Source organism: Nannospalax galili, unplaced genomic scaffold (genome assembly GCF_000622305.1).
Source record: "Nannospalax galili isolate Female #2095 unplaced genomic scaffold, S.galili_v1.0 scaffold102, whole genome shotgun sequence".
NCBI lineage: Eukaryota > Metazoa > Chordata > Mammalia > Rodentia > Spalacidae > Nannospalax > Nannospalax galili.
The window spans coordinates 394,644-447,094 of record NW_008351958.1 but is presented as its reverse complement, the minus strand read 5'-3'; the positions used below and the strand labels follow the sequence as shown (position 1 = coordinate 447,094).

At 44.6% G+C, this 52,451-nt stretch overlaps 1 protein-coding gene across 1 annotated transcript; it reads left to right on the top strand.

Annotated features, from left to right (window-relative positions):
* Positions 1–4,448: 4,448 nt before the first annotated feature.
* Prdm14 (PR/SET domain 14) lies at positions 4,449–18,475 on the top strand. The gene is made up of 7 exons (XM_008848916.1): positions 4,449–5,112; positions 5,668–5,721; positions 5,816–5,973; positions 7,854–8,121; positions 14,643–14,845; positions 16,415–16,516; positions 18,248–18,475. The coding sequence occupies exons 1-7, from the start codon at positions 4,449–4,451 to the stop codon at positions 18,473–18,475; spliced, it is 1,677 nt and encodes a 558-aa protein (XP_008847138.1).
* Positions 18,476–52,451: the final 33,976 nt, after the last annotated feature.

Here is a 52,451-nt window from a genome sequence, read left to right as displayed (position 1 = left end):
CCACCTGCCCAGGGGTGGCACCACCCACAGTGGGCTGGGCCCTCCCACATCACTCATCAAGAAGATGCCCCTCAGACATGGCCACAGGCCAGTCCAATAGAGGCAATTCCCCAATTGAGGCTCCCTCAACCCAGGTGTGTCAAGTTGACACTAAAGCTGTCCAGCACACCATCCGTCTCCCTCATGGAACTGTTTCCATAGATCACTGCAGTTTCATAATCAAGAGCGCCCCCCTGCCCTTCCAGTCTCACCTGGAGCAAGTACTTCTCTGTCACTGCTGTTACTTTATACTTTTCCCTCCACAGTTCACCATTCATCCAGTATTCACACAAGTGCAGACCTTCTTATTAAACCATTAAAGAGACCCAGGCTATTTGCTCACAGTTGCATTCCCTGTAGCTACACATTCGAAAAAACGTTTGTGGAGATGGTGGTGGCCACATGGCCAGTAGTCTCAATGGAGGCACTCACACCTATCACTGGCAGAGATAAAAAGCTGTGTGGTGTCAAGTATCTGTTACAAAGCTCAGTGTGGAAACAGTATGAGTCAGCACTTCTATGCCTGGATATTTCTTCAAGGCCAGGGAGCACCTGCTCCCAGAAGTTGCTTCAAGCATGTAAAAGTGACAGCAGTTTAAATACCTTTCAAGAGAGGCTGATGAAATGGAGCACACCCAGGAGATGAAACTGGACCACTCATCAGTAGGAATAACATTGATCCTAATGTACTCATAAGGAATGGAAGGTGTTAAGAAAAAGTGCAGAACAGCAGAAAATATGATTCCTTTTCTTTTAAATCGCAAACACTGTATACCACTGCACACCGCTAATCCTTGTGATTGGAAGACTGAGGCAGGAGGGTTTGGAATTGGAGGTCTGTCTGGATTACTTAGTAAGACTAGCTGAAAAGGAAGAGAAAATGGTAGGGGAGGAAGGGCAGGGAGGGCAGGGCAGGGCAGGGCAGGGGAGGGGAGGGAAGGGAAGGGGAGGGAAAGGATTAACCAAACTGTTAATCAGGATTACTTCCAAAGGGTGGGAATGGAGTCTGAGAGTTTTTGAGCAAGTTAAGTCTTAGGCAGTGATATAGCACAGCTCAAAGTACTTCCATGAAAGGTTTGACCTGAATTTGATCCCCAGAACCTGAGATGGGAGGAGCAAGCCAATTCCCCAAAGTTACCTTCTGACTTCTATATGTGCCATGGCTCCTGCTTGCAGCATTCACACACACAGCACACAATAATTTTTAAGGCAAGTAAGTTGATTTCAAGTATAACAAATTCTTGATTCTTTTTAACTGTATGAGTGTTATAAGTCCACCCATGCTGTGCAGTGCTGGAGGAGGACAGATGAGGACAATGGATCCTCCTGGAAATGGAGTTATGAATGTTGTTAGCTGCCATGCGGGTGTTGGGATTCGAACCCAGGTCTTCTGCAAGACCAGTCAGTGCTCTTAACCAGTAAGCCATCTCTCCAGCCCCAAATTCTTGATTCTTTACAGAACAAGTCTCTAAGCTAATTGCCTTTGCTAAAATTGCAACCCTTGAATGCACTAAAAACACCTAGAGACCCTCTTCTTTGTTCCCACATCAATCTTTAACCATACTGTAACCAAAATGGTGCTGTAGATGGAAGTTTGAGGCCCTGAAGTAGTCAGGCCTCTGGATGAACCCTTTCCTGCACTTTCGCTGCTTTTTAAACTATAGGATCCTTCCCCAGAGGTGCTGGACTCTCAAGACAAGATCAACACATACTATTTGTATATCTATTCCCCATCACCACCATCTCCGGGACAGAGGGAACCCAGCAGTCCCTAGTCATTCCCATCTCATTTGGGTAAATAAGAGCACCCACCATTTCACACATTGATCCATCCTGCAACTGTGAAGTCAGTAAGGGTGTGGGCAGCGCTGGTCCTTGTGGTGCACCTGAAACTACAGGCAGGGACCTAGCTTGGTGGTCAGCTGGTGCGCATCGCCTGCAGCCCCCAGGGACTCAGGGTCCAGCACCTTCATGCGTTTCTCACCTACCGCCTGACCTGGGACACAGGCTGCAGAATCGGGTACAGCCCCTGCAGAGATGGGACTTCCATTCTATGCAGCGTTAGGAACTTGGGCGGTGTCGCCTAGCCAGTAGATGCTTCCCACTTAGCCTACCTCTATGATTAGCAATCAGATCACTGCCAAGCCTCTCCTCTGAGCCATCACAGCCTGCCCCAGGGCAGGTGGATGTCCCAGTACAGCAAAGAGGAAGAGTGTCAAGGAACCTGGCCAAGGTCACCTGCTTGGCTGTGGTTTTCTCCTCCCTAGGTGCTTTGATCTGTGAATGTAAATGGAATTAAGTGCTCCTTTCTCCCCCTCAAAGGCCAGAGGTGGAATAAAAGTACATTCGGTTCAGCACCAGGTACAGTCTCTACGTTTGGTTTTCAGAGAATGGTTTAAGGTCTCAAGCCTTCAGGTGCAGGGTCAGCTGAGGTGTGGGACGTGGTGGCTGACTGACTTGTGATGGCTAAAATCAGAGAAGTAAAAGCAGCTGAGAGGGCAAAACAACCCCGAAACTCCGAAGGGCGTGGAAGCCCACAAAGCTCAGGCGTCAGTACAAATGACCCGAAGGGCGCTGCTTCTCACCTCTTGGGATAGCACCCAACTCCTGACCATGAGACAAAGGCCCACCTGGTTCTACCAGTTCAGGGTGGTGGCGGTGGGGGGAGGCTTTTGAGAACACCTGTCAGGCTCTCAGCTCCTGAATGCTGGTTTAAAGAATGTGTTTGTGTGCTTACAGATGAGCTTATTGGACCCTGGACAAGACTTGTCCTGCTCTCGCTCCCAAACTACAATTTAGGGTGTAGTATGTGTGCGTGTGTGTACACGAATAGGCTTGTTGAGGACCATGGGCACATCTGCCCTGCCCTGGACACTCCCACACCAGCTCAGGGTGGTGTGTGTTTACCAATGAGCTTCTGGGGACCCTGGGCACACTTGCTCTGCTCCCTGACTCCGCTAGCCTGGAACATCAATAGTGTCAGTCTGGACAGGCGGGTCAAAAGCACCCTAGGATTCCTCTGGGGGAGGCGGGGGTCTGTAGAACAGAGGAGTGAGGTGGGTGATATCTGGGGACCCAGAGACAGCCCAGCGACCGCCAATGGCTGTGGTGGGCGGGGAGAAAAGGACTGGGGACCAGCGAGGGCCTGGTCGCATCCTTACCCACGCCCTCCAAGTGCCCTGCGGCCAGCCCGAACCCTCCTCCTTGAAGCTGGCCCCGCCCTCAGGGTTTGCCTGAAGGCTACTGCTCTGGAGATCTGGAGTTGGGAGAGGTCTGGAGTTGGGTCCCGGAGGTAAGTGACTGTGTGCAGGGTTTCCCCAGCCAAAAGTGCGGCAGGGAAGGTTGCGCTGCACTCCCTATCGAAGTTCGTTTTGGGTGTTGGTTTTTCTGTTTCGGGGTTTCTTTCAGTCCGTGTGGATTTTGGTCCCCACAGCTCCCAAACTGCAGGCCCTTGGAGTTGGAACCGAGCGCCTTCGGAGCCTTAGGAGATGGACAGATGCCTGCCTGCTTGGTGCCTGACCTTTCCTCCTGACCCCGTGTTCTTTAATTTCTGAGTCATGACCCTGGTTGGCTTTCTTATTAGAAGCATTGATCTTGCCCTCAAGACCCGCGGGCCCTCCTGGAGCTCAGTTCCTCAGCCTTGGTGAGAGATCACCAAAGCGCCCTGTTTCGGGCGGGACCGCAGCGGGAGACATAGGACTGGCGGCCAGGGAGGTTTCTCTTATCTGGCTAGAGACCTGTCATCCCTGGGTCTCCAGAGGCGACGCAGGCTGAAATGATGGCAGAGTTGGGATGTGGCCAGACTGGGCCGCTGGGTCGGTGGGGAACTGAGCACTGGAGATGAAGCAAGGGTCTCCCCAAAGGGTTCGCACTGGTGCGGAGCTCCTGGTCGGAATCCCAACCCGGAGCGAGCCCCTTGGCTCTGCCTAGAGCCGCCGCCTGCCCCTAGCCCTTGCTGGATGGTTCTGGCTCTGGACCATCCTGAATGAGGAAAGGTTCAGAGCCTCAACTGACTCTGGAGGAACGTTTTTGTTGGCCTGAGAATTAGAAGCAAAGGGGAATTGAAACACGTTTTGCAGGAGCCGGGTTGGGGGGGCCAGTGTGGACAGCAGGTGTTGGAGGCCAGCAGTCTTTGATCAGGATAGTTTGGAGCGCCGAGGAAAAGGCGACCCGAACCCACATCCTGCAGTCGGGCGGGATTGTGGCAGATTTTCGTTTAAGATTTTTAAGATTTGTGTTTAGTATTTTTTGCTTTGTTTTCCTAGGATAAACTTGGTGGGATCGAACTGGGAAGTTTATTCGCTAACTTAGGGGCTGACAGGGGTGGGAGAAACCAGACAGGTAAACCACCTGGGACTCTTGCACTCAGCCGCTTCGATTTTCAGGAGATCTGCGGAACTCAGCCTGCGATGGCTATACCGCCGCCGAGTGAGACCGAGTCCCAGGACAAGGTACACTACCCGCTCCAGAGTACTCCCCGGCACCTGGCTGCTTACTACACCCCTTTCCCGGGCTACCGCCACTACAGGAACCTGGCCACCAGCGAGGAGGACTTCCGGCCTCTGGGGCAGTTAGAGGCTGCAGAGTCTGCATCCCAAGCGATGGCCCCTTTCAACCCCTTCGGGGTGGCACCTCCCTTGCCCAGCCCTGGTCTGGTTGTACAAAGTGAGCGGCTCTATAATCTACCCTGGTACAAGCTGTCGCCGTGGTACCCAATTCCTCACCTCCTTCCGGAGTTCTCAGGATTTCTGAGCAGCCCTGAGTACACGCGTGGCAGCCCCAGCAACCAAGATTTGGCCCTTATTGGCGACCGAAAGAGCCAGTGGTGGGGACCGGAAAATTTACTTCCGCAGACTCAGGCGGTTTCTTCCCTGCTACCTGATGGACTGAAGACCTCCCAGTTAATATCGGTCCCTCAAACCTTGGACCAAGAGAGGAAGCTACCTCTTCGCCCTTTCCACTTCACAGAGGAGGAACTGCGTTTTGTTCTATATGGGGCCACTCCCAGCCTGGAGCACCCAACCCGCCTGCACCATGCAATTTCAGGCATCTTGGTCCCCACAGACAGTTCTGGTAGAGGAAATTTATATTTGGAATTTGGGTTGGATGGAACAGGTGGGGACCACCTTGTTAGGAAGAGCATTTCAAAGTGGATCTCAGAATAGGGTGTAGGCAGAGCCTCCTGCCGCCTAGGCTCACTTCTCGGGCCCTCCAGGCTTAACTGCATAATTCCTAAGATTGGTTTTAGTGAATGCTGGGGATTTAGGAGAGAAATGGTCCACCCAATTCCCTGGAGGTGGGGTGGGATGGGGGTGGCTGGTGGTGCAGAGCCTCAAGCCATTCACACCTGGTCACTGCTTGGCCATCCTCCTTGACCTAGCATTGTCTTTGATTGTCAAGTTTGCAAAATGGAGTTAAAACTTTGCCTAAAGGGTGTCTTTTTCTGAGTCTCAAGTGAGCAATTGTGTACAAAAAGCCTGTGTGAAAGAGCAAGAAAAACTGTAAAGCATAGGTAAACATCAAACTCTGAGCGACCCTTAGGGGATAAGGAGGAAACCCTTCCTCAGAGAAGCGACTCATAGTTCATTTATTTTTACTGAAAAATAATTTAACACTGTCTTTTTCTAGGATCCAATCATTTTCTTCAAAATCTAGATAAAGACTCCCTTCAGCTTCCAGAAGGTGGGCTGCACTCCTCACTTGGATTTATTTCCCAGAACTCATGCTGAGTTACTCTGCTCACCCTCTCTTCCTCCCTTGCCTTGGATTTTCCTAGGTCTCTGCCTCTTGCAGACAGCATTCGGTGAAGTCCAGCACTTTGGTGTGTTCTGCAGCAGTTTCATTGCCAAAGGAATGAGGTTTGGACCCTTTCAAGGCAAAGTGGTCAACACCAGCGAAGTCAAGACCCATAGGGACAATTCTCGGATGTGGGAGGTAAATAAGATTCTGGTGGGTCTGCTGAAGAAGGGGAGGGTGGTTTGAGGTTGGGGGAGATCCTGAAAGGTCTTTGCCTTCTGCTGAGAGGGACAGATTTTGACTCCAGCAGGATGATCCCTCCTGGTGGAATCTGAAGTCATTTAAATCTGCAGATTGGCCACTGGATGTACATTTCAAGAATTACTATACTATAGCATATTTGCAGACAAAACCAAATGCTTTGAATACTGTAGCATGCTGAAAGTATGCTATTGAAGGGAAAAATAAATTTTAAACTTTGCTCTTTCTTATAAAATTGGCCAAGGATTTAAGGAAATGACATTCTTCTAGTTTGTGACAGTACAGACTGGTGAGATAGCAAGCTTTAATTTACAGAGGAAACCTGTTATCAGAATGTACCACATAATTTAAAATATTTTACATATCTTGACACCAAACTTCTAAGAATATAGGTTAGGAAGATAATCTGAAATTCAAGCAATATGGAAGACTATAATCTGAAAACATGACGTTATTTAATATAAAACATGAGAGTCACTGAAGTTGCTGTGCCACAGTGGAGCATTAAATGGCAACTCCATCCATATACCTGTATGTCAAGCAGAAGTTAAATTATCAGTGACCTTTAAATGCTGAGGTTAAATGTAACCTATCTGCTTGCCTTACCTTTGGTTATTGAATTAGCATGCTAGCCATAGAAACTCACATGTTAAGAAAGTGATAAAAACATGAACTTTCTAAAAGTATGTTGTGGGGCTGGAGAGATGGCTTAGTGGTTAAGAACACTGGCTGTTCTTACAGAAGACCTGGATTTTGTTCCCAGCACCCACACAGCAGCTAACTACTCTCTGTAACTCCAGTTCCAGGGTATCTGATGCCCTCTTCTGTCCTTTGTGGGCACTGCATGACATGGGTGCACTTAACATACATATAGGCAATACATGTATACACATAAAATAACTAAGGCTGGGCTTGGCACATACCTTTAATCCCAGCACTTGAAAGGCAGAGGCAGGCAGATCTCTGTGAGTTGAAGCCAGCCTGATCTACATAGCAAGTTCCAGGCCAGCTGGGGCTACAGGGAAACCCTGTCTCAAAAAGATCAAAATAAAAATAAAATATTTAAAAGTATGTTGCATAATCTATAAATATATCTTTAGGTTACTAAGTAGGTGCTGGGAATGTAGGTCAGTTGGCAGAGTTCTTGCCCAGCATGCCTGAATCACTTGTTCCACATAAACTGGGCATGATGGCACATACCTGTACTCCAGTAGTAGAGGCAAGAAGATCAGAAGTTCAAGGTCATCGTTAGCTATACAAGCAAGTTCAAAACCAGCCTGGGCTACATAGGACCCTATCTCAAAACGGGGAGGGGTTTATTAAGTTTAAGTGGGTTTATATTATATGCTAGTTGTGACTGTACAGAAATCTGATTTATAAAAAGACGTTCTGGAGACTGGAGAGATGGCTCAGTGGTTAAGAACTGACTGCTTTTGCAGAAGACTGGGGTTCAAATCCCAGCACCCATATCACGGCTAACAATGGTCCATAACTCCAGTTCGATGGATCCGATGCCTTCTTCTGTCCTCCATAGGCACTGCACAGCGTAAGTGCATGCGTAACACTCATACACATGAAATTGAATTAAAAGTATTCCTTAGGTTCAAGTAAGAAATTTGGGTTATAATTTTTTATTTTCATTTTACAGATCAGGCAAAAAGAAAAGTGCAAATCAAAAGCTCATTCCCAGTTGGGGGTGGTAGTGCATACTTGTAATCCTTGAGCTCAGGAAGTTCAGGCAGTTTGAGGCCAGCCTCAGCTACATAACAAGGTCCTGTCTCAAAACACACACAAAAAACAAATTTCGTTTCATTTAGATATTTGAAGATGGTCACCTGAGCCACTTTATAGATGGAAAAGCTTCTGGGAACTGGATGTCCTATGTCAACTGTGCACGCTTTCCCAAGGAGCAAAACCTGGTTGCTGTACAGTGTCAAGGCCAGATATTTTATGAGAGCTGCAAAGAGGTCTACCCAAACCAAGAGCTCCTCGTGTGGTATGGAAGCTGCTATGAGAAGTTTTTGGACATTCCCATGAGCCTCCAGGTCACCGAGCAAGGCAAGCAGCTGTCTGGATCCTCTGATGGTGAGTGCCTGCCTCTGCCCAGCCCGGTTGAAGTCTCCTAGTGGAAGAACTGGGCTCTTTCCATAACTGTTCCCAAGTGAAATCCAGCAGACCAAATTGAGGGTATCTCTAAGGATGGGGTGGGAGCATCACCAGCTGAAGAAATGTTTTCAGCTTTCCAAAACTTCTGTTTCTAAAGCTATTTTTTTTAACCCCTAAGTGAAAAGTAAAGTAAATGAATGCCACTATACCACAGGTTGGGCCAGTTTCTGATTTATCTTTGCTCAGGCCAACTTTCTCAAATGGTGGACTGCAGTATCTTAGTGGGATGGAAAATCAATTTAGTGATTGATTGAGACCAGCATTAAAGAAAAATTAGAATAGAAAATATTGATGAGAACCACTTAAGAAATAGTAAGCATTAAGTTTTTGCTTTAAATTGATGCATTATATGTAGGCTGGGCATCTTGTATAAACTTTTTTTTTTCACTGCTGAGACCTCTTGCATGCTAGATAAATACTCTGAGTTCTACTTTCAGACCCTAAAGGGTACTGTTTTTTAAATTTTGAGTCCCAGGCAAGTTTGAGAATGACTGAGCAAGGCTCTACTCTCACCAACCCCCTCCCTCCATTTTCTTTGAGACAGGGTCTCGCAATAGAATCCAGGCTGGCCTTGAACTGTCAACCTTCTGCCTCAGTCTCTGAAGTACTGCGATTACAAGGGAACTCTTGACTACTGAACTTTGATGTGTGTGTGTGTGTGTGTGTGTGTGTGTGTGTGAACATCTGGAGATCTTATAAAGAGATGCCAGTTTTTTGTCAAGGGTAGAGTCTGAGACTGCATCTCCCTCAGCTTCCAGGGTGTGCTGCTGGGTCTCTGGACTACAGCTGAATAGCAAGGAGATGGAGACCCAGCAACACAACTGTAGCGATAAGCTCTGGAAATCCTCAGATCATGCTAGAGCATGCTATGCAGGTGCTGTTGCCACCGAACTGATCCCCAGGCCTGCATTTTTGTTTTGTCTGAGGCAGGGTCTTATGCCACTCAGGCTAGCCTTGAATTATTCCTGATCTTTCTGCCTCCCAATTCCCAAGTGTTGGGATTATAGACGTGTAATACCATATCCAAATTTCCAATTTATTTTTAAATATCTGTCCAACTGATTTTTTTTTTTTTTGAGACAGGGTCTTCCTGTAACCCCAGCTGGCCTGGAACTTGCTATATAGACCAGGCTGGCCTTGAACTCAGAGATCCACTTGCCTCTACCTCCCGAGTGCTGGGATTAAAGGTGTTTGCAACCATGCCCAGTCTTATTTTTATTTTGTGTATATTCATGTATTACCTGCATGTATGTAAGTACATCCACATTGTGCAGTGCCCATGGAGGACAGAGAGGGCATCAGATCCCCTGGAACTGGAGTTACAGGCAGTTGTCAACTGCCATGTGGGTGCTGGGATTTGAATTCGGGTCTTCCACATAATCGGCCAGTACTCTTAATCACTGAGCCATCTCTCCCCCCAACTGATTTTATGCACACAAGAGTTTGGGAGCTACTGACCTGCTAAGCGGGACAAAAATGTAAAGAACTTGTAACTATAAGAAGACAACATTATTATGGTGTAACAAATGTCTTAAGGAGAAGGCAAAACATGCAAATTGCATTTGCCATACACTGGTGATGGTCAGAATGCCCATCTTCACTTCAGGAAAGGACTATAAACTCTGTAACCCCAACTGGTCTGGAACTCTTACAGAGATCCCCCTGCCTCTGTCTCCCGAGTGCTGGGATTAAAGGCATGTGCCGCCATGCCTGGCAGATTATAAACTCTTAAATATCTTCAGTTCCTGCATCGTGATGTGTACTGATTGAAGGGGGAAGACATTAAAACTGAATTGGGGAAAGCTGCTTAGGATGAGGTGTGAAAAAACGGATGTGAAGGGCAGAGGGAGGGAAAGACGGTGACTCAGGCTTTGGAAACAGTGAAGTCAATGGCAAGGAAACCTCTACCAGTGACGGGACAGGAAATAAGAACAGGATCTGCCAGTAGTCTGAGCTATGAGGGGAGGTCAGGAGGAGGTAGGAGAAGTCTCTTCCTACTTCTTCAGCATGTGTGGAGCATGGGAATGTAGAAAGAGATGGATGAGAGGCGAGTCAGTAGATTGTCTACACCTCCCACTTGCACCAAACCAAGAAAGTCTTTTTTGGTCATTTTCAGAAATGCCTCAACTGTTTTTGACATACAAGAAAAAAGTGAAATTAAGAGAAAGGCATGATTAATGAATGGTTCACATGATTTAATTATTCTTATCCTTTTGAGAAATTATTCAGCAATATGTAATAAAATGTCAGAACATCCATATTCTTTGATGTCTCTGTTAGAACTTTGCCATCAAGATAAAATCCAGGCAGGAGGATTATAACAAGTGTGAAGCCAGCCTGGGCTACACAGTCCCAGGCAGCCTGACCTGCAGAATCACACCCTGTCTCAAAACAAAATAAAATGGGACTGGAGAGATGACTTATTGTTAAGAACACTGGCTGCTCTTGCAGAGGACCCAGGTTTGGTTCCCAGCACCCATATGGCGGCTAACAACTGTCCACAACTCCAGTTCCAGGGTGTCAGACCTCTATGGGCACTGTACAACAAGAGTGCATACATGCAGGCAATACACTTATGTTATAAAAATAACAAAAAAAGAAAAAGTCCAGCTTGGCGGGGGGGGGGGGGGGGGGGGGGGGCACATCTATAATCCCAGAACTTGGGAGAGTGAGGCTGGAGGATTGTGAGTTCAAAGCCATTTGGGGGTATATACCAAGTTCAAAGCCAGCCTTGATTATAGTGAGAACCTGTCTCAAAGAATAAATAAATAGTCCCAAAGCATAAAGATTTACCCACATGGATTTTTGTTTTATTTGAGACAGGGTCTCCTTGTAGCCCCAGCTGGCCTGGAATTTTCTATGTAGATCAGGCTGACCTTGATCTCAGAGATTCACCTGCCTCCTCTGCCTCCCAAGTGCTGGGATTAAAGGCTTGCACCACCATATCCAGCTCATCCCCACATGGACTTTTATTATAGCACTGAGCATATGAGTGAAAAAAATGTAAATAACCAGAATACTCAATAATGGAATGTTGTTAAAGAAAATAAAGAGGGGGCTGCAAAGATGGCTCAGAGGGAAGAGTGTTTGCTGAGCAAGCACAAGAACTTGAGTTTGAATCCCCAACACCCACATAGAAAGACAAGCATGGCTTATATTTGTAATCCCAGCACTGAGGGAGGGACACAAGCATAATTCTGGAACTCTATGGTCAGCCAGCCTAGCCAACAGGGCAAGTTTGGTCAGTGAGAGACTCTGTCTCAAGGGAATAAGGTAGAGAGTGCTACAGGAAGACAGGAGGACATCCTTCTGTCTCCCACATGTGTGTAGAAGGGCACACCTATCCCCCACGTGGATGCATACACCACACGCACAAAGAAAATGATACATTAATGTGGAGTAGTGTACAGGTATTTGAGATCAAATCATAACAGCCACAGGTGATGGAGAAAACTCCTGTACTCAGTAACCTGTGCTTCAGATCTGAACTAAACATTTGATGCATATAGCATTGGCAGGTGACATGGGTTTTGAACAATGTGTGGAAGGGAACTTGTAAAAAACGATTTATTGGGAAGACTTATAGACGACTTCATGTGTTTTCTGTTACTATGAGTGTATTTTGTTTTGTTTTATTGCTGTGCTGAGGTTTAAGCCAGACCCAGGACCTGAAGCCTATCAGGCAAGTGCTCTATCACTGAATGTTTTGGGAAATGTTTTAAAAAGAAAGATCAAGCTGGGCGTGGTGATGCACGCCTTTAAACCCAGCGCTTGGGAGGCAGAGGCAGGCAGATCTCTTTGAGTTCTAGGCCAGCCTGGTCTACTGAGTAAGTTCCAGGTCATTGGGAGCTGTAGGGAGACCCTGTCTCAAAAAAAGACCAAAAAAAAAAAAAAAAAAAGATCAAATTGGGCATAGAGGTGTGTGTCTTATAGCTTTGACACTTGGGAGGTCGAGACAGGATAATTCTAGGTTCAAGTCTAGCATGGGCTACACAGGGAGATCCTGTCTCAGAAAGATTCAAGACTTCCTCTGCTTTGTCAAGAAAAGTTTTTCTCAAAGACATTTCGGTGAGGGTTGGAAGCCGTCCTCTATAAGGTCTTGGGTTGCAAAAACAGGTTCTGAACTGTTGTGAGTGGGCTATTTGAATATGCAAGAGTCCCTGTGTTTAGGGTGTTTTTGATGAGTTTACAGAATATGAAGACATTTACTATGGGAAGAATATTAACATGAACTCTATCAACTTGAGGATGGACTTGCACTGGGAAATGTCTGGGGACACTGACTTGACCAGTGGACCCTAACACCCAGGACAGAGTATATGGGTTCCGGGAGAGGGGGCTATAAAGATGATTCAGATTGAGGTATTCTGTATGAAATACAACAAAATTCAATAAAAAACAAGTTTTTAAAAATCTATCAACTTGAAGACTGAGATAGTCTTTTGAAGCACAAGCTGGCCTTTAATTCCCAATCTTCCTCCTTCACCCTCTGGAGCACCAAGCACTGAGATTAAGAAGGGCTTGGTGGCATACCTTTAATCCCAGCACTCTGAAGATATAGACAGGAAAATCTCTATGAAATAGGCCAGCCTGGTCTATGTCCTGAACATAGAGAGTTCTAGGCCAGCTGTGGCTATAGGGAAACCCTGTCTCAAAAAAAGAAAAAAAGTTAGGATTAGTGTGCACTGATCTTTGAAGACAACTCAATTATCACCAGGCTAAAGTATTTAATCAGAGCATACTGTTATCAGTATTAAGAAACCTGTGGGGGGAAAGTGATTGTGGTAGGAAAAGATGAAAGGGATAGAAGAAAATCTAGAAATCGGACTAAGATACATTTCCAAATTCAGTAGCCAGCTGAAGCTGAAGCCAGTTGGTAAAGATTTCTTCCATTTCTGCCCAAATAGTTGCTCTTAGAGTCACTGTTGAACCCTTATTCTGAATTTTGCTGTGCTTTAACACTTTCATTTGTAAAAATCCCTGACCATATCTTGGAGACCCTTTCTGCCCTAGGAGCCAGGAAGGCCAAATATTTTTAACAAATAAAAACCCTAGATGTGGGGATTGTGGACCTGTAATACCAGCACTGGAGTGGGAGGAGGCAGTGGCAGGAGGATCTCTTTGGTTCAGGCCAGCTTACGCCATATAACAAGACTCTCAAAACAAAACAAAATCCTAGCTCTGAATTAGAGTCCCCACAGCAGGGCTGTGTCTCGTCCTGGATTGGCTGCCTTCCGTGATGTCCTGGAGGTCACAAACTTCAATCTTCCTTCCTCTCCTTCCCATGGGGACAGACAGTAAGGTTCCCAGGGCTGGAATCAAGCTTTTAACTGGTCTCCCCGGAGTCCTCAAGTCCTTCTGGAGGTGGTTCTGTCCTCTCCTCAGCTCCCAACACATTCATATCTGTTTTAGGTTTCAGTTGTTTCTGTTCTGTGTCAAGGTTTTGCTATAGCCAAGGCTGACCTGGAACTCTTGACCTTTCTGCCTCTGCCTCCCAGTGCTGGGATTGTAGGTGTTAAAACTCCACTCCTTACATAGACACATGAATCTGACACCCTCGTCAGCTCTATACTCTTCCTTTCTCCTCCACTGATAAAAATAGATTTACTATTCTTTGGTTTGCCTGTCACTAAATAACTACATCTCTCCTGTAAGACTCAATACATGTTAGCATCATCACTTGTGTATTAAGGAAAATGCAAGATTTATTTTGTTAGTTGGTTGGCTGGCTGGCTCTCAGTATACAGTACAGCCTGGCCTCAAATTCTCAGCAATTCTCCTGCCCAGTATTCCAATGCTGAGATTTCCGGTCTGCTCACCGTTCCTGGCTCACCCTTATTTTTCATGTGAACATTCTAGCTCCAGAATATTGTTTCCAAATTTAAAAAAATTATTTTCTGTGTACGGGTGTTGTGCCTACATGTATAGAAATACACCCGTGTCATGCAGTGCCCTCAGAGAGCAGAAGAGGGCATCAGATTCTCGGGACGGTTGTTACCCACATGTGGGTGCTGGGATTCAAACCCGGTCTTCTGCAAGAACAGCCAGTGCTCTTAGCCACTGAGCCATCTCTCCACTCCCACCCCCCAGCTCCAGAATCTTCTGAAAATTCAGAAGTAAACTTCAGAGGAAACCACACTGTGAAGCCATCTGTAGGTGTTCTGGTGTTGGTTTTGAGCTTGTAGCTCAGGCTATTCTTTGTTTTATAAAGAAAGGGGATCAAGGATGGTTTCTTAAAACAAATTGCATGTAGACCAGGACAGCCTCAAACTCTTTATGCAGTCAAGGATGGCCTCGCACTCTTGATCCTTCTGTCCCTATCCTCTGGAGGGCTGGGATCACAGGTGTGTGTCACCACACCTGGCTTTGTTTTGTCTATAGTTTTCCTGTAAACTTAAGTTTTTCAAACCCTCAGGCTCTTACACCCCTGTGTTTGACAGAGTCTGCTGAAGGTTACAGATGTGAGCGGTGTGGAAAGGTGTTTACCTACAAATATTACCGAGATAAGCATCTCAAGTACACTCCCTGTGTGGACAGGGGAGATAGGAAATTTCCTTGCTCTCTCTGCCAACGCTCCTTTGAGAAGCGGGACCGGCTCCGGATTCACATTCTTCATGTCCATGAGAAGCACAGGCCCTACCTGGTGAGCAGTCTAGAGGTTTGATGGCCATCTTGACATTCTGCTCTCACCCCCCCATCCTCCAGCACACATGGGGAGGGCTTGTGGGTACTGGTTGGAAGACTCAATGCCTGCCACACTGGATGGAGCAGAAGTGGTAGCATGCATTGTATTAAAAGTGTTAGGGTTCATGCCCAGCACAGTGTATAGTAAGAAATCATGTTGGCCTAGGAAAGTGACAGAAGTAGGTTCTTCTGGGGTCTATGACCTCTCCAACAATGTATACTTGGCTGTGTTTACAGTACCATGCATGGATTCCTTCCTGCTGAGTGGGCCTTAAGTCCAATGAGACAGTTATTACCCACAAGATAAAAGTGCCACTATTGGGGCTGGAGAGATGCCTCAGAGTTGTTAAGAGCACTGACTGCTCTTTCAGAGGACCTGGGTTTGATTCCCAGCACCCACATGGGGGCTACGAACCATCCTTAACTCCAGTTCCAGGGGAATTCAAAGCCCTCTTCTGACATCCCGTGGCATTGCATGACATGGGTGTACTCACATATATGCAGGCAATACACTCATACACATAAGATAATATCAAAGTGCCACTATTGCACCAATATGGATAATTTGCTTATTCTTTTAAGACAGGGTCTTTCACTGAACCTGCACCTAGGCTGGTAGCCAGCAAACACCAGCAATCCTCCCGTCTCCTCCCACCACAGTCCTGGGGTTATAGATACACATGGCCTTGCCTGGCTTTTTACATAGGTGCTGGGATTGAACTCAGATCTTCATGCTTGCACCCACTGACCCATCCCAACCACAGGGTCTTTAGATTCCTTCCCTTTACAGAAGCTGGTGGAGTCGTCTCATGTTTTACCAAGACAACTGTACTACTCTTAACTCTAGTTTTCTAATCTCTACCAGGAATTCTCTCTTGAGCTCAACATCTATCATCTAAGCTGCTCACAGCTTACCCTGAAATTTTCCATGGTTTTCTATACCACTTATGTTCAGACATTGATTTTTCTTAGTTACCACTTAATTTCACCAGAAGAAAATTCAAGTGAAGTAGAACTTCAGATACTTGATTTTGGTCTCAGCTTTGGTGTTGGACGTTGAACCCCCAGTTTGAGCACATACTGAACTGGTGCAAAAACTCTGTCTTACTAGGCATGATACGTCTATTCTTAACACTTGGGAAGGCCTGAGGCAAGTTCAAGTCTTGAGCTGTAGTTTCAGGCCTAGACAGCCGAACCCAGCAGGGTTTGAGGAGCCACAGAAGTACACAGAATGAATAAGTTTCCGAGGACATTCATGTAAACCTGAGCTTACCTCCCAGAACCCATAGTTGAAGGAGAGAATCAGCTCTCTAAAGTTGTTTTGTTCTCTACATGTGTGCTATGGTATGTGCCTATACACACACACACACACACACACACACACACACACGTACACTCTAGATAGATAGATAGATAGATAGATAAAATTAAATTTAAAACATTTTCTCTCACCCACCCCTGGGAGGACATAATGCTGAGACCGCTGCTGGGGGAAAGATTAAATTTCAACTCTTTCTTTTTGCTGTAGTGTTCTATGTGTGGGAAATGCTTCTCTCAGTCTTCAAGCCTGAACAAGCATATGCGGGTCCACTCGGGAGACAGGCCGTACCAGTGTGTGTACTGTACAAAGGTAGGTGGGACATCCTTTGTCAGGGTCCATTTGGGTCCAGCATGGGGCTGCGTAGGCAAGAGCTGGAAGCACAAAATCTGATTTACAATGCATCTTGGGTAAATGTTGGTTGATTAGTCAATCTGTACAATAGTTCAAGTTTGCTGGAAGTGGTCAGATATGTCTTCCTATGGCCAAACTGGAATTTGGGGGCATATATCATGAAATAACCAGAAATTTACAAGGCTCTGATGATTGCAGACACAAACAGGGATTACAATGTATCCAAAAGAAATATTTAAGGGCTGGAGAGATGGCTCAGAGGTTTAGAGTACTTGATGTTCTTCTGCAGGACCTGAATTTAGTTCCCAACACCCACATCAGGAAACACAATCACCTGTTACTCCAGCTCCAGAAGACCTAAAGCCCTCTTCTGGTCGCTTGACATACATTCACACACACATGTACAAATAAATACAAATAACATCTTTAAAAATGCAGCTAGGCATAGTGGTACACACTTTTAGTCTCAGCACTTGGGAGGCAGAGGCAGGCAGATCTTTGTGAGTTTGAGGCCAGCCTGGTCTATATAGTGAGATCCTGGCCAGCTGGGGCTACAGAAGACCCTATCTCAAAGACAAAAAAATCTTTAAAAATGCAAGAAATATTAAAAATAAGTACATTACAAACTGGGAGCTTAAAAACTAATGTAAGAGCACAAACCTAATTTAAGGTTAAACCCTTGCCTTTGATGCCTGCCTAACTCTGCAACCTTGAACAAGTACATTAGCTTTTGTTTCTTCATGAGTAAATGGGGAGACACTGTCTTTTGAGTTACTGGGTTATAACAGTCAGTACATGTAAAGTTTATGTAACAGTGCCAGGTGTGTTGTACCCTCTGAATGTCAGCTACTGTTATTACTACTTGAATGTGTTATCATCACACTGGGAGAATGATGCTAATCAAGCACTCTAGAGAGACACTGCGAGGGTGGCATCTGATTTATGTTCCATAGAACCTCGTTACAAAAGTGAAGAGGGTTTGGGATGTGGAAATAAAGAAAATTATTTGACCAGGTTTTAAATATTTTAGTTTTTGTGTTTGTGTGTGTGTGTGTGTGTGTACACATGCATGTGAGCAACCAAAGATGTCAGATCCCTCTGGAGTTGGAGTTATAGGTAGTTGTGAGCTGCCCAACATGGATGGTAGGAATCAAACTCAGGTCCTGTGCAAGAGCAGTACATGCTCTTAACTGCTCAACTATTTCTCCAGCCCTTAACTATGTTCTAGAAATATACTAAAACACTTCCTATTTTGGCGATATACAAAGCACTGGTTTAATAGCTAATGCTACTTATATCATCCAGAACAACAAATCAGTTCAATCCTTTGTTTTTTTAACTTCTAAAATTTCATTTTACTTAGTGTGTTTAGGGCAGGGCAGTCATGCGCGATGATGCACATGTGGAGGTGAGAGGACTACCTCGAGAATAGGTTTTCTCTGTCCACCATCTGGGTCCTGGTTGTCGGGCTTGGTGCCAAGCACCAAGCACCTTCACCTGCTGAGCAATTTCACCCACCCAGTCCAGTCCTTTTGATAAAGGTTGCTGCTATTGATGGAGAATGTTCTATAGACTTAAACCCAGGCTTCAATAAAAAAAAACAAATGAGTGATGTAAGTGCCAATTACGATGAACTCCTTTGTTGAGTTGTCCAGTCCACAGAAGCTGTCTACTTTCTGTCCTCTGCAGAAGTTCACTGCCTCCAGCATACTCCGCACACACATCAGACAGCACTCTGGGGAGAAGCCCTTCAAGTGCAAGCACTGTGGTAAGCCTTTTGCATCCCATGCTGCCCATGACAGCCATGTCCGGCGTTCACACAAGGAAGATGAAAGTGGCTCCTGCAACATCTGTGGGAAAAGCTTCCTAGATCGAGAATCTTTCTATTCCCACATGAAGCTTCACAAAGATCGCTAGCACTCAAGAGCAGAGCCAAGTGAAGACCCAAAACTATGACTCTAATTTCTGCTGTGGCTGCATCTCATGAACAAATGATTGTGGTGTTGGTCTAACATCTTCTGCAGAAATGCTTTCCTAAGTGTTAACAAGAGTGGGATGCTGGTAGATTCACCTACAACAGTCAGCAAGGATGGCTTAGACTTTTCCCAAGTGTTAAGAATGGGATGCCAGTGAACTAACTATGGAAGTTCCTGTGGCTCGTGGCTCAGGGACTGGGAATAAAGTTCTAGATTTTGTGATAAAAGAAAAGAAGACCTTTCCTATTATACAATGTCCATAGTCACCCACTATTTATTCAGAACAACACAAACGTTTTCTCTTTTTTTTTTTTAAACCAGGCCTTATGTAGCCCAGACTGGCCTTGAACTTGCTCTGTAGCTGGAAATTACCTGTGCTCCTGAGCCTCCTTTCTTTGTCTCCCAAGTGCTGGGATTACAGGGGTTAGCCACCACACCCAGGCAAGTTCATCCAAGCTAGAGATTTAATAGTGTTATAACTAAGTCTTCCTGTGAGTTAATGTTCCATCTTTACTTGGATTCATTTCACTCATTCACCACATGAACAATGCTAGGTAATATGTCTATCAAACAAAATGACTTCCAGGGCCCAAAGGTTGGTAATTCATGCCACCATCTGACATTTACCAATTTGGAAAGATGTATCCATAAAGAAAGTTGAAAAAACTAAATGAACATTTATGCTGCTCTAATTTTAAACCTGATTTCTTTTTTTGGTAAATAAAGTGGATTTTTTCTTCAAGTCTTATTAGGTGACTCATGAAAAATACAGGGCTGAACAAAGGTGGGGGGTGGGGAGATAGACCTGCTAGAAAGAAAAATGTGGGAGCTGGAGAGATGCCTCAGCTCTTAAGAGCACTGGCTGTTCTTGCTGAGGACCTGGGTTTGGTTCCCAGCATCCACATGGTGACTAACCATCTGTTACTCCAATTCCAGGGGATCTAATGCCCCCTTCTGCTTGCCACAGGAATTGCACGCAGGCAATACACTCATACACATAAAATATTTTTAAAGAAAAAAAAATGTACCATGCTTTACCCAAGTATGGTGGCTCACACATGCAATCCTAGCACTCAGAAAGCTGAGGCAGGAGGATTACTTTGACTTAGGCCACCCTGGGCTACAGAGAAAGACCCCTGTCTCAAAAGCAAAAAAGTAAAAAATGTACAAGGCATCTCAAGTCTGACATGAGCGAGGAATCAACTTTCTTTAAATACTTTATTTTTTTTTATTTTCTGTATATGCGTGTATTGCCTGCATGTAGGTAAGTGCACCCATATTGTGCAATGCCCTCAGAATACAGAAGAGGCTTCGGATCCCCTGGAACTGGAGTCATGGACAGTTGTTAGCTGCCATGTGGGTGCTGGGATTTGAATCCTGGTCTTTTGCAAGAACAGCTGGTGTTCTTAACCGCTGAGCCATCTCTCCAGCCCCAGGAATCAACTTTCTAATGTCGTGGTCTCCTGTGGTGATCATGGCCCATGTGAACTGAGCATTACCCATCTAAAATAGTGTCACAACTGGGCCACTCTACAGGTGAGGACACTGAAGATGAGAGGTAAAGAAAATGGTGGGAGGTCACCTGCCTCTGAGAGGTAAAGCCAAGTCTGCCCCTGCAAAGCCCAACTCCTTAAGCAACCACTAGTTCATTTTTGAACCCTGCTAACAAAAGGACATTTCCCTATTAACTGCCTCATTCATTCTTATGCAGCCACAGACATACCAGATAGTCACATAGCAAGTCTGAGACCAGAATAAGCAAGATGGAAGAGCTCCCTGGGCAACTCTACCCACAAGGAATGTGTCCCACCACTAGCCTGGGCTCTGTTGACCACTTAGGCATTTGCGTCAGCTGTACCCATGATGCATGTCCATCAGAGTGCAGAAAATTCAATATGGAGCAGATGTCCTTGCAGGGGGCTTCCAGCTGCAGCAAAGCCTTCTGAGCAATAGATGTCTCTCAGGCGGATAGCAGTGACAGATTTTCCTCCGGGGAATCCTCTGCTGCCTTGACTAGGGTTGAGTAATTGACCCTAATGGGAATGTGCCCCCTTGTTTTAGGACTGTTTTAATTCATGTTAATTAAGTCAGGACAATGGTCTTTTGAGAAGGTCCAGGGCTCATCATGTAATTAGGCAGCTTTCCTTGACTGCAAGCTCAGAATATATTACTTGAAACGTTTTCTTACTGTGTATGGGCTTGAATGTTTTTTTAATCAGACAGTAAGGCATTGGTGGTCTTCATTTTTCACTCATTGAATAAATCAAATGAGGTATTTTGTTCTTTGAACTTGGAATAGCAGCAAAGGGAAAGGGGCTTATTTTTGTGTCCTTTTCTAATTGTTGCTCAGCGTGCGTGCCAACTCTACCGGATAACATGGATAGCGCAGCCCATACTAACTGGTGTTGACTACAGCCCCAGGTTGATGCATAGAATTTCATGGATCTGACATTAGGAATCATGCCCTTAGTGAGTTTGCAGCATTGGTTGCTTTGGGGGTTGGTATGTGACCCCCGCTAGGGTACTGTTGGCACACAGCCAAGACATTATTACCTCAACAGTTTCATTAGATATTCAATGCCAAGCTCCATTAGTCACCGAGGCTAAGCCTCATGCAGATGTCCCTGTGGGAAGAATCACAGGAAACAAAACAAGTCATCATGAAAGAAATGATGAGTCAAACTGGATATTTTTAAGGACCATTTTTTTCAATCTGATCTTGGAAGGTTACTTTTGGTGGGGGGGGGCAGTCTTTCTATAGCCCCAGCATGCCTGAAACTATGTAGACCAGGCTGGCCTCAAACTCACAGAGATCCACCTGTCTTCTGCTTCCCAAGTGCTGGGATTAGTGCACCACCATACCCAGGAAGAGTCAATTTCTTATTTTTATTTTATGTGTATTGCCTGCATATAAGTGCACCCATGTTGTGCAATGCCCTCAGAGGACATAAGTGGAAATCAGGTCCCCTGGAACTAGAGTTACTGCCATATGGGTGCTGGGAATCAAACACTGGTCTTCTGCAAGAGCCTGTAGTGCTCTGAACTGGAGAGCCATCTCTCCAGCCCCCAACAGTCAGTTTCTTGAGTTAATTACTGAAACTCTTAAGTTTATTTCTTCAAAATTTATTTCTTTAAAAATTTTCTTTATTCTTTTTGAGACAGCATCTCCCTGTAGTCCCAGCTGGCCTGGAACTCACTATGTAAACCAGGCTGGCCTCGATCTCATGGAAATTTGCCTGCTGCTTCTGCCTCCCAAGTGCTGGGATTAAAGGTGTACATTACCATGCCTGGCAAAAAGATATTATTTAACTTATGGATTGGAGATTTAGCTCAGTAGTAGAGCGCTTGCCTAGCAAACACAAGGCTCTGGGTTTGGTCCTCAGTTTGGGGAAAAAAAGTTTTATATGCTTTTAGTTATGTATATTTGCCTGTCTATATGTGTGCTACATGTGTGCAGTGCCTGGGAAGGTCAGAAGAGGGTGTCAGACTCCCCTGGAACTGGAGTTACAGATGGCTGTGAGCTGCATAATGGGGGTGCTGAGAACCAAATTGGTCTTCAAGAGCAGTATTCTAGTTTGTTTCTCTACTGCTGTGACAAAGTACTCTGACCAGTATCAACTTGGGGAGGAAAGGGTTTCTCTCTCAGGTCACAGTTCATCTGGGAGCCCAAGATAGGAACTCAGGGCAGGAATCTGGAGGCAGGAGCTGGAGCACAAGCCATGAAGGAATGCTTACTGCCCTGGCCCATGCTCAGCCTGCTTTCTTATTATATAATACAAGACTACCTGCTCTGGGGGGGTGGTACCACCCACAATGGGCTGGGCCCTCCCACATCACTCAGTAATCAAGAAAGTGCCTTACAGACATGGCCACAGGCCAGTCCAATAGAGGCAATTTCCCAATTGAGACTCCCTCTACCCAGGTGTGTCAACTAAAGCTATCCACCACAAGCAGCAAGATTTGTATTTTGTTCACCTATTTCTAAGGATGAGCAGAACCAGCTTAAAAAAAAAAAAAAACTAAGGTGGAAAACAAAACCATCTCCTATAGGAAGTAAAATATAAAAAGTAGAATGAAGCCGGGCATGGTGGTGCATGCCTTTAATCCCAGCACTTGGGAGGCAGAGGCAGGCAGATCTGAGTTCAAGCCTGGTCTCTATAGTGAATCCAGGCCAGCTGTGACTACAGGAAGACCCTGTCTCAAAAAGACCCCCCACCAAAAAAAGAATGAAATTAGATCTCAGATCTAATACAATTCCAATAGCCTAGTAGCAAAGATTTTAGAGTTGAACAAACGTGTCTGCTCACGGATTCCTCATTGTATAGCCCTGGCAAGAACCGTGATTTGAGGTTTAATACCCCCATTCATGGTATTATACAGTGATTATGTCAGAGTCAGAAAAGTTAGATGAGAGTATGTGTGTACTGGATTTTACTTGGTATGCATTTCCTCTCCTTAAGCCTTTGAAAGCAAAAGACAATTCTACATGTTTCATTGATGAATATATCTTATTAATGGTTCTCAAAAACGTAATTCCTTGACCATCAGCATCACCTGGGAACTTGTTAAAAGTGTATATGCTCAAATAAAAATAAGCATTTATTCTCTGCTAAGTCAAAATCTAGAGGTGGAACACAGCAACCTGGGCTAAGTTTGAGAAACTTCCAATTTTCCCCAGTTCCTGCAATAGAGCAGTGGGTGAAATTCGGCAGCAATGTGGCTTTGCAAAAACACAAGGCTATTAGAAGAACATATTAAGGGCCTAGAAAGGTGGCTCAGTGGTTAAGAACACTGGCTGTTCTTTCTGAAGACCTGGGTTTGAATCCCAGCGCCCACATGGTAGCTAACAATCATCCACAACACTTACACACATAAAAGATAAATCTTTTAAAAATTTAAGAAGAAAGCATTAGTGTGAGGGGTGCAAGCCCAGTGGCACCCTTGCTGGGGATTACAGATACTCAAGGAACATACATGGTCATTTTACTGCGGGAGACACAGGACTGCAGCAATGGAGTCTTATGGCTAGAACTGAGAACTATTCGTGTGATTCCATGCTCATACTTCTTTCCCATACCTGAGTTAATGTCTGTTGATGAATATCTGTTCATTCTGCAGATTTGAGATGAGTCTCATTATGTAGCCCTGACTGGCCTGAACTCAGATCCGCCTACCTCTGCTGGAATCAAAGGCATGCACAACCACATCTGGCTATGAAAAAAAAAAAAATTAAGTATATAAAATTTGAAATCCTGGAGAAATAGGGTTCACAGTACGTGGCATCCATAACATTGATGGAGCTCTCTCTGGGTTTGAGACCTTTAGCCCCGTTGCCCTGGAACCCACTGTGTAGACCAGGCTAGCCTTGATCTCACAGATTCACCACACCCAGCTCCCCCCTTTTGAGACAGTTTCTAGGTCAGGCTAACCTCAAACTCCCTAGGTAACCAAGGGTAACCTTGAACTTCTGATCCTCCTGCCTTCACCTACCAAGTGCTGAAATTATAGGTGTGCACCCTTCGGGGTTTATGGCATGCTGGGAAATGAACCCAGGGCCTCGTGCTTACTAGGCAAACAAGATACCAACTGAATACACCCCAGCCCTCCATTTGTTGATACAGATTTTCACTTTACTGCTTTGTTGGCTTAAAGGAGCTTAAAATAAATGACAGTACTTTGAGATGAGACACTTGATCTTATTTTCTAACAATTTAGGGAGATTGTGGTTCTAGTTTTAGACAATATGATCTCTGGATAAAAGGCCCTGTTGACTGTCATGCATTTTAATCTTCTCTGGATTCTTAAAGATATATTGTGTGCCTTAACATTATACATTCTTTCTCGAGGTTTGTAAATTTATTCTGGATTCTTTAGCATAGTACTTTGGGTTGAAAGCATATTCCATTTAGAAAACAGTATGACGGGTTGGCACTTCATTCTTGACTTTTTTTTTTTTTTTTTTTTGGTCTTTTTGAGACAGGGTCTCCCTGTAGCCCCAGCTTGCCTGGAACTCACTATGTAGACCAGGCTGGCCTCGAACTCACAGAGATCTGCCTGCTTCTGCCTCCTAAGTGCTGAGATTAAAGGTGTGCACCACCATGCCAGGCTCCATTCTTGAGTTTTACAACTTGTTTAAAAGTGCTAAGTATTTCTTCTGCTTTCATGTGCGCTGTGCTTGGCACATGTATATATAAATTATTCCTAAGTGCTAACAAAAATATTAAGACTCTTTGATCAAATGTGATTTTTTTCCCATTCTTAATATATTGCTGGATATGGTAATGGATGCCTAAAATCCTGGAATTCAGAGGCTAAGTTCAGGGCTACCCTGGGCCTTATCAAGTTCCAGGCTAGTCTGGCCTATCCACATGGCTTACATTTATTAGCCCAATACTCAGGAGGCAGAGGCAAAACAGCCTCAAATTTGAGGCCAGCGTAGTCTACATAGGGAATTCTAGGCTAGCCAGGTTACATACCAAAATCCTACAGGAGGAGGGGGAGGGGGAGGAGAAAAAAAATAGTTCGTAACAAAAAATCACTCTTCCCTTGAGCTTGTTTTCAAATACAGTGAGATTGTTGAGTTGGGAAGTTCTCAGCATGATACCTGAAATGCTGCAAACCTGACAGTGATGGTCAGTTGCAATTCTCTGAATTCTACTGCCCTGCATGGTCTGATGGTAAAGGTGTTAAAAATAGACTCTTCAATCTAATTTTAAAGCTATCTTCCACTAAAACTGGGTGCAGGGTGCTCCCAGGTTCTCATTCCAGGTTTTCTCTTGGAGGTTTGAAATCCCATCTACCCTGCTGCTGGACTTGTTCTGAGCAGGACTGACCCCAGGCAGCCTGTGTGTGCTCCTTGAAGCCTGACACCCCCCTCCTCACCCTCCACTGCAGCTCATAGTCTGTCACTGGCAATGGAAAATACAGCTGGACCTCAGAAGAGGACCCTTGAGCATAGTAATATGGCAACTGTCACTTTCCAATCACAAAGGTGTCTCCTGGCTCACCAATGACCTGGGCACTTAATGTATGATGGTTTTTTCAACACAGCAAGATTTGAGAAGGGAAGTAAAAATGAATAGGTGTTTTTAATCTGTCTTAAGTTTAAAAAAAAATGTTTTCTGAAAGATTCTCATGTGTCCTAGGATGGCCTGGAAAATTGTGATATTTTCTTTAAAAAAAATTATGTGTATGAGTGTATTGCCTGCTGTGTATAAGTGCACCCATGCCCTGCAGTGCCCAAGGAGGCCAGAAGGCTTTGGATCCCCTGGAACTGGAGTTACAGACTGTTGTTAGCCACCATGTAGGTACTGGGATTCGAACCTGGATCTTCTGTAATAGCAGCCAGTGCCCTTAATTGCTGAATCATGTCTCCAGCCCTGATTCTTTTTTCTTAAGGGGCTTACTATGTAGCTCTGGTTTTCCTGGAACTCATATAGACCAGGCTGGCCTTGAACTTACAGAGATCTGCCTCCTGCTGCAGCTGGAGTGCTGAAATTAAAGGCATACACCACCATGCCCAATTTTTTTTTTTTTGGTCAGTCTTGAACTTGCTATGTATGTAATTGAGGATGACTTTGAACTTAAAATTTTTTAAACACTAAATTAACTTTGTATGAGTGTTTTGCTTGCATGTGTCCCTGTTTTGTGCAATGCCTGCAGAAGCCAGAAGAGGGCGTCAGATGCCCTGGAACTAGAATTACTGACAGTTGTTAGCTGCTGTTAGCTGCTATGTGGGTGCTGGGAACTGGACCTAGGTCCTCTACAAGAGTGGTGCTCTTAATCACTGAGCCATCTTTCCAGCCCCAGTGCTGAACTTTTGATCCCTTTGCTTCATCTTCCAAAAGCTGGATTACAAGCATTCATCACCATGTCTGATTTATTTGGTGCTGGGGATTGAACCCAGGGAGTGGTGCATGATATGCAGGTATTTTACTGACTGAACTACTTCTCTAGAACTATTATCTATGTGTTACTTATGTTAACAAGTACAAAATGTCAGCACAACACACCTGTAACCCCAGCACTTGAGAGGTGGAGTTAGGAGGGTCAAGAGTTCAAAGTCTGGGCTAGTGAGATGGCTCAGTGAGTAAAGACACTAGCCACCAAGCCTGATGACCCGAGTTCAATTCCCAGAACTTAGAGAGTTGATGCTTGCCAGTTGTTGTGACCCCCGCCTGTGTAAAGTATCACAGGTGTTTGTCATTACAGATTTCAGGGTTGCCTATGTAGGTAGCAGCCTAGCATGTGTAAAAAGCCACAAAAATACTGATTTTATTTGGAAATAAGAGTGGGTTTGTGATTGCAGTTGTTGGCTTATTCAGCACCCAAGATAACCCTTGGCGCCTAACATTCTAATAGATGACAGATTTAAAATCCATGTTTAGAAGAAAACAAACAAGCTATTCATTTATCAAAATTTAATGTCTTTTAACTCCTCAAAGGAAAAAGCTTGGTGGTGAAGGAGCCCCTGTGAAACCAACCTGATGGTGTGAGCCTGCAATCCCAGCACAGAAACCAATCTTGTCAAACCCTGGGGGAGGCGAGGACCTCAGAATAATACAGTAATCAGGGGCTGGGTGTGGAGGCACAGACCTGTAATCCCAGCACTTGGAAAGTGGAGGCAGGAGAATCAGGAATTCAAGATTATCCTAGTTTCTCCATTGCTGTCACAAAACACTGACCAACTACAACTTGGGGAGGAAAGGGTTTATTTTATCCTACATCTCCCGGGTCACAGTCCATCAGGGAGCCCAAGGTAGAAACTCAGGGCAGGAACCTAGAGGCAGAAGCTGGAGCACAGGCCATGGAGGAACGCTGCTTACTGGCTTGCTCTCCTGGCCCCTGCTCAACCTGCTTTCTTATATAACACAGGCCACCTGCCCAGGGGTGGCACCACCCACAGTGGGCTGGGCCCTCCCACATCACTCATCAAGAAGATGTCCCACAGACATGGCTACAGGCCAGTCCAATGGAGACAATTCCCCAATTGAGGCTTGCTCAACCCAAGTGTGTCAGATTGACACTAAAGTTAACCAGTACACTTGACCCCTTGTCAGTTTGACACAGAAACACTATTAAATCACAACTTTTCTATTTCTTGTTCCCAAGATATGTTAATATCACAACATAAGACAATACCACATTAAAAGCCCCACAGTCCTTAAAAGAATCCAAATATTTAAAAGCTCAGTCCCTTTTAAGAGTCTCTTAATTGGGGGCACCTGTAAAATCCAAAACAAGTACTGTCTATTTCAAAGGGAAGGATTGGGCACACCTAAGCAAACCTAACTCCAGCAATGTAGCTAAGGCTGGACATCTGGGATTCACTCACGATCTGGGTTCCAAAGGGTTTGGGCAGCTCCACATCTGACTGCTGTCCACAGCACACGCAGCTCATCTCCTCAGACTCAGGCTGCCTCCATTCCATACCTGCTGCTGCCCTGATGGTCATCCATGGTCCTGGCATCTCCATAAAGCTGGGGTCTCCACTGAAACTGAGGCTGCACTTTCACCAAAAGGCTCTTCTGGGCTCTTGGGGTGCAAAGCCTCAGAGTCTCTCCATGACTTCAATCCTGGAGTCTTCACTGCAACTGAGGCTGTACTCTCACCAATGGCCTTTCCTGGCCTCTCACAGTGCCAAGTCTCAGCTGCTCTCTGTGACCCCTTCACACTTTTAACACCAGAACCATACAGGAAACACTTAAACACATTACCAAGTCCTGCTTTCAGCTTCACATGGAGGCTCGGGGTCCCTATGGACAATGGCTTCTGTGTACTGACCCTGAGGAAATACTTCCAGAAGATTTCACCACAGCAATGCTTGTCTCTTGTTACTTACAGCTGATTTTCCAGCCCTAGCTAACCAGCGTCATTGGTCCCAGTAAAGCAAAGGTTTTATTTCGGGCTCTGGTTTCTTCTTAACCACAGCTGATTCTTCAGCCCCAGCAGACCAGAACCCACAAACTCGCAATTCAAAATATCACACAAGCAGCCCTGATAGTCTCTGCTTCCTCTTGAAGTTTCATACGCCAGGCCTCCATCATCCACATAATTATTCCAAGCTCCACAGCAACAAACTCTGAGCACTCAATGGCTTTTCCAGTCCAAAGTTCCAAATGTTCCCACAATCCTTTCCAAAACACCAAGGTCAGGTCTATCACAGCAATACTCCACTCTGTAGTACCAGTTTCTGTTCTACTTTGTATCTTCATTGCTGTGACAAAATACTCTTACCAATACCAACCTGGGGAGGAAAGGATTTATTTGGCTTACATCTCCCGGTCACAGTTCATCAGGGAGCCCAAGGTAGAAACTCAGAGCAGGAACTTGGACGCAGGAGCTGGAGCACAGGCCACAGAGAAATACTGATTTCTGGCTTGCTCCCCTAGCCCCTACTCGACCTGCTTTCTTATACAACACAGGCCCACCTTCCCAGGGGTGGCACCATCCACAGTGGGCTGGGCCCTCCCACATCACTCAATAATCAAGAAGATGCCCCACAGACATGGCCACAGGCCAATCCAATGGAAGAAATTCCCCAATTGAGGCTCCCTCAACGCAGGTGTGTCAAGTTGACACTAAAGCTATCCAGCACAATCATCTTTGGCTACAAAGTGAGTTTGACACCAGCCTGGATATAAGAGAGCCTGACTCAGAAAACAAAAAACAAATAGCTGGGAAGATGGTGTAGCGATTGAGAGTGCTTGCTGCTTTTCCAGAGGGCCTGAGTTCAGTTCTCAGCACACATGTCAGGAGGATCATCCAGACCTGAAAGTCCAGCTCCAGGAGACTTTTAACACTTCTGTTCTCTGAGGGCACCTGCACTCACTTGCACATAGCCACAAGCTGTTAAGAACACTGGCTGTTCTTGCAGAAGACCCGGGCTCTAATCCCAGCACCCACACAGCAGCTGAAAACTGTCCATAACTCTAGCTCCAGGGGATCCAACAGCCTCTTCTGTCCTCCGGGGGCATTGCATGACACAGGTGCATTTACCTACATGCAGACAATACACATAAAAAATAAAATATTTTAAAATAAAATAAAATAAACCTTTTAAGAAGAAAGTAAGCTAATCAGGAAGGTTTTCTAGGTCTTGGTGGCTCATAGAATTGCTAAGAGATGAGTTAGTAAATTTAGGGTTGGAAAATGAGATCATGGAAACAAAATAAATGACTTTAAAATGTTTTAAATTATTTTTATTTTGTGTGTATGAGTATGTGGACTGCATGTGTGTAAGTTCACCCATGTCCTGCAAGCCCAAGAGGTTAGAAGAGGGCATTGGATCCCCTGGAACTGCAGTTACAGATGGTTGTTAGCCACCATGTGTGTGCTAGGAATTGAACCCAGGTCCTCTGCAAGAGCAGCCAGTACTCTTAACTCTCCATCTCTCCAGCCCCCAACATTTTTTTAAAGAAAGAAAATAACACCACACCACATCCAGAATGTGAGGCTGAGTGTAGTGGTATATACCCATAATCCTAAGGCTGAGATGGGATTATTGTAACTTCAAGATCAGTCTAGTCGATACAGCAAGTTTTAGAGTTTATAGAGAGGGCCTATCTCAAAAAAAGAAAAAAAGTCAGCAATGGTGGCCCATGCCTTTGATCCAGCATTCGGGAGGAAGAGGCAGGCTGATCTCTGAGTTCAAGGTCAGCCTGGTCTACATAGTGAGTTCCAGGCCAATTCCACTACAGGGAGTCCCTGCTTCAAAAAGACCAAACCTCACCCCAAGTCTCACCCAAAATAAAACCCAGAAGTGTGAACTGGGTGTGGTGGCCCCTCCACATACCAGAGGTGAAAGCAGTAGAATCAGAGTTGGTTTTTAAAACATTTTATTTTATGTGTATGAGTGTATTGCTTGCATGTATCTAAGTGCATCCATGTTGTGCAATGCCCACAGAAGTCAGAAAAGGGTATTGGATTCTCTTGGAACTAGCGAGTTATGGATGGTTATTAGCTATCACGTGGGTGCTGGGAATCAAACCTGGCTCCTCTGCAAGAGCATCCTGTGCTCTTAACCACTGAGCCATATCTCCAGCCCCTAGAAGAGCAGAGTTTAGGGTCATCTTCTGCTACATACCCTGAGGCCAGCCTAGAATACAAGAGATCCTATCTCAAGCCTGGGGAGGGGGAATGATTCTCCAAGAGTGGACTCAACCCAAGCAATCTGGGAGTCCTTCAGTGGATGAATGGACAAACAAAATGTGTACACCTGGGATGCTGCTCAGCTACAGCGTGTTTGCCTAGTACTCGTAAGACGTCAGGCTCAATCCCTAGCATAAGGGAAAAACACACTAGTCAGCCTCAAAAACACACAAGCAAACAACAAAACAAAACCCAAAAAACCAACAACAGGGGCTGGAAAGATGGCTCAGTGGTTAAGAATACTGGCTGCTCTTCTAGAGGACCAGGGTTCAGTTCCCAGCACCCACATGTTGGCTAACAATCATCCATAACTCTAGTTCCAAGGGATCTGACACCCTCTTCTGGCCTCCACAGGCACTGCATGACATGGCTGTATTTACATACATGTAGGCAAAACACTCATACACATAAAAGAAAAATAAGTTTTCAAATGTCTAAAAACCATCACCAACAGGAGCTAGAGAGATTGCTCAGTGGTTAAGAGCACTGGCTGCCCTTGCAGTGGACCCGGGTTCTGTTCCCAGCACCCATATGACAGCTAACAACCATCTGTAATACCAGTTCCAGGGAATCTGGCTCTCTCTTCTGACTCCACAGGCATTGCATGACATGGGTGTACTTACATACATGCAGGCAATACACTCATACACAATACACAGAAAATAAAAATAATAAATAAAAAATTGAAAACCAACAACAAAAACGAACAGTTCAGGAGACCATTTTATAAAAAAATACTTTTAGGTAGTGAATTTTGTTTTACCTTTTTTTTTTTTTCTTTTGGTTTCTTTGAGACAGGGTCTCCCTATAGCCCCAGCTGGCCTGGAACTTACTATGTAAACCAGGCTGCCCTTGAACTCACAGAGATCCAACTGCTTCTGCCTCCCAAGTGCTGGGATTAAAGGCATTTGCCTGACTGTTTTGCCTTTTTTAAAAAAGAGGATCTCACTATTTAGCTCAGGCTGGTATTGAACCCATTATTTTTCTACCTTAGTTATCCTAGAGCAAGGTTATGGGCACGTGCCACAATGCCCAGTTAACCACTGTTTGCTTTTGTTTTGTTTTAATTTTATTACATTAATTTGTGTGTGCTCAAATATATGTAGGTGAGTAGGCACATGTGTGCCACAGCATGAGTGTGGAGGTCAGAGAACAGCCTGTGAAAATCAGTACCCTCTACCTATTGGATCCCAGGAATCAAATTAAGGTCAGTAAGTGCCTTTACCTATTGAGTCATCTGGCTGGCTTTGGTTTTAGTTTTTTGAGACAGGGTGCCACGGCCTGCCTCAGGCTTGCTATGTAGTTGAGGATGGCCTTAACTCCTTATCCTTCTGGCTCTACCTCTTTAGTACTGGGGTTCAGGTATGTTTCACCACACCTGCCTTAAAAGTGTTTTTGCATACGTTTTTAAAAGTGAGACCTTTTCTAAAGGTGGACAAAGCAACTGAATCTTGGGGTCCATCTAGAAGTTTTCCCTGAGCTCAGAGTGGGGTTTTCGGGGCTGCCTGTTCTTAGTGTTGATGTAGGATTAGTCATTCATGAAACCAAGGACAGAACTGAGGTGCTTACAGTGTGGTGTTTCCTATGTCCTATCCCTGGACTGGCTGCAGTCTGAGGGCTTGGCACGCCCTCTGGAAAGGAGCCTCACTTTTCAGAGTTTACCTCATCCCCTCTTTCTAAGAGGTTACCTGTCAGTTTTCATTGCAGCTGCACCTCTCTACTTACAGAGCTGCTGGCCACCGCTGGCATATTACCTGTATTGATTCCCAAAGAGCTATGGAGGTGGAGGGATAGACTCTTCCAAGGCAGCCCCGGGCTCTTAGCTGAATGGGATCGTAAACATCCCCATTAAAGGTTTCATTCAATAACAGTCTTTGCTAAAGCAAATGGACTTCAGTCTCCCATCCACATTCTGGATACAGAACCCATTATCATTGTGGCTCAGGAGCAGTCTCCCCATACTGAGATGATTCCTTTAATGAAAAGCTATGTTCTTTTCAGACCATAAAACACCCAGGAAAAGTCTATTCATTTAGCCATTAGACATATTAACTTATTTATTTATGCATTCCCTGGGTATAGACGTTAACTCCCTTAATGATTGGTTGATAAATGGCTAAAAACTGATCAACTGAAACGGTCTCATGCAGGATGAGTTGAATTTATTTTCTCATTTCCAACAAAAATTTTGTGTCTTTATGCTGTATTTACAATTACCCATTTCATGTAAAGTATTTTATGTTCGGCCTAGAGTACACAAAGATCGGTTTTATTTTCCAACTGTTTTATTAGGAACTAAGCATCTTATCATTTTACCAAAGGAGAGCTGATAGTGATACCTTTTAGTTTCATTTCCCTGTCTCCTCTCTTCTCTTTTCCTTCCTCTTTCCCTCCCTCTCTCCCTCCTTTCCCCTCTCCTTTCTTCCTTCCTTCCTTCCCTCTTTCCCTTTTCCTCTCTTCCTCTCATTTATTTTTATTTTATGTGTATGGGTGTTCTGCCTGCATGTATGTAAGTGCACCATGTACGTGCAATGCCCACAGAGGCCAGAAGAGGGTATCAGATCCCTTGGAACTGTAGTTACCCATAGTTGTTAGCTACCAACTATGGATGCTGGGAATCAAACCCAGGTCCTCTGGAAGAGCAGCCAGTGCTCTTAATGGCTGAGTCATCTCTCCCATCCTTTCTCTCTTTCTCTTTTTGGGGATAGAGTTGCATACTATATCTCAAGGGGTCCTGGAACTTACTCTGTAGCCCAGGCTGGCCTTCTCCTGTGTCAGACTCCCAAGTACTGGGATTATAGGTGTGTAACACCATCGCTGGTTAAATTTCTTAAAGTAAATCACTGAACTGTAGGCTCTTACAAGAATCATCAGCTGGTTACTCCCTTCCTCCCTCTCAACCTTCTCTCATTAAATGATCACTCAGCATCTAATTTGGATCATGTCAGTGGGTGGGTGTGTGGCTTATACGACAATACACAATGACTGGTAAAATGAATCAGTTTTGCTAGGGAAAATATAGTGTTTATGTGGGATTAGTCATTCATGAAACTAGGGAGAGAACTGAGGTGCTACACTGTGGTGTTTCCTGAAGATTGGGATTCAAAACTTGACTTGCCATTTCTATGTATTTTATTCTAAAGTAGTTATATGTATTCATTTGTTTATCTACTTGCACTCCCGGAGATGAAACTCAGGGCCTTGTACATGCTAGGCAAGCACTCTAGCATAAGGTACATCCTCAGCTCCCTGAAGAGGTTTTAAAATGTTTAACCGGAGCTGGAGAGCCCTTGCTACTCTTTCAGAGTATCTTAGTTCAGTTCCTAGCTCTATGTCATTAGGCTCACAACCACTTGTAACTCTGGCTCCAGGGGATCCAACATCCTCTTCTGGCCTCTGAGGGCACTGCCCTCAGGTATGCAAACACACACAGAATTAAAAATAAGATTAAAATCTTAAAAAAATTTTCAGTCACATTTACTTGTTAATAACTAATGCAGAAATTTAGGAAACAGGAATAATGAAATGTACACAGTAATCCAGGCACGGTACTACATTCTGGCAAACCCAGTGCTGCAGAGCAAGAGGATCAAGAGTTTGAGGCCTGCCTGGGCTACACAGGAAGACCCTGTCTCAAAGAGAACCAAGGGTTGGGGATGGAGCCCAGTGTTTGAATGCTTACTTAGCATGTTCAGGCCTCAGGTTTGATAGGAAATAGGGAAGGAAGGAAAGAAGGGAGGGAGGGAGGGAGGAATTATCCCTAAGTACAATCTGTAACTTGGGAAGGAAATATTCTTTTAACTCTTTATTTTTAGGAGAGAGGGAGAGCAAGAGTGAGAGCAAGTGAGCGAGCGAGCGAGAGAGAGAGAGAGAGAGAGACTGTGTGTGTGTGTGTGTGTGTGTGTGTGTATGTGTGTACATCAGAGGTCAACCTCAAGCTGGTCCTCAGGAACTATCCACCTTGTTTTTTGAGACAAGGTCTCTCACTAGGACCTGGGGCTCACTGATTAGACAGTCAGATCAGCAAGCCCAGGGGTCTGCCCACTTCCACTTCCCCTGGCACTGGCTAGCTTTTGGTGTGGGTTCAAAGGAATCAAACTCAGGCTTGTGCAGGCAAGCACTTCACAAACTGAGTCATCTTTCCAGTCTACTCCTCCCTTGTTAGTTGAGAAAGACATGTAAAGACTGAAGGAAACTAAATGGTCCTAGATATCACCTGCCTGGACCTTCAGGATTAGTCTGCTCATCAGCTCTGAGCAGAGTTGCTACTTTCATGGTACAGATAAGTCACAAATAAGCAAGACTGTAAGCCTGACTCCACTGTCTACTGATGTTCTCAGCTGAGGTCAGCCTAGGAAGTATACATTGTCCCACAGATGTTCAGAGCCCCTCTTGCCTCCTGTGCAAGTTGGCAGAATTCCTTCTATCTCATCTGCAAATGTTGAGGTACCCTGTCCCTCACACCTGTATCTGTCCCTCACACCTGAGAAATGGCACTATTATCTCCTGCCATAGGAACCTGGTGGCCATACTGCATACAGTTCATCGTGGGAGCATAAATCTTCATCATGTCCACCTGGATTGATGCCCACCTCACTTGAGACTACCTTTATCTCAGACAGAAACATCTTTTCTTGTTTGGGTTCTAAAACTGTTTTTGAAATAGGGTCTCATGCATCCTAAGCTGGCCTCAAAATCTCTGTGTACCAGAGGATGACCTTGAATCTCTCATCTTCTTGTCTCTACTTCCCAAGTACTGGGGTTACAGGCAGTGTATGTAGTGCTGGGGATCCAACCCAGGATCTCCCTCTAGGAAAGCACTGTGCTGACTAAGCTACATCCCCAGCCACAAAGGTATCTTTTCTAAGCACAAATTCTTTATTCTAACTTTTCTCTAATTTCATGCTGAGATGGGCTCCCCCTTAGAACCCTGCTGTGGCCACTTTAGCCTTAACATGGGTCTTTAACAAGCCAATCTGTTTTCTGCCTGGGGACCTTCATTTATGGTACCTTCAGCCTGAAGCACTTCCCTCCCTTCTAGTGCTGCTAGAAGCCTGGCTTAGGATCTAGATTACACTAGTTAATCAATGGGGTGACCTTCACTTTCACCTGGAATCCCAACACCCAGGGGGCTTTCCTTTCTGTCTCCTTCCCTCTTTCTTTCCTCCTCTTGTCTTCCTCTGCCTTCTTTTAATCCTTCTTTTCCTTTCTTTCCTCCCTTCCTCCTTCCCACCTTTCCACACACACCCTTTGTTAGCTGGTATATTTGTAAGAAGTTTGTCTATAGTTCTTTAGTCAAGACAATTAGAACTGGCACTTTTCTAGGTAACTAATAGCAAGGGAGAGGGAAATGAAATGGAAACCCTCCTCACAAGCATCCGCAGAGGTTTTGTTTGAAGGATTTCAGGTGGGCCTCTGGGACTGAGGCGGTCATGTCGCCCAACCTGGCCTGTCCTCACTCCAGTAGGCTTCTGTTTCCTTATGAATCACACTGGGAGGTGAATTTGACTGTTTCCAGTGCTCTACAAGCACACCGTGTCAAGCAAATGCCCTGTCTGGGCCAGCTTTGGCTAGTATCAGCATTCCCCTTTGGCTCCCTAGAAGAGGGGAAAGTGGAAGGCTGCCGGCATTAATGGCAGTGTTTCTCTCCTTGTCATAGTCTCCAATCAGCAGTTGAGACGGAAAGAATTACAGCCTGAGGTGTCCCAGTTTTGGGGTGCATGAGCCAGCATCGATTCAGAAGAACACAGCTGCAACTCGCTGGGAGCAGATGTGTAGAGGGCTGGCAGCAGATGGTCAGAACACCCTCTCTGGACTGAGTCCCCAGGGAGCTAGCAGCCACCTTGGGTTCACCTCTCCCTAGTTTCCTCGTCTCCAGTGGGAGCCATCCGGTCTCTGCTCTAACCACGCAGCCCTCTCCCACGGCAGTCTTCAGAAGATTTCTGGATAGGGGGCACAAAAGGTCACCATGGAGGGGCCCCCCAGGGACAGAAGGGGTCATTTGGAGCCTTTCAGGCCTAATCTGAACTCTAAGTCGGAGGGCATTTGATTGGTCTTGTAGTGTCCTATTGATTCCCCAATTAAACACACTTCACAACCCGAACTGCTGCAGGAGTCCCCCAGGCGGAGAAGGGACAGATGCCCCTGCCTGGCCACCAGGTCAGCTGTACTCCTTGGGTGAGGCCTCTCAACTGACTCCCCACCCTCCTTAATGTACAAAAATAACCTTGTGAAATGTTCACATTGTTCATCCAGTTTATGTCTACTTGTGTTTTTTGTTTCTTCCCTATGTGTTTTTGTTATTTTGCTTTGTTGTGTGTGTGTGTGTGTGTGTGTGTGTGTGTGTGTGTGTGTTTGGAGTTAGCATTTCCTTGAAGCCCAAACTGAGATTGCAGGTGTGCACTAACATGACCAGTTTGATGCAGCACTGCGGATGGGTCAGTGCTTTCTGTATGACACCAACACGGTACCATTGCTGCAATCCCAGTTCCCTGTTTGTTTTTGCAAGTTTCGCTGTTTCCTCAGAGGCTGGTTTGGAATGAACTCTGTAGCCTGGCTTCACCCTTATTGCGGGCCTTTTGCCTCAATTTCCTGGGTGCTGGGATTAAAGATGTGAGCCTCCTTATCTGGCTGGAGTGTGAGTGCGCTGGTTTTTTGTTGTTGCTGTTATTGTTTTTTGGCTACGGGCACGCCTCCGTGTAGCCCCCAGCTGGCCTGGAACTCACTGTGTAGACCAACAGTTTATTTTAAAAACCAGAACTGTAAACTGCCTTTTCTGTGAAACAATCTCTCTCTCTCTCTCTCTCTCTCCTCCCCTCCCCTCTTTGATCCTCCCCTCTCCCTTTTCTTCCGTCTCCCCTCTCCCCTTGGCCTCACTTAGCCCCAGCTAGTCTAAAACTCCGGAGTTAAGATGATCCTCAGCCTGTGGGCCCAGATGTGCGGGTTGGACGCGCCAGCGCTGGGGCAGATTCAACAGAGGTTGATGGTCGCGCGTCGTGTCCCGGTCCCCCCCACCCGCAGCCCAGCGACAAATTTTATTTAGAGTTTCCCTGGGTCAGGTGGGGTGCTGATTCCTGAAAGAACGCTCTAGGTCGTGTTGGATGCTGGTGGAGCTGCACCGACCTGGCTCCGAATAAGGACGCGTGTGACTGCCGCGAGACACCCAGGGTCGGATCCACCCCGCGTGGGGTGAGACAGGGGATGTTGTCGGTGGCGGTGATGGCAAGTCGCAGACCTCGGAGAGCCACAGTCGCTCTCAGACTCCCTTCTCCTCTTCTTTTAGGTCACAGCTCCCGACTCCGGTGTGGGGCCACTGCATCACCGCCACCCGGGAGGCCAGGTCGCCTCTGTCCAAGCTCTGGGAAAGCCCAGGGTGCTGCTGGAGACCAACCCTTTGAGGACAGGCTGGATTCAGATCTCTGCCCCCAGATGGCGATCTGAGGTGTTCGGGATGTGCTTTTCCTGTTTGTGGGAACCAGGGCTGCTGTGGGAGATGAGCTCTAAAGTTGGCAGGCGGCTGATTGCCTCATACTGTTTCACTAACTGCTGAGAAAACCTGAAGTGCAGTTTGATGCAGACCAGGCAGCATTTCTCCAGGCTCCTTGAACTCTCCTCTCCTCCCCTTTCTCTTCTCCCCTCCTCTCTATTCCTTTTCCTCTCCTTTTCCCTCTCCTTTCTCCCGTCTCCCTTGTTCCCCCTTCTCTCCTCTCCCCTATATTCTCCTCTCCTCTCCTCTCCCCTTCCCTCCCTTTCCTCCTCCTGAGTTAGGATCACTATTTATCCTAGGCTGGCTTTTAATTCACTGGATAGCCCAGGGTGGTTCCCAACTAGCACCAATCCTCCTGTCCAAGATCTAGAGTGCTTCGGAAGAGGACTGAGAGTGCTCCCGATGCTTAAGTAGCAGAAACAGAAGCATGTATCCAATATGGAGCTAGTGAGTTCCGTGAACTGAGGAACTCACTGCGGAAGGGCTGAGGCAGGTGCAGGTGGAGAGAAGGAGCTTTTTATGGAAGGCAAGCATCAGGAGTACAGTTTTGGAAAAGTAGAAGGGTAACTTAAGAGAAGAAGTGGTATGGTGGCCGTTCCTGTAATCCCAGCTCTTGGCAGGCTGAAACAGAGGATTGCCCAAAGTTCAAGTCCAGTCTGGGCTACAGAGTGATCTCTGAAGAAAACAATAATTAACACTAAATCTGAAAAGAAAGAAGTGGCAGTGTATATATTTTATTTAGAAAGATGATAGTTTTCTTAGGTAGAATATGATCAACAAGGGGAAAGTCAGGGTGAGGATCTGCTGTTTTAATTATAAACTTTGTAAAATTATTTGAGGTGTGTACATATATATATATATGGAGAGAGAGAGAGAGAGAGAGAGAGAGAGAGAGACTGCTGATTGAACTTGGAACCTCACACATGCTAGGCAAGCATTCTACCACTGAGCTATGTCCTCAACCCTCTTTTTTACTTTTTATTTTGAGACAAGTTCTCACTAAGTTACCCAGATTGGCCTTGAGCTTGTGGTCCTCCAGCTTCAGCCTCCTGAGTAACTGAGATTACAGGCCTGAGCAACTAGGCCTTGGATGAGTTTTAAAATGGTTTTTATTTTGAAATATTTTTAGCCTACCAAGAAGTTTTAAAAATATTATAGAAAGTTCTCCTATACAGTTCACTTCATTTCCTCCAATGACAGCACTTTACAAAGCCATGAACATTGGGTAAGCAGCTGGGGAAGCTTTGGGTGGGTGCAGTACTAGAGCCTATGCTCAGTCCTGGGTTCTGTCCCTAGTATAGATCCTGACTGACATGTATGCGTTAATAACTATGCTGATTAGCAGCTTATTTGAAAACAATGTAAAATAATTCTATTTATCTGAGGAATATTGGTTATTGACAGAATGCTTCTCTCACATACATGAGAGTCTAGGTTTAATCCCATTACCATAAAAACAAAACCAAAAAAACAAATGGCCTCAAATCTATTCATATTTATTAGTTCAAGCTAAAAATAGGGTAAAACCATCTACAGCTTTCCTTCCAATTTGCATAGCTATTTATTTCCATATACTATTATTTATTATTCTGAGACAAGGTTGGCCTCAAATTCACTATGTATGTATGTATGACCTTGAATTCTCATCCTCTTGCCTCTACTTCCAGAGTGCTAGGATTATAGATACATGACACCACACCACGCCCAGTTTATGAAGTGCTGGAGATCAAACCCAGGGCCTCCTGTATGCTAAGAAAGTATTCTACCAACTGAGCTCATGTATTAGTCAAAGAGCTCATGGTGGATCTACTTCTGTTAGTCTGGTTTCCGTGCTCAGACAGTGCCACTGGGGCTGGAGATGTAACTCAGTGGTAGAGCATTTCCCTAGCATCTGTCAGCCCCTCTGTGATTTTACTGTGCAACATTTCCAGTGTCTTCAAATTCCAAGTTGTATTTTCTTTTCCCATTTATTTCCCCTTCATTTTAGACATTTCCCATTTCCTTTCCTTATAACCTCATTCTCCATAATGATGTACATTAATTTTTCAGTATCACTGAGCAAGTCCATTCCCTAGACCCAAAACCAGACAAATAAATAAATCAATCTCCAAATATTGAAAATAATTTGCCTAAGCAACAAACTGACCAACCAAAAGAGCTTCACATGAAAACTTAGTAACTTTTAAAAAAAACATATGTTATTTCTATTTTAAGTGCATGAGTATATTGCCTACATGTGTGCACCTGTGCCATACAATGCCCATGGAGATTGAAAGAGGGTGTCGGATCCCCTGGAACTGGAATTACTGATGGTTGTTAGCTGCCATGTGAATGCTGGGAATCAAACCCGGGTCCTCTGCAAGAGCAGCCAGCGCTAACCACTGAGCCCTCTTTCCAGCCTGACTTTTTATTTGAGACAGGGTATAGGAATGTACTCCTGACTGGCCTGGAACTCACTATCGAGTCCACATTGGCCTCAGACTTTGCATTCCTCCTTCAGTTTCTAGAGTGCTGGGATTAGAGGTGTGAGCTGCCATACCCAGTTTAGAAACTTCATCTCTCCTGTGACACAGTTTGATAGAGATTATAATGTTTTTCTTTTTATTTGGGGCATAGGTTTTGAGAGAACATGTCATATAACCATTTTTTTCATATAAAATGCATTGGTAGCTTCATTTTCCCACAGTGCTCTGAGCAGACATGGGGACTGATTGAACACTTGTGCTAACTCAGGCAAAAGGCTTCTTACTAGAAATTGATTTGTTGATTTTCAAAATGTCTCTTAGGATAAACATGCCCATTACATTTCACATTGGAAAACGAAGCTCTAGGAATGACGGACATCACCAGGAATGTCTGTTGAGGCATATTGCACAGCTTTTTGTAGCCATCATATTGAACGTGCCTCATTTTCAGAGAATAACCTTGAAGTGTCATTGCTTTAGAAAACATGGACTGGTTAGGACGTCCATTAATGTCCTAAAACAAATGCTGTCTCAGACTCCCTAGGGGAGACAAGGGTTTTACTGGTCTCTGGATACAGGAATCCATTTGTTGGAGCGTAAGCTGCGTGTGACGACCTGTAAAATGAAGCTCATTTCTGTGCCCAACCAACTGGGTGAAAGACGGAGATGCTGAATGAGATGGCTTGCCGTCCTGCTCAAGGAAAAATACCTGCTTTTTTTTTCCCCCCAGAACACATCACACATATTCTTATTTGATAAGAGCATGTAAAAATCTTCTGATTTGGGAAAAATCAGATGGTCAAAGCTGGAGCCGCTCTGAAAATGATGGAGAGAAATAGAATCAAAATCAACTCTTCAGCTCGTGTTGATGAAAGAGATGATGTGTTTACACAAATCTTTGTGAGCTGGAGAAGACACGCTTGAAATCAGCCCTTTTTTTAGACTATGGTGTTCAAGGTAGGGCCCCTGCCCTAGTATATAGGAATTTAAAGAAATGCAGGTCTCTAGTCTAACCTGAGCCAACTGTATCAGAGAGCTTATGTGTAGGATACAGGATTCTGCTGTAGGATCAAGGAGTTTGGGAGGCCCTGAACAAGAGCTACCTTTCTACTATGGTAACCACTGACTAAATGCATTCACTGAGTTCCAGAATGTGACTAGTCATAATTTAGACATATTAAAAATACAAAATACGTACCTGGTTTCAAAGGCTTAGAGTGGAAAAAGGAAGCACACTAGCTTATGCTTTTTAATCATTTTATTTAGGTTACATACTGCAGTGATAATATTTTTGATAGGTTTGGATTATATAATGCGTACTACTAAAATTAATTTCACTTGGTAATTTACTACTATTATTATTGTGCTGGGGATTCAACCCAGGGTCTAGGCATACTAGGCAAGTACCCTATCACTGGGCTAGGTCTTCAGCATAAGTTTTAATTTTTTTTTTGTCTCTTTGAGACAGGGTCTCCCTGTAGCCCCAGCTAGCCTAGAATTTACTATACAGATCAGGCTGGCCTTGAACTCACAGAGATCCACCTGCCTCTGCCTTCTGAGTGCTGGGACTAAAGGCATGCACCACCATGCCCAGCTAAGTTTTAATTTTTTAAGTGTGACTATTAGCCAAGTATGGTGGTATACATTTGTAGTCTCATAAATTTGGAAGTAGAGACAAGAAAATCACAAGCTCAAGGTGATGCTTGGCTGCATGGTGAGTTCGACAGCAGTCTGGGCTACATGAGACCCTATCTCAAGAAATAACAAAAAAGTGACTGTTAGAATTTATTTATTTATTTATTTATTTATTTATTTATTTATTTATTAGACAAGGTCTCAGCTAATCCAGCTGGCCTTGAACTACTTCCTATGTAACCAAGGATAACTTCAAATTTCTGGTCTTTCTGCTTCTACTTCCTGATTGATAGGATTTTAAGTATACCATTATGGTTCAGTTTCAATTTTTTTAAAGATTTTTTAAATTTTATTTTATGTGTATGAGTGTTTGGCCTGCATACATGCATGTGTACCATGTATGTGCAGTACCCACAAAGGCCAGAAGATAGTTGTGAGCCACTATGTGGGTGCTGGGAACCAAACCAGGGTCCTCTGGAAGAGCAACAAGTGCTCTTAACCATTGAGCCATTGCTCCAGTTGTTGTTTTTTTTTTTTTTGAGACATAGTCTTACTGTATAGTCTGGCTGGCCTGGAACTCACTATGTAGACCAGGTTGATATCACTTTTGCAGTGATCCTCCTGCCTCTACTTCCCAAGTACTTGAATGATAGGTTTGTGTCACCATACCCAGTTTTGAAATTTTTAAATAGTTCCATTGAAGAGGATTGGTCTAGAATAATCAATAGTCTCTCAATGTTAGATAAACTCTGTTCTACATGGGGGTTTGGGGAACTAACAGAAAAAAAGTGTGACTTGGGGATGGAGAGATGGCTCAGTGGTTAAGAACACTGGCTGTTCTTGCAGAAGACCCAGGTTCGAATCCCAGCACCCACATGGCAGCTAACAACTGTCCATAACTCCAGTTCCAGGGTATCCAACAGCCTCTTCTGTCCTCCGTGGGCATTGCAAGACACGGGTGCACTTACCTACATACAGGCAATATACACATACACATAAACTTTAAAAAAAAAAGAAAAAGAAAAAAGTGTGACTGTTAGAATGTATGTATGTATGCATGTATGTATGTATGTATTTTAGAGATGGTTTCAGTCCTGACTTGAGCTACTTGCTATGTTACATGTTTTGTCTGTTTACTACACAGAATCATCATTATCATCATCATCATCATAATCATCATCTTTCTCTGGACAAGAGTGAACTTACCCTAATGCATGTCATAAAGTAGGACAGCTTGTAGCAAGTTAAACAGCTGGCATGGAGAGTGTGTGTCACCTTCACAGGATGATTATAGTTTTACTCTATCTCAATATGGCTGGTGCTTAAAAGTAAGACAAAGACAAGATATTTGAAAACACCAGAAAGACTCTGTGTCTTGAAATAAAATTGCCTCCTTAGTTTGCCCTTGCACAGTTTAGCACCAGTGCTTTATTGATCAGAATTAGGAAGTTAATAAGGTTTGGGCTAATTAATCAGATGGGTAGGGACTGGAACTGCACTGCAAGGCTTAATCAAGTTATCAAAGCTCTCAAACCATGAAGAAGGTAATTAAAGGAAAAGGATGCCTGTTATATAGTAACAGGGGCCCAGGAGACACCAATAGCAAGATAGAGAACCTCCATTTTCTTTCGTACACTTTCCTGATATAAATCAGTCCCAATGATCACAGAGCATCGCTCAGCTTCCTATCAGAGAATTAAGTTGAATGAATTTATAAATCACTTCATTGGGTCATTTACTTGCCCTGGACTAAATGTCAATGAAACCGTACTTGTGGATAACAAATACAGTCCTTGCCAGGTTCTGCAGAAATGAGTTCCTTAGGATAACCTGCGGTTGTCATTAAAGGTTGCAGTAATTTTGACTTAAAAGCAATAAATAATTCAGTAGTTGATCATTCAACAGATTCTCAGAGTCCTGCTCCCAAACCTCATTCTATTCTCTGCTCCATGGACCTTAAAACAAGTTATTTATTCAGGTACCTTATGCTGTAAGAGTCTGAGAATCCACTGAATGATCAAAACTTTTCCTCTTGCACTGTCACTGCCACACTGTGAGTACATCACCCCTGGCTGGTGGCCTCATCTCTAGTTTTGTGTTCTTCCATCATTCTCTCCTCTGCAGGCTGGATGACCTTTTAAAACTACATATCCTTAGCTGGGCGTGGTGGCGCACGCCTTTAATCCCAGCACTCTGGAGGCAGAAGCAGGCGGATCTCTGTGAGTTCAAGGCCAGCCTGGTCTATATAGTGAGTTCAGGTCAGTTGGGACTACAGGGAGACCCTGTCTTAAAAAGACAAAAAAAAACCCCACACAAACAAAACATAGCCTGCTGGACCTGCATCCCTATAATCCCAGCTACTCAGGATTGCAAATTTCAGGGCTACATTCTGGGCTATAGGATGAGCTTGAAGCCAGCCTTGAATATATAGTGAATTTCTAGCCACCTTGGGCTGTAATGTAAGACCCCGCTTTGAAAAAAAAAAAAAGAAGTAAATCTGACCCTACGCTGTGGCAGCTCCTGTTGCTTAGCATGAAGGCTACACTACTAGTTCTAATAGGACTTGGAGGCTGGGACCTGGAAGCCACTTAACCCCTCACTGCTCACAATTCTCCCTGCAGCTCTGAGGTGTTTACTCCTTGTCCCTGCTGTCTACTTTTAAGGCAATCAGACTTCTTCCACCTCTCCCACTTCCTTGCCCCTCTACTGCACTCCTGAACTGGTAACTCATACTCAGCCTTCCTGTCTTAGCACAGACTGTTTACTCTGGGAACAGCTCCTCCATCTTTCCAGGCTGAGCTTAAGCACTTGAAAGAGGTTGCAATGGCATGATGGCACAGTTAGGCACATGGACTCCAGCTGCAGCTGCTTGGATTCAATGCCACCTGTTTGTCCTTGACCTCTTTGCACCTTAGCTCATTGGCAAAGGTGGGTCTACTATCAGTACGTTCCTATAGGATCATGAAGATGGCCTTCATGATCTGTAATGGTGCACACCCCAGTGTACAGCGAATGCTATGTAAGCAGTAGTCATCATTTCCCTGTATACTCCAACTAATGCGTTTAAATGTGATTGCTTTTACTACTTGCCAAATTTGTATTCCGTTCTATGAAGCATAGCCTTCTGCGCACTGCTGTATCTCCAGCACAGTGAGTGCACTGTATAACAGTATTCACTGACAGAATTCTAAGCACCAAGCACATATTAATGCACAGAATCCACAGGGTGGCTACTCTTGTTATACCATTGCACAGGGAAGGAAGCTGATACAAAATTGAATTTCCCCCAACCAGTGTTAGGGACTAAAGTCAGGACTTTGTACACACTAGATAAGACAGAGCCAGAATTTTATCCTGTCTGCCTGATTCCCAAGCACATGTTCATAACCACCACATTCTGCTGTGTAGAGATACCACAAATCAATATCCTTTACTAAATGGCTGCCTTAATGTCTGCCAAGAATTTTCATAACGAACTTCTTGCATCTCACTAATCTCAACCTAGGTAAGACTTCCAAGATAAGAATAAAAAATAATCAGTGTCAGCTGGGCATAGTGGGGCAGTCCTATAATCCCAAACTGAGGCAGGAACAGGAGTTCAAGCCAGTTTCCACTACTGGGCCACATCAGACCCTATCAAAATATAAACAAGCCAAAATTAATCATCAGTCTCATAGCTACTTCATGACTTTTCTTTTTTCCTGTTTCTCTCCCTCCCTCTCTCCCTCCCTCCCTCCCTTCCTTCCTTTCTTGTCTTTTTGAGACAGGGTCTTCCTGTAGCCCCAGCTGGCCTGGAACTTGCTATGTAGACCAGGCTGGCCTTGAACTCACAGAGCTCCACCTGCTTCTGCCTCCTGAGTGCTGGGATTAAAGGTGTGTTCCACCATGCCCAGCTTTCTTTTTTTATTTATTTATTTTATTTTCTAAGCATATGAGTGTATTGCCTGCATGTATATAAGTGCACACCTGTCAGGCAATGCCCACGGAGGTCACAAGAGGGTGTCAGATCCCTTAGAATTGGAGTTATGGACAGTTGTTGGCTACCATGTGGGTGCTGGGAATCGAACCCAAGTCCTCTGTAAGTGCAGTCAGTGCCCTTAACCGTTGAGCCATCTCTCCAGCCCTCTTTTTTTAAAGACAGGGTCTTATTGTGTAACCCTGGCTGGGTTGGTACTCAAATTGCAACACAAATTGGCCTTGAATTCACAGCAATCCTCCTGACCCCCCAATAATGGGATTATAGATGTGTGCCACCATGCTTACCATGGTGCCTTTTCTTCTCAAATCGTTTTCCATTGAGAAGGTTGAGCTGTTGTAGAAAAAACATCCAATGAAGAGTCAAGAATGCAGAAAAGTTCTCTTTAAAATTTGTTTCTTTGAGACAGGATTTCCTTATGTATCTTAAACTGGCCTAAAAACTTTATGCTTACACCCACTTTGGTGCTTTTAATCCAGCATTCAGGAGGCAAAAGCAGGCAGATCTCTGTGAGTTCGAGGCCAGCCTGGTCTACATAGAGAGTTCCAAGTCAGCCAACGTTATCTAGTGAGACCCCATCACAACTACAACAACAACAAACTCAGTCTTCTACCTCAGCCTCTCAAATGCCAAGATTAGCCAGGTGTGGTGGCAATGCCTATAATGCCAGCACTCATGAGATGTAGGCAGAATGGTGAGGCATTCAGGGACATCCTTGGCTGCATAGTGAATCTAAGACCATCCTAGGCTACATGAGACCCTGTCTCAAAAGTCAAAAATAAAAATGAAACAAAAAAGCAAATGCTGTGTGTGATAGAATGTGTGAATTGCAGGAGAGCCATAAGCTTCCTTAAAGGAAGCCATAAGGACATACATTCCTCAAGGTGGCCAAATGGTCCAAATTGGTGGCTTGGCCTTTGCTCAAGCCTTATCACCTGGTCACTTCCTGGGCTGACAGAGACTGTTTACAGGGCCGACTTATTGACTTATCTCCTTTCGGTGCCATAAGATAACTTGCCTGCTCATCCTGAAAAACTAATCTCAGGAAAAAGACCCTCAATTACCCCAAGGACACTTACACTGAACAAATTCCTGAAGCTGCGTTTAGCAGAGTTCCAAATTGCTCTGCCTTTCTTTGCTGATGCCTGTTTTTCTCGGATGGCAAAAGTCCTTTGCTGTGTTCTTTAAATAAAAGGAACACATTCCTTGTCTGTGGCAGGTCTAGCTCTGTTATTTCTAAATTTCCAACTCCTTCCTTTTTCTGCTCTCTTAAATCTAACAGTGTGTACAGAAGCATGTCTCCAATGCCCTGAGAGCTTTCCCTTTTGTTGTTATTTTCCATTTTTTGTGCGTGCAAATGTTTTTCATTGAATTTTTGCGTATTTCATCCTGAACATCCTAATCTCAATCATCTTTATACCCCCTTCCCCACTGGCACCCTCCCATAGTCCCTCCCTGGAGTTCATGCATTCTGTCATCTGTGTTAAGGTCTATGGTGTCAAGTTAGTGTCCCCAGATGTCCCTCAGTGCAAGTTCAGCCACTGAGGTCTAGTCAGCCTATCTAGAGTCCCTCCCTTTAAGAAGATCACTTGGGCTAGAGAGATGGCTCAGCAGTTAAGAGCACTGGCTGCTCTTGGAGAGGACCCAGGTTTGATTCCTAGCACCCACATGGCAGCTAACAACAGTCTGTAACTCTAGTTCCAGGGAGTTACACCCTTTTCTGACCTCCAAAGGCACTGCATGACACAGGTACATTACACACATGCAGGCAGTATACTTATACACATAAAATAAAAATAACAAATAAATTTTTTAATAACAGATCAGCTCAAGCCAGGTGTGTTGGCACATACCTTAAACCCCAGCACTCAGGAGGCAGAGGCAGGTGGATCTCTGTGAGTTCAAGGCCAGCCTGGTCTCCATAGCGAATCCACGCCAACTGTGTCTACAGGGAGACCCTGTCTCAAAATGATTAAAAAAAAAAAAAACCAAAACCCAAACAACAACAACAACAATAAAAAGATCAGCTCTCTGCCACCTGGCAGGAATCAACTGCCAATAATTTCTTTGACTAAGATTGGAGCCTGCTGCCCGTTTTCACAGTTCTGTGCTGGGTTTTTGTCTGCTTGAGTTTGCATGGGTCTTGTGCATGTGTTTTTCATTTTTTTTAAGGAATGCTTTTGTTAATTGAGAATTTCATACGTACATAGATATATTTTGATCACATTCATCCCCCACTACTCCCAGCACTTCTCAGGTCCACTACCTACTCTCCCACACCCTTCCAACTTCATGGCTTCTCTATTTTATTTTATTTTTCATGGCTTACAGAATTCAGTTTGTGCTGTCCATATACTCCTAGTGTGGAGTCATCCCCTGGAGAATGATTGACCTATTAGGAGCCATACTGTCCCTGTCCCAGAAGCCATTAACAGTTCATAGCTCCTGAGCTAGGGGTTTGTGAGCCCCTCCCCCACCATGCTGTCTTCATCATGTGCAGGCAACCACAGCTGCAGTGAGTGCATGGGTGCTGCAACCCTGTCATGTCCAGAACCTGTGATAAAGGTCCTGAGTAACAAGCACATTTACCTGCTGAGCCTTCTCACTAGTCCTGATGCTGTTTTTTTAAGACAAAGTTTCACCTATAGCCCAGGCTAGCCTCAAACTCAGGTGATTCTCCGCCTCCCTGGTGCTGGGATTATAAGCCTATGCCAGCCACTATGCCTGGCTTCAGTAAACTTTCTTGAGTTGGAAGAAAGGATTAATCTTTAAGCCATCAGCTAAGACCAGTGGGGAGACTTGGAGGTGCTTAGTTGCGTGAATATGGATGGATAGTATCTGGTAGGAATCATGGTGGAAAAGAAGATGAGCCTGTCAGGTGGAATATCACCAAGGAGCCTCTGAGGTACTGATTGGGAAAGATAAAGAAAACCATGGCAAGGGTGTGGAGACCCAATGATGAATCTGTGAGGCCCAATTGGTAGGCACATCATGTATTCTTCTGAAGGTCCAAATCATTTCATTGACTAGTAGACTGTGGTGGTACAATGCCACCTTATGGCGATGCCTCAACGAAAGCATCCTGACTCAGCATCCACTGAAACCAAGAGTGGGGCTCAACAAATTCTTAGAACTTGTTTCTTCAGATTTCTCCCAGAACTGTGCTCCTGAAGCCTTTGCTCTCTCTGTATGGAAACCATACATCTAGCATAACATGGGAAAGAAGAACTTGACTTATCAGAGAATTATGCCCCTTCTGACCCCTACTGACCCAGAACAGCAGACATAATCACATCTGTCTGCAACTACCATGAACTCCCATTATGGGTGTGTACTATGCGTCCATGTAAATCTTTCTTAGTTGATTAGAAGTTTTGATGACAGGAGCTTCTGTGACTGGGAAAATTCATCTATATGTTGTTTTCTTACAGCTTGAGTGCAAAGACCCATTCCTCTTAAACTTTAATTATCAAAGAATTGATCAGGTGTCAATAAGTGGCAGACACATTGCACCAGAAATCCAAATGTGTAAGAGACTGGCATCTGAACACAAACTGGTGTTTGCATGTTTGGCTCAAGATAAACAAGCTAGGTTCATAGACGTGTATTGCACTGTGTTTAATAACTGTCATTGTTCATCAGGATTGGATGGGCGTAGAGTGGCAGCCAAGGACTGGGGATGTAGCTCAACAGTAGTGCCTTTGCCTGATGTGTGCTAGGCCTTAGTTCAATCTGCAATCATCCTCTTCCAGAGGACTTGGGTTCACTTCCCAGCACCCATAAGGTGGCTAAGAATTGTCCATATGGTCAGTTCCAGGGGATCTGATGTGCTCTTCTGGTCTTTGTGGGCACTGCATGCATGTGCTGCACTTACATACAAGTAGGTAAAGCACCCATACATATAAAATACAAATAACAAATAAAATATTTTTAAAAGGAGTAATGGAAAACAGGTCCAAAGATATGTGAAAGACCCTTATGGAAACCCACTACCTTGTAAGATAATTAAAAACATATAATTGAAAAAATAGATGGAGTTTGAACATAAGCACACCTGCATAAGTGGACAATGCTTCCCTCAGAAGACATGAGTTATGAAATGAACATGTCAGGTATGGGATATCTACAAGTTATTGGTCAAGGAGTCCCCAGAGGTCCCCAGAACAACACAGGTTGTTGCCTGCTCCTGGTGCCCACCATAACTAGATGGTAAGATCTTATCACTGAACACACCATGTACTTTGGCTCCAGGACATATAGAAATCAAGCTAGAACTGACCTAAAAAATTCCTCCTTGCAGGCTACTTTTTATAGTGCTGGAAGGTGCTATTCAGGTCATTGAGAGAGAAAAGACATCAATGATTTTCACCAGCGATGCCCTGCATACCATAATACCAGCCTGCCAGGCAAAATGTGCCCACTGGTCCAACAGTGGCATGATGGTTATGGGAATAACGAACTACTTTCTGATTGGATCTGTAGCCTGCTCCACAAGAAGGAATTCATGCCTAGTGCTGTAAATCAGGTCAAAAGCTGATGGGTAAAGAAGTCCTAAGACCTGGGGGGCTGGGGGTAGGAACCTAATCGTTTAAAAAATATTTTATTTTATTTTTTATTTTATTTTATGTGTATGTGTGTATTGCTTGCATGTAGGTAAGTGCACCCATGTCATGCAATGCCTGCAGAGAACAGAAGAGGCTGTTGGATCCCCTGGAACTGGAGTTACAGACAGTTGTTAGCTGCCATGTGGGTGCTGGGATTTGAACACAGGTCTTCTGCAAGAACGGTCAGTGTTCTTAACTGCTGAGCCATCTCTCCAGCCTGGAATCTTGTAATGTTATTTTGATAAATGAACATGTTGTCAAACTGCCTTCTAGATATTTATGTTTATACCCATAGCTTAGTGCTTCTCTCAGTCTTGGTCAGAGAAACCTCTTTCTATAGCAATGTAGAGTCTCATAACTGGCCAAAGTGCTAAGAATAAATGACTATTGAGTGCTCAGTCCTCAATGAGACATCTGTATCACCTCCACCCCCACCCCCATCCACCACCAAGGCTCAGGGAACATCACAGAAGAGGGGGCAAAAAAATACAAGGTTGGAGAATGGGGAGGAGTACTATGAAATGCTGTCTTCTGGACATGAACATAGCCATTGCTCTCATGTACCCACATCTATGGTGTGATGGCTAATCCTGGGTGTCAACTTGACTGGATCTGGGATTAACTGAAATGAAAGAGATCTTCTTGATTGGATCGTCTGAAGCCGGAAGACACACCCTAAATGTGGGTGTTACCTTCTGGTGACAGCCCGTATAAAAGGCCAAGGCAGAGGAGAATGCTAGGATTCTTGTTGCTTGCCTTCTCTCTTGCTGGCGAGTTTGTCTTGCTGCTGTAGACTGAAGACTAGCTGATCTTTTGGAATTTGTCAGACCTTTAGCACCAAATTGGGACTACTGAGACATCCAGCCTTGTGGACTGAGCATATATGTATGAAATTGTCAAAGAATAAAAGATGTTCTAAACGAAGAAAGAGAAAGAAAGAAAGAAAGAAAGAAAAAGAAAGAAAAGCAAAGGTCAGCTAAAGATGCCAGCATAAGTGCTTTTATTTTAATAGAAGATGGTTAAGAACTTATGTGAAGTTTCTTTCTAGGATTTGATTATAAATTAATTGCTTAAAATGATTATTTGGCAAAGCTTGGTAGCTCATATTTGTAATCCCAACTCTGGGAAAGTTGAAACAGGATGATTGTTACAAGACCACACAATGAGCTTCAGGCCAGTCTGAGCAATATGAAGGCCTGTCTCAAAAAGAAGAGGAGGAGGGGGAGGAGGGGGATGGGGAGGGGGACAGAGAAAGGGAAGAGGGAAAGGAAGGAGGAAGAAAAACTGGGTATGCTGGTTCACACCTTTGATTCCAACACTTGGGAGGCAGAGGCAGGCAGATCTGTGTGCCCAAGACCAGCCTGGTTTATATAGCAAGTTCCAGACCAGCCAAGGCTATATAGTGAGATAGTGAGAAATGCGAGAGATAAACAATGCCTAGCTAGCTACCAGAGGGAACCATATTACTCCTACACCCTACTGACAAATTATATTTAGCAGATTAAGAAATCTATGTCTAGGCAAGGTTTATCTGAGAACAATGGGTCTTTGCCCAAGATTTATCTACATGACACACAGTAATTAAAAGTACCAGACTGGTG

Coding starts and splice junctions, on each gene's coding strand:
- Prdm14 (XM_008848916.1), top strand. CDS start 4,449: ATGGCTATACCGCCGCCGAGTGAGACCGAGTCCCAGGACAAGGTACAC. Junction 5,722..5,815: donor CTCCCTTCAGCTTCCAGAAG/GTGGGCTGCACT, acceptor GGATTTTCCTAG/GTCTCTGCCTCTTGCAGACA. Junction 5,974..7,853: donor ACAATTCTCGGATGTGGGAG/GTAAATAAGATT, acceptor CGTTTCATTTAG/ATATTTGAAGATGGTCACCT.